The 58,131-nt window shown below is 47.2% G+C and overlaps 6 protein-coding genes across 8 annotated transcripts in view; 2 read left to right on the top strand and 4 right to left on the bottom strand.

The window, feature by feature from the left end:
• Positions 1 to 321: 321 nt before the first annotated feature.
• Positions 322 to 18,536, bottom strand: relb (v-rel avian reticuloendotheliosis viral oncogene homolog B). Of its 2 annotated transcripts, XM_061218316.1 has the most exons (11): positions 15,634 to 18,536; positions 13,759 to 13,773; positions 13,424 to 13,599; positions 10,650 to 10,982; positions 9,215 to 9,375; positions 8,852 to 8,943; positions 6,196 to 6,327; positions 4,776 to 4,880; positions 4,128 to 4,343; positions 2,713 to 2,784; positions 322 to 1,910 (listed from the first exon to the last, which is right to left on the bottom strand). In XM_061218316.1, exons 1-11 carry the CDS (start codon positions 15,674 to 15,676, stop codon positions 1,432 to 1,434), a joined length of 1,824 nt encoding a protein of 607 aa, XP_061074300.1. In that variant the 5' UTR covers positions 15,677 to 18,536; the 3' UTR covers positions 322 to 1,431. The 2 variants fall into 2 exon arrangements, with proteins under 2 accessions (XP_061074300.1, XP_061074301.1); XM_061218317.1 differs by lacking the exons at positions 13,424 to 13,599; positions 13,759 to 13,773; positions 15,634 to 18,536 and adding an exon at positions 12,206 to 12,666.
• Positions 18,537 to 18,566: 30 nt separating this feature from the next.
• On the bottom strand, positions 18,567 to 35,992 carry clptm1 (CLPTM1 regulator of GABA type A receptor forward trafficking). 2 transcript variants are annotated; one of them, XM_061218314.1, is made up of 14 exons: positions 35,896 to 35,992; positions 31,936 to 32,060; positions 28,462 to 28,585; positions 27,892 to 28,050; positions 27,371 to 27,488; positions 26,174 to 26,259; positions 25,552 to 25,672; positions 22,251 to 22,495; positions 21,943 to 22,036; positions 21,504 to 21,694; positions 21,000 to 21,095; positions 20,442 to 20,577; positions 19,240 to 19,407; positions 18,567 to 19,066 (listed from the first exon to the last, which is right to left on the bottom strand). In XM_061218314.1, exons 1-14 carry the CDS (start codon positions 35,947 to 35,949, stop codon positions 18,891 to 18,893), a joined length of 1,893 nt encoding a protein of 630 aa, XP_061074298.1. In that variant the 5' UTR covers positions 35,950 to 35,992; the 3' UTR covers positions 18,567 to 18,890. The 2 variants fall into 2 exon arrangements, with proteins under 2 accessions (XP_061074298.1, XP_061074299.1); XM_061218315.1 differs by lacking the exons at positions 31,936 to 32,060; positions 35,896 to 35,992 and adding an exon at positions 30,791 to 30,824.
• Positions 35,993 to 39,172: 3,180 nt separating this feature from the next.
• Positions 39,173 to 42,487, bottom strand: tbcb (tubulin folding cofactor B). Its single transcript, XM_061217746.1, has 6 exons — positions 41,998 to 42,487; positions 41,187 to 41,330; positions 40,767 to 40,863; positions 40,023 to 40,214; positions 39,780 to 39,852; positions 39,173 to 39,495 (listed from the first exon to the last, which is right to left on the bottom strand). Exons 1-6 carry the CDS (start codon positions 42,115 to 42,117, stop codon positions 39,381 to 39,383), a joined length of 741 nt encoding a protein of 246 aa, XP_061073730.1. The 5' UTR covers positions 42,118 to 42,487; the 3' UTR covers positions 39,173 to 39,380.
• Positions 42,488 to 45,376: 2,889 nt separating this feature from the next.
• Positions 45,377 to 50,076, top strand: six5 (SIX homeobox 5). Its single transcript, XM_061217745.1, has 3 exons — positions 45,377 to 46,108; positions 47,521 to 49,043; positions 49,352 to 50,076. Exons 1-3 carry the CDS (start codon positions 45,414 to 45,416, stop codon positions 50,074 to 50,076), a joined length of 2,943 nt encoding a protein of 980 aa, XP_061073729.1. The 5' UTR covers positions 45,377 to 45,413.
• Positions 50,077 to 55,358: 5,282 nt separating this feature from the next.
• On the top strand, positions 55,359 to 57,267 carry six9 (SIX homeobox 9). Its single transcript, XM_061217109.1, has 3 exons — positions 55,359 to 55,742; positions 56,542 to 56,705; positions 57,184 to 57,267. Exons 1-3 carry the CDS (start codon positions 55,359 to 55,361, stop codon positions 57,242 to 57,244), a joined length of 609 nt encoding a protein of 202 aa, XP_061073093.1. The 3' UTR covers positions 57,245 to 57,267.
• Positions 57,268 to 57,950: 683 nt separating this feature from the next.
• Positions 57,951 to 58,131, bottom strand: part of qpctla (glutaminyl-peptide cyclotransferase-like a) — a 10,584-nt gene continuing 10,403 nt past the window's right edge. The window contains exon 7 of the mRNA XM_061217107.1: positions 57,951 to 58,131. This exon is cut by the window's right edge and continues 1,815 nt beyond it. The gene's annotated coding sequence lies outside the window, so the exon portion shown is untranslated.

Here is a 58,131-nt window from a genome sequence, read left to right as displayed (position 1 = left end):
CACTTAAAGAGGCACATGGTGTGCTTCTAGGGCGGCCTGTAGCGTAGTGGTTAAGGGAAATGACTTGGACAAACAAGGTCGGTGGTTCGATCCCCGGTGTAGTCACAATAAGATCCGCACAGTCGTTGGGCCCTTGAGCAAGGCCCTTAACCCTGCATTGCTCCAGGGGAGGATTGTCTCCTGCTTCGTCTAATGAACTGTACGTCGCTCTGGATAACAGCGTCTGCCAAATGGCATTAATGTAATGTAATGTAATGGAAGCCGTCATTCAAATTGTATGAGAAGGGCTTGTGAAGTGTGACATGACACTGCACACAGAGCTTTGCATTCATTTGCTTTATTAAAGAAATCTAGTTTAGGCACATGAGTGGACTAGAAATGTATCGCAGACAAGGAAAATAAGAAGGAAAGATTTTAAGTGCTCAGCACGCTTCTGCCAGCATGCAAAATGTTGTCAGTGCCGTTTCAAAATGGCCAAATTGCTGTATTAGAATTTTATGAACACATCATATTGTCAGGATGAATGCTACTGTACCTACATCGCTGATGAACACTATCACTATGACGAACTTTATTTACAATTACTAAAAGCATATCTTATCTCTAGTCAACTATTATTGGAATGTATAGACAATTCTGGGAATCTTTCATATTGCATTTTACATAATTTGTTTTTATCTCTGGTGGGTGTTCGCTCAAGCCAAGAGACTCTTCACAGCAGTACAAGATGGTGGGCTACTCTGAAATGGAACAACCGGCCACAGGGAGGTTTCAGGTGCGGGGCGTCTGGATTTCCCCCCTTTCGGTTAACTTCAAAAGCACATCGTCCAATCGGGGGAGGCCTGAACCACATGACCCTGAGACGTGACCGATGGTATTGTGTAGTGGGTGTGTTGGTTGCTAGGCAACTGGATTCCCTTTTTAAGAGCTACAGTATGAGGCTGATTGGTTACACTGGGTATTTCTGGCTACCTTGCATCCATCCACACTGTCCATCAGTGGCAGTTTGCCGTTGCCGTTCTTAAGCAGCAGTCCGGTGGATGGATTTTTCCGGAGAGTCCCACTCTTTGCTTCAACACTGCCCCCTGCGTGAACGAGCCGGCCATTCACAATGAAGCAGATTTGTCACTGAAGATCTGACAGAACACCGCTGTTCACATTTTCTCTGGTACAAGCCAGGGTTTTTAAGCACAGTCAAGTCAACGTCAGCAGCCGCAACACTGCTTAGGCAATGCATTGACCAGTTGTCCGGTCAGTCTCTTGTCGGTTCCTAATACAGCCAGGATGCCGATGGCAGCGTCCTTTTTCTGAGGAAGACCAATAGGCGGTTGATGAACACGGCACTTGTGTCTAATTGGAATAATGACGAAGTGAAGATTCGGACCTGCGTTTCTCTCGGCGCTCGCCTGCCAGTCGCCCCCTTCCCGACCCTCAGAGATCTATGTGGCTCTCCATCTTCATGGGGGGGTCCAGGGCGGAGTCAGCGTTATCGCACGGGCACACGGGCTGGACAGTGGGGCCATCAAGTTCCTCCAGCAGGCTGCGGGGGTTCATGTGCACGTCGTTGTAGAAATTCATATCCCCCTGCATCCTGCCGTCGCCCTGCATCCTCCCGTCGCCCATGTTGCAGTTGAAGTCCATGTCCAGCAGGCTGTAGTTGGAGTTGGGGTCCTGGCCGACGGTGGCGGGTAGGCCAGCGCCGTGGTACCCGTAGCTGAGAGGCAGGAGCTCTAGGATGGCCTGGAAGTCTACTGGGTCCAGGCCGGAGAGGAGGATATCCTCCTGCTTGACGCCCTGGGAGGTGGAGGGGCAGTGCATCTCCTCCATCCCCTGTGCCAGGTCCGAGGAGACGAAGGGGTGCTGGGGGAACGGGAGCGGAGGTGGTGACTCATGGAGAACCTCGCTTGGCGCTGTGGAGGGGGGGGGGGGGGGGGGGGGGGGGGGGGACACAAAGAGGGGGTGAGGAGAAGCTGGGTGCGTCTGCTCCAGTGCCAGGTCCTCAACACTCATCTACAAGGAGGTGGATGAAACTCAACAGGAAGGAGACATCTCAATTTAATGACCGGTCGTCCTGTAGCGTAGCGGTTACGGTACATGACCAGAACACACAAGGTCGGTGGTTCGATCCCCGGTGTAGCCACAATAAGATCCTTGAGCAAGGCCCTTAACCCTGCATTGCTCCAGGGGAGGATTGTCTCCCGCTTAGTCCAATCAACTGTACGTCGCTCTGGATAAGAGCGTCAGCCAAATGCCATGTAATGTAATGCAATCATCCCACCACGCTGTCAGTCTTTTTCTAATGCCCATCTCCTTTTCTGTTGGCTCACACCGCATTTCACCTGTCAGCCTCGACCAGCAGGGGGCGCTGAGGCACGGCTACCCCAGCCCACTGAAGCCCTCCCGTCCCGTATCCGAATGCGCACCACACCGGTTTCTGACTCATCTGGACCTGTGGTCTGTGGGGCCCACCCACACACCAGACCAATGCCTTATCAGGACAAGCCTCCCCACAAAATAGCTGGATATTTACTGAAGCAACTAGAGTTAAGTACCTATGCTCTAGGGTACAACAGTCACAAACCCAGTCTCTGAATTATTATTATAACATACTTCCACCACCAAAAGCTATGTGAAATGCACATATCAGCCACAACTCCACTGTGCTCAACATATTTCGAGATAAATCGAGAAAAAAAACCCACAGACACTTACCTGCAATACTGCACCTGTCAGCAAACTTCATATCGGATTTGATTTTCCTCTTCCGATTTACTTCATATGGGTCTGCAGGCAGACAGAATTTAAAACAAAAATGTCACATCATGTTCATTCATTCATTCATTTATTCATTCATTATCCTCACCCGCTTATCCTGAACAGGGTCGCAGGGGGGCTGGAGCCTATCCGAGCGTCCATTGGGCAAAAGGCAGGAATACACCCTGGACAGGTCGCCAGTCCATCGCAGGGCACACGCACCAGTCACTCACACACTCATGCCTACGGGCAATTTAGACTCTCCAATCAGCCTAACCTGCATGTCTTTGGACTGTGGGAGGAAACCGGAGTACCCGGAGGAAACCCACGCAGACACGGGGAGAACATGCAAACTCCGCACAGAGAGGCCCTGGCCGACGGGGATTCGAACCCAGGACCTCCTTGCTGTGAGGCGGCAGTGCTACCCACTGCACCATCCGTGCCCCCCCCACTGCACCATCCGTGCCGTCTCACATCATGTTGCTTTTCTTTAATACATCAACTGGAAAGATATGTCTGTGCATATTGTTTGGCACATGGTGAAAGGAAAACATGCAACGAATATAACACATTATATAAAGTGTTTGTACGGTGATACAAGAACCTAAGTATTTACAGTACTGTCTACCAGCCTACTGCACTGCTTGTTAAATACAACCTTGCTTTACTGCCTATTTATTGACCACAAAAAGTAAAATACTGGTAACATACACGTGTGTTAACTTAAATGTTATTCAGTTCTTCATTACCAGCAATGGGTGAAATATGTAGTTGCCGTTAGTGGATAATGCAACATCAGCATAAGCTCAGCTACTTCAGAACTTCCCCAGAGACACAACTGAAAGCGAAACGCTTGTTCTAACAGTTAAAACTTTTTGTTTCAGTACCCCTCCCTCCCCAGGTTCTCTCAGTCACACCAAATATATTCATAGACAGACAGCTCATTCCACGAATAGCCAGCATATTTTTTGCGTGATTTTCAGCAGGGGGCTCTTTCAGTCTATGTGTGACATACAGAACGCTGACCGTGCATCCCAACTGAAAGAAGCACCATAGCTAACCATAGCCTTTTCAGCCTCATCGGAAAAAACTCATCAGGGAAAAATCTGAGATCTTCTTACACAAAAGCCTTCTGTTCTGCAGTCACCTTGGCGGAACCATCAGGCTATTGCTGTCGCATTACACAAAGAATTGCACAAAAGTCGCAAAGAGTATTGAGTGTTGAAGGCAATTAACAAAGCAGGTAAACTGTCTTCTTAAACCCAAACAGAAAGATGTCATTTTTAATCCAAACACAGCCACAGCCTTGCAGGAAGAGGGGGTACAGGGGAAGTTCCTGACAGGAAGGGGGTGCGGGGGGGGGAGTTGCTAACCTGGGTTTTGGGGCTCGTAGGTGAAGCTGACGGGCTCACTGTCCATGTGGTCAGACAGACGTCGCAGGAACACTTTGACCTCCACCTCCTCGTCGATGTTCTGCTCCTGGTACGGGGGCGACTTGAAGACGATGGCGATCTGACGGTGGACGTCCGTCTGGGCGAACTCGGCCTTGGCCTCCCACTTCCCCAAGCTGAAGATGATCTCGATGTCGTCTGCACAGACACACAGCGCCCCGTTAGCAAAGGCCAGGAGGAGGACCCTTTGTGTACCACACCTGGATCAGCCAGTACAATTCGTTTTTTAAGCTGCTTTTAAAGAAATGTACATTTTTTACCAATATTTCTAACAATTCATATGGTATCCTATGGTAGTGTAGTTTGGTTACAAAACACGTTGAAATCACTCCAGGGAACTGCAGGGGTGGTTTAAAATGGTACCAGCATTTAAAGAATTAAACAATTTTGAATATGTATCTGACCCAGGTTTGCCTCCTATATTTACATATTAATGAACACACAAGCCCAGACATCTGCCTTGGTGATTTAAAGATATATGCAAAAAAGTGACATTTGCATTAAATTTGTAAATCACACATCTTAATTGAAAAACGTTCTTTTTTTAAAGCTAATTCCACAGATGCTCACCTTTCTGCACTTTGTCACACAGGAGGTATATCTCTGTCTTCCCGGTACAGGGCCCTCTGTCCACATTTAGCCGATTGATCTTCAGCTCTGATGTGGTGGTCGCTTCTGTTTCCATGGAAAAAAACACATTGACCGCCTGTTTCTCAAGTGCATCCATCAATATACTACCACAACCAGGTTACACTTTAGATTATAGCTGGGAGCCCACACGCTTGGATTCTAGATTCCCTGCTTAATATATCATAATCATAATATCATAATTTATCATATAATGTTCTCTTAAAGTCTGGCTGAGCAGTCAAAATGACTAAATTACCCACTAATCCTCACATAATTGAAAGCAAAAGAGTGCTGACAACCTTCATCAGTTCAGCACCCACCAACATTTAATGTCCCTTTTGAACATTAATTGACTTAAATCTCTTAAGAGTTACATTTGAAGCTCAGCCAAACCTAACCTCAACCATTGCTCAAGTCCTTTCCCCTGTATAAGTATAATTTAAGGTACTCTAGCGCACTGGTAAGTGCAGCTGGTCTAGCAATGCACTACACCACAGGTGTCAAACTCCAGTCCTGGACAGCTGTAGTGTCTGCTGGTTTTTGGGGTGTTCTGGATTCATTCAAGTCATTCATTGGTTAAAGTATCAAGGCCTTAATTGGCTTTACTTGAAAGGAAACCACAAACACCTGAAGACACTGCGGCCCTCCAGGACTGGAGTTTGACACTACGCCATTCTAGAGATTAAGGTTCAGGGTAATGGGTGCCAATCCAACATGATGACTGGATGTTGAAGAATGCATTAACTGTACAATACACTGAAACCAAATTATTCCCACAAGGTAAACAAAAAACTGGCCAGATAGGATGTGAATGCTGCAATGAGGTTTCAGTGCTGAACACAGGTTCCTAAAAACACACCACTAAATACTCTCTCAATTCAATACTCTTTTCTATAAATCATCATAGGAATTGTCCAAGCCAAACATGCCGGGAGGTCAAGACATGGATTCTGCCCTGATTTCCCTTATCTTTGGCTGAAAACTACACTATCATTTAGTTTTCTCTAACAGTTTTAGATGTTTAGCAACCAGAAAACAGCAAGAGAAACGTGTCTCCACTGAAATAATGCAGCTGCACTTACATATTGATCATAGTAAAGGAGAAAGGATGACGTGTTGATGACTTGTGCAAGCCCACGTCAGAGTCTTTTTGCAAAGGCACCGTAACTGTCACAATGCTCTTGAAACATTTTTGAGAAATTGCCATGACAACGAATCCAGAAACCTACTCAAGATGACTTTGAAGTCCACAGAAAAACGCCAGAGTGAGAGACAGCTGCCGAGGCACCTGTCGCAGAGACCGCAGCTGCAACCGGTCTGGGGTTACAGAGGTCTGTCCGGGGGGGGGGGGGGTGCTTACTCTTGTCATAGATGGCATTGGACACCACAGGATTCATCAGAATCCTCTCCCTGTTCTCCATCTCCACCTCACACTGGAAACAGAGCCGCACCACGTTCATGTCGATGTCCTCGATGCTCCTTGAATGGCCGGCTGAGAGGAGGGAGATAAGCAGAGAGAGAAGGGAGAGCCGGTTTAGATCTGCGCCGAGATAAGGCTATTTTTATACAACGTGCAGCAGTTACAGCACTTATTGCAGTACACTGCATACCGCTGTTGCATTGCGTGGTCATTTAAATTATTGTCACCTTCCTGTCAGCTTCCTGTCTGGCCCTTCTCTCTCATCAACAATGCACTTTTGCCCCCAGAACAGCTGCTCACTGGATGTTTTTTGTTTTTCGCACAATTCTCAGCAAACTCTAGAGACTGTGCGTGTGAAAATCACAGGGGAACAACAGATTCTGAGATATTAAAACCATCGTGTCTGGCACCAACAATCATTCACGGTCAGAGTCACTTTGAACACATTTCTTCCCTATTCTGACATTTGCTCTGAACAATAGGTAAACTGCTTGACCATGCCTGCATGCTTTTATGCATTTAGTTGCTGCCACATGATTGGCTGGTTAAATATTTGCATTAACAAGCTGGCGCACAGGTCTACCTAATAAATTGCTCACTGAGTATAGATTCACTCTATACAATACTTCACTCCATCTAAGGTAAGTGGTTCTCTTAATTTGTCAAATTACTATAAGACATCTTTTCATTTTTTTTGCATCAATCAACTGCTTCAATTTTTAGAATGGAATCTCTGAGTCACTCCACGTCTTCACTTTAAAAATGGAAATGGAATGAACAGGGAGATTACCTTCCCCTAGGGGTGGGAGGGAGCCAGGGGCCAGGGGCCAGACCCCCCCCCCCCCAGTGCACTAAGCCTGGCCCTTACACCAGAGTGATCCCAGACAGGGCCTCGCAGCTGCTTACGAAAGTGAAAGACAAGTCTCACAAGAGAGTCACCAGTTCCACCTTCATAGCACTTGCTTACATGACTCCTCTTTCGCCACACATACAGAAAAGGCTCCACTCTAAAATGAAGTCGATAACTCTTATCCTTTTAACGAACATTTTCATCCTTTTAAAAAATCTTTTTTTTTTATCCAATCCCCAAGTTGAAAAGCCCAGCTGGCCTAAATGTCAGTCATAGTTGTTTTGAAATGGTCTTGCCAAAGGACAGCGTTTTATTTAAGAGGCTGGCAGAGTCAGTCTGCAGGCACTGATCTGGCCAGAGGAGGCGCTGTTGGGCATTACATTACATTACGTTACATTTTATATAACAGATGTCAGATACGGTACAATTCGTATATGATTGGTTGTAAGGCCATGGACATATGTCCAGGACACAAGATAGGAAGGCCAAGTCTGTAGCGACCGTACCAAGACAACTACAACTTTGAGGCACACACAGTGAGGCTGGGGACTCCTGCCAGCCGAACTCCACCCTCCCCGAGTGGTGCTACGAGCCAGTTACATTTCACCCCCTGGAACTCCCGCCCCTTCAGGGTCCAATCACTGCACAGAGAATCCCGTGCCCTATCAGGATTCTCGGGGGACACATTTTTTGCCCGTGTTGCCATTTCACAGCAGGATCTCTGCGATAACGCTGTTCTCCCCAGTAAAGTCTGTGGCGAAATTCAGCCCATTGTTCTGCCCTGAACAGCGCCTGAGAGGTGCTTCCGCTTAGATGCCGAGAGCACGGGCTGGAGGCACCCACGCGTCACGTGATCAAGCACGGAACTCCAACCAGAGGAGCACTTCCTGTTTCTCGCTTCCCAGGCCTTCAGATGCGCGCATGCAACCATTTTTATTTTTTATTTTTTTATTATTCTTTTATTTTTTTAATTTTTTTTTTGCAGACTACACTTAGATTTAGCCCACTGTGCCAAATCCTGTTCCAGTTTTGGTTGGCACGCCTGCTACCTATGATTTCAGAAATTCAAAAGTACCACATCGATGGGGCAAACCTGGGACAAGGCGAATGCACAAGGGATGGATAGGGAAAGATAGGCAATTAGCGATGCAGAAGGGAAACTGCTGACTCAATACAAATGCCAGCCACAGTCTAGTCTCCTGCCCTCATCGGGACTACAGTTTTCCCAGGTGAATGTTATCCCTGGGGGGCTTTTGTTTTGAATCAAATGTGTCAAAGCCTCAAAACATGTCTCGGTCTCATTTCAAACCTGCCTTCGAGGTTTGAAACTCACTTTGAGCTACCAAAATACAGAAACCACACCTCCCCCACCATTCAAAAGTAGGGGGTTTTTATAACTTTCTCAAGGGTGTTGGGGCCAAAAAACGGTGGTGAAACGGCAATGCAGCGATTACCCTTTTTTTCCATGGGATGTGACGAGCAACTGCGTAGGAAGATGCACCGACTGTGACTGTTTCTCTTTTGTTTGTTGGCGCTGACAGGTTTTACATAATACAGTATATGGCAATTAGCAGTCTTTACAATATCCTGCTGTCACGTCTGTAATGTGGCCGCAGTGCCCATGAGGCACAGCGAAGAGCTATCTTCAATTACAGGTAACCCCATTTAACTGCGTGTGCGTGTGTGTGTGTGTGTGTGCGTGTGTGTGTAGACATACATGCACATACATATGCGTGTCTAACTTACTGTTAAATGGATCAATGTGCTGGTTCCTTCTCTTTTCCAGAGCCATCTCTAGCTCCTTGCGTCTCACACATTGGATTCCCAGGTTAGAGAAACTGGGAAGGAGACAGACAGACACACACACACACACACACACACACACACACACATAGAGTCAGCGAATATACATAGCTCTGCTATCTGATATGAATTCCCTTCCCCAGTTGGCCTCAGACAAGCAATGACATCAAGTGTCTGCTAGTGAAATAGATTTAAGCAAAATCACTTCTAGGAGGCCAGGTCCCCATGAGGCTTCCTCCCTGTGTGAGTGTGCGCTGGGTGGGACAGGAAGCAATCTGACAATCTTGGGGGGGGGGGGGGGGTTACCTGTGCCGACAGGTCCTGCAGGGGTTCAGGCGGATGACACAGATTCCGTCAGCACAGTCCTTACCCACAAGGCTGTGGGGGTGAGGGCGATGTGGGATGTCTTTGGTTACCAAGGATACAGTGACCTTTATTTCCTTTGCTTTTGGTTTGCACCCTTTAATCTAAGAGAAGAGGGAGCGAGAGAGAGAGAGAGACATCATTCCATGTGTCTCACTCACCCTTTAACCTGAAAGAGGGAGTGTGTGAGAGAGAGAGAGAGAGACATCATTCCAAGTGTCTCTAACTCTTTAAGGGGCCCTATAGAAAACACAGAGAAAGGCCTAGGACATACAAAGCATTTCAACGGTCATGTGTCTTGAAAAACAGTCATATGATGAAATACAACGCTGGTGCTGTAAGCGGAGGTGAAATGTACAGGTTGCATCGGCCCATAAGGGGTTAATCACCTCCCCTTCAGTGCAGTTCTCATCATAAATACGACCAAAACAGTTGTTGAAAACAAAATGTTCAGAAAATCTTGAAAAGATTTCAATCAGAACAACTGAATAACCTGAACTTTTTGCACTTTTTTTTTTTTTTTAGCAAATCATTCACTTTGCCGTGTTTTACAAACCATTTGTGCAATAATGACTGTTCATCGTCGCTTCAGCATTTAGTAAAGAGCGAAAGTTCTAGGCACGCTTGTTCACTATCATGCAGAATCAAAACAAGGCCACACCTGATGCACTGACAGATGGCTCAGGTCCACTTGAGGGTGTGAGCACAGTGGACTCAATGTTCTCCAGAGGAGAAGGCCACAAATGTGCCTTTTAAACCATGCACTTGCTTGCACAAAAACAGAGGCGCATAATCCCTCCTATATGATCACACTGAGGGGTGGACCCCCTTTTTTGGGGGGACTTCCTATTTCAGTTAGATGCATCCTTGCACACTTTTGCAGCCGATGCAAGGTGCTACTCTTCGAGAGAAGCCACATTGAGGTTGGGGGAACTCCCCTTCTCCCGGGAAAACTGGTACCTTCCATCAAAATTCCCCTGATGCCGATTTCTAAACCAGGTTCTGGAATGCGATGTGACCAGACAGAAGGAAAACTCAATCGTTCCGCATTTCCATGGTAAGTGAGTTTAGAAATGTAGAAATTAAATTACGTTGTGTATTTATGAACTTGTGGTTTTAGTCTTTTACGGTTTTCAGAGCATTGTGTTGGAATATGTGTTGTGCTGTAGTGTCTGGCTGCAGTTATCCCCTTGTAGGACAATGAAGACCTGATTTAAATAATTTTGGTTTGAAATTAACTGAGATTCACGAATGCAAACGTGTCCACGAAGCCTCGCGAGGATTTCCTCCGTTCGCTTGTGAATTGAAACGGGAGGTGACCCTCGCGCCCTGACCCCTTGTGTGAGTGACAGCGCTCAGCAGGGACCCGCGGGCTGACCTCAATGCCGGGGAGGGTCTTGTGGGAGTCGGTGCTGGAGGCCCCCAGGATGCTCCCGGCCGAGCGGCCCTCGCACTCGTAGCGGAACCTCATGCCCCTCTCTTTGGGCTGCTCCACGATCTCCAGCACCGGGGCCTCCAGGAACCGCTCCAGGAACCGCGTCTCTGACAGGTGCTGCTGCTGGGTCGACCCGCCTGCTGGCACCGCCGCGGTGGGGCCCACTGCCCGGGACCCCCTGGTCTGCCGGGACGACCCCGGGTAGCGGGGGTGGGAGACGGGTGATGTCATGCTGCTGCTGCTGAGGACGCCGAGCTGCGGTTGAGACAACGGCACCTATGGGAGAGAGAGGGCCACACGGGTGTACCAGCACTGCCTGTTCCTGTTCGTACATTTACCATACGGTTCAGTTATTTTACGGCTAAAGTGAAAGTTTCTCGTCACGTTACATGACGTTACATTAATGGCATTTGGCAGACGCTCTTATCCAGAGCGACGTACAGCTGATTAGAATAAGCAGGAGACGATCCTCCCCTGGAGCAATGCAGGGTTAAGGGCCTCGCTCAAGGGCCCGACGGCAGTGCAGATGTTATTGTGGCTACACCGAACCACCGACCTTGCGGGTCGCAGTCATGTACCTTAACCACTACGCTACATTACATTACATCACATTACATTACAGCCATTTGGCAAGCTCTCTTATCCAGATAAACATATAAAAATCATTACTGTCAATGTTACCATCAGGAATACAAACGTGCCGTACATCCACAGACAAAACATGGTAGTATCATGTTGTACCCCCCCCCCCCCTTCCGATATCCCTCTTGTCTAACCCCAAAAAGGAGAAAAAAAACTTGCATTTACGATGACTGTATTTTTTGTTTAGAACAGCACTTCATGTGTATTTTACTAGTTATGGATGTGATGCTTTAACTTCTGGAAGAACCTAGGCACTTGTAAGTCGCTTTGGACTAAAAGCGTCTGCCAAATGACTAAAATGTAAATGTAAATGATAGACACATGTGCAACTGAAGACAGATCAAACCACTCAAAACATGAACACAATGAATTACACTACCAAAGACCTTACGTCCCCCGAAGATTAACCGGAAATATTTGCCAGGTTTTTACCATATCCCCGACTGCTAGTGAAGTCCTCAGCTCACTACCGGGTTAAATACAGGAAGCTGCGTGGGGTTTTCAAAATTCAGATGTCAACAGCTTCAAACAACTTGGGTTACTATCATTCCTTTCTCTCAGAGCTTAAAACATGAAACACAATCATGAAGTCAGGTGTGCAAACTGATCTTTACGATAAAACCCACGCAACAGACAGCTTGACCGTGCGCCCTTCTTGAAGGGCGGTGGACCATTTTTACGCAAACCCGCATAATTATGTTTCTTGTCTGACCTGGCGTGAGCTGCTTTGTTTTGCCCTGGAAACATTTAACTTGAGGCAAACGCGCCGGCTCTGCCTCGTCCCAGACACTCCAGCCCATCACCCACCGGAACACAAACGCATGCATAAACGCACTCTCCGTGATCCACTGCCATACCTTATGGTTCCCAGCCCCCGAGTGACCAGAAGAAAGAAAAAATAAAAGTAAAAAAAAAATTATTTAAAAAATTAAAACGTGCTGCTATGTTCTTCCCCGGTTCTCAGCCTGATTTTGAGCCAGAAACATTAACAACCGCAATCACAAAAAACAACAAAACAAAAAAAACTCCAGACTGCATAAATTTTTCAGAGTAGAGCAGCCACTTTAAAGAAAAACAACATTCGATGGCGAGCGTGCGTGCACTGGAGCCTGGGCCCAGTCCGAGCAGTCCAAGGAAGTCCAAGTCCAAGGAATGTGTTGTGTGTGTGTAGGTGTGCGTGCGTGTGTGTGTGTGTGTGTGTGTGTCTGAGCACACCAGGAAATCAACATAAATTGTTAACAAAGACAGCCTGGGGAGACCAGGCTGGTCGTCGCTGCAGAGCAGGAAACCGTGTAGTTCCGAGAAACCCAACCAATTACAGTTGGCCAGGGTGGGAGGGTGTGCCTTCAACTCGCAGGGAGGGGGGGGGGGGGGGGGGGAGCAACGACAACGAGCGAGGCTGCACCGTTTGAGGAACAAACCGAAAGTAAGAATCAAATTACAGATCTTTTCCCTTTTGCGCTTTCATTTCTCCGCCCCCCTAAGCTGCAGCCAGCAGATGCACATGCTTCCTCCCGGGGCTCCGCCGCGAAACCAGAATAGCCGAGCAACGTGCTGCGGGGTCAGAGGCAACCGTTAGCCTCTTTCCACATTCAGAGGTGATAACGGCACCATCAGCCCGCCGAGAGTTCGCTCCTTCCCCTTTCGCCGCTCTCCCAAGAGTTCTCACGCTTCGGACTCGCCGAAGCGTAGAACGGGCCTACGCCGCGGGTTCCTCAGAGTCTGATCAACCCCCTCAGAAGCAGACGCCAGGTGCTATGATACGCGCGCCTTCTCAGAAAAGGCTACCGTTTCTGCTACGTGCAAACATTCTCTGCCTCAGTGTCACCATGGCAACATAAAGAGAGCATGATTCATAACCATGAATCTGTACACGTATTTCAAACTATGAGCAAGGACTTCTTCAGAAATGATGTGCAACACAAGACTAATCAGACGAGGAATAACAGCCCGGTCCAAACGCGACAACGTGGGAGAACAGACCGAAAAACAGACGTTGGGGTGGGGCTTCCTGGGGTAAACAGAATTTGAGGTTGCCATGACAACCCCCCCCCCCCGCGACAAACGGGACTCACTTGGGGCGCTGTTCCTCGGGACACCAGCACCTCGGGACGGGGAGTTCTGCGCCGGGGGGTCACACTCAGCTCCAGCAGATTCGAGTCCTGGGGAGGAGGGGGCGGGCCCGGCAACCTGAGGGGCTGGCTGGCCTGATCCCTCGCTGTGTTCTCTGCCACATACTCATCGATCAAATCTGTCGACGAGGAGGAGGACCGTCAACTACTGAGGCCAACAGACGGGGTGGAGTTTCGGAATCTCCACATGCCAATGAAAATAGGCAATAACCCAAAAGGCACTCATGCACAAAACAAAACAAAACAAAACAAAACAAAACAAATTTAAGAATACTCACCTAATTCCGAGAGATCTAAAGAAAAGGGAGCAAGAGAAGGCAACATCATTATTAATACTTGTAAAAGCAAGAAAATATCAAATTACATTATACAACCATCTGTGAATGGTGAATGGGGGGAGGGGGAGCAGGCATTGACTCAAACGATATCCATTGTTATTTTAAATATATTTATTTACATTTTTTTATGACAGATTATATCCCCACGCTTGGCAGCCATAGTAGTAGCGTTGTAACGTGAGTGAGAACAGCAACCGATTTGTAGAGATACCGAGTAGGTGTATCACACAGAAACCAAAGCGTGCGGGCCTCAAGACTAATATACAGCGATATACAGTTGGACAAACACCAGTCCCATTTCAAACAGTATAAAACAAAACAAAAACTAGCACTTGCTGTAATATAATGGTTACAACTGTATGTTAATCAATCTCTCTCTCTCTCTCTCTCTCTCTCTCTCTCTCTCTCTCTCTCTCTATCTATCTATCTCTCTGCATCTCTCTCCCTCTCTCTGTGGGTTGTTGTCTAATGAAAGGCGGTAGTGAAACAGCCAGCATCAATATTTAAATTATGTAAGAATCACCAACATATCTAGTAGCTAATGTGGCTAAGCTTACTAAACACGTGTTGACAATAAACCACCGGTGGCTCATGCAACGCAACTGCACCGGTCATAAAGTAGGCAATAGTTTATAACACTGTAAACATAGAGCATTATCATTAGTTTATCATAACGCCTTCACAACGTAAACCTGGAACCTACATCGCACCACGTCAGCACGTTCTACCTAACCCAACCTGTGGCTGCATGTTCTTGACCATAACAATAGTTTTCTTTGCAATTTCCAGAAACATCATGCTGCACGCATTTTTTCTTCAATCCAGTCATTAATTTTTAATTATGAAATTTCTGCACGGTAGCCTAGGCTATGGCGAACCAACCCGGCAAAACTAACTCGCTTCCACCGAGTTTTCATTTTCCAGCACTATAGCTATTGACAAGGGACACCTGGCCAATACAGTAGGGTACCTTCGTGTAAAATCCAACTGTGACCAGCTTGAAATACCAGCTACCAGCTGTTTCAAAACATAGCTTGAGCTGGTAAAACTATGGTGAGTAGGCTCCAGAGCTGATCTAACTAGTAAAGGCGCTGGAAATGGACTAAATGGGCGCTTCATCTCGCTGGACCTACAGCAATTATGTGACTGGGCCTCACCAGAATCGCATGACTTGAGATCAGGCCTCAAAAATGCGATCCTCCCTTTTCTACGGTCCATGGATCCTCCAGACAGATCACATGTGATATTAATATTAGGCTACATACAAAAGATCTTGCTATGTAAACCTATGCTATTTGAACATTGCTTGTAGAACTAACAAAATAGCAATATATAATTTACAGTATGATTCAGTGTGAATGCCAAAGACGAATAAAAAGACAACGACTTGAATGTTACTTGCGACTAAGTCTTTAAGTGACATAAGTCACATTCATTCGTATTATCAAACATAAGATCCCCTTAACTTTTCATTAAAATTCTATACAAATGTTGTTTAAATGCCTTTAAGACTCTCTCACGTTATGCCACATTGCTTGGGTGTTGTCTTACTACTTTGCCGACTACAATCATGGACAGAGCCGAGGTGTTGGGCCATGATCAACCCATGAACTATTCACAACCCTAACACTAACATCATTCATTGTCGTATTCATAACTGTGCATGAAACTTTCACGTGAAATTGTAAGAAGGCCCAGTTAGCCTAGCCTACTGTAGGTTATAGCCCATCTAATTAGCTAGCCGATATGGGATCACTGTTGCTTCATTCTCTAGACACAGCTATTCTTAAAATGCTGTAGAAACCGTTCTCCTACCTGCAGTGCCATGCGTAGGATCCCTGGTGCTCATTTTTATCATTGTTTCTTTGTACTTCTTCAACACCAATGCAACTTCGTATTAGTCCTTCTCGGCGAATCAGCAAGTCGCGTTGTTATTGAGCGCCACAATGGACGACGAAGAAAAATTGAAATTCAACTCGATTGATACAAGACTGTATCGGTCATGGTCTCGTATGGTTTAAAACGATAGAGTATTTTCCTTTGTCTGGTGTCGGCCAGTTTCTCTAATCTACTCTTTAAGGATCGGTCTAGTGTAGACTATAAACAAGGATTTGTAGGCGGTGTTCGTTTATTTCTTCCAGACGTCAGCCATGCCAACCAACTAACCAGAGACTGTGACTATCGTCGAAGGGCAGTAAACCTATACCTATAAGTACGTTCGCACTTAATATGTTTTGCTAATTCCTTCTCGATTCGTTCTACGTTTGGTTTTCAAGTGGGTTGATCTGCAATAGTGGAAATCCCCTTACGTCAGTTTGGGAAAACCCCCAAAGCACGTTACCATGTCGACGCAAACGAACTTCAGGTAATGGTAACTTGTATCGTTGCTATAGGCTACTTACTTACTTTGAAAAAAAAAAAAAAGTAATTTTCGATTAACTTTCGAAATGGCGGACACAGACTATAACGCATAGCCTACAACTGTATAGTGGTAGATAACATTTCCCCATACTCCTGTAATCTATTATGCCGAATCCTTCCAGAGTGGAAGCCGCGCGAGGCTAGTTACACCTTCCCCTCTTCTTGTGCCTGTGGGGTGACATCATATACGACCAGGCGCGTCGCTCACTCAATTTTACTGCGTGTGGCAGTTTTAGCAATGCTTTACGGTAATTAAAATGGACGCGATACTTCGCTATACTTTTTATTACCCGTTCCGCGTAGTTCTGTATGCTATATTTTGCAGATAGGGCCTAAAGATTATGGCAACGTAGGCTATAACGGGTTACGAATTTACGTCAATCTGCAATCGTCGGTGGTGAGACAACACAGCCTATTTTTTCCGTCTGAATTTCGCTCGGTTGCGTCACCCTACTTAAAATGCTAGGCTTAAACCGAAGAGGGCGCAATCTACAAAGCGTTTGACTAGAATGCGAGAGCCCTCGTCTCTCGGAACGTACCAAGTGATTGATATTTAGAAGGAAATAAATAACAATCGTTCAACGTGTAAAACTAGGCTAGCTGCCAGATTTATTCCAGATAATTAAGGTTCTCGCCTGGTCATCAACAACGTGTCATTAATCGCGCGTTCGAAGAGAGACGCAGATTGAACGAACAGAAACGAGAAAGTAGAGGGGAGAAACGTATGCGTTGCCTAGTCAACCAGGTAAATTCGCCCGAATTGTCGCAATAAATTTCCCGATGGAAGTGTACGCCTGGAGTCGCCCTCAAGGTATTTGACTGACAAATGAATCGCCACCTATCAGTTTAACCAGTATTGGTAGAATCTGCGGTATTGCGCTCATTTCACACCCACAGAAGTGCGCTGAATGTTAGAGGCAAACTGAAGAATTGGGAAATGCTGCCACCTATAGACGACTCGCACGCTTTTCAATTTGCCTTGTTCAAGGGTACAAGGCCCTTGTAAGGCCAGTGCACCTCACAAACCGACCTTCAGTACCGTCTCTGTAGCCTACATTTCCCAATTCACAAATAATTCAGTTTCACTTTCCTGTAACAGGACCTGGATGAAGTCCAATAAAAAAAAGAAATCTGAAAGCCAAATAGGAAAATAAATCTCCCGATTACTATGATGAATTGTAGTTATAAACCCCACAACAGCGCAATGAGCAACCATAGCAGAGTTGAGTCACTGCACGGGGGCAAGTTTCTGGAGCTGTTGTATGTACTTCACGAGAAACTAACTGTAAAGACCAATGCTAAAAAGGCAACAGGGCGACATGGTACCAGCTGGTTCCGATCCAAGGATGTGGTCATCTCTTCACAGAAACCCAACAAACGCAATGCGTTTACTATCCTCTGGGTAAGATATTCAACGCTATTATTAAATACGTCCGAACGTAAAGGGTCACGTTAAAAGGGCCAACCGAAAACTGGCTGGTTTTAGGTTCTTTTATAACCAGGAAATTAACCACCCAAGGGCCCAGTCGTTTTATCATCCTTTTTCTTTTCAAGCTTTCTTCATAAATTCATTTGTAGACATTTGTTAAGAAAAAAACAAAAAAACATCTTGAAATCGCTCTCCTGCAGCACTATAAATATGAACATTGAGTGGTCAGAATTCAATAAGTATTAAAACAATACCCTTTCTTAATTGAGATGTACAGCACCCAAAATTATAAACAAAAAATGCATTAATTTCATACACAACCAGATGTTGGGACTGTACTGTATTAGACAACGAGGCCTTGCAGCTACGGCTAGAAGTGCAAACGCAGCAGAAATTCAATTGGGCAATCCGGGGCAAAATTACACGTCGTACATCAGCTACAATATAGTTTGACATCAGTATTATCAAGAATACAAGCTGAGATTCTGTACAGTTTCAGTACATACAAAAGAAAAAAAAACGGACTGAAAAACAAAATCGAGTCAACATCATTGTTAATATTATCAGTTATTAATACCTACAAGGCTGCTTAAGTTTGGAACATCAATTATCGTGTATAAAATCTAGGGTAGCCTCAACGTGTGGAGTGTTTGGGTAGGGTCAGCCAACTTACAGACAAGACCACCCCCTTTGCCCAGCCTAGATAATGTTGCCAGTTTTACCAGTTGCCCCAAAAGCAAGGCATACACATGGAATGAAAATTCACAAGGAATCCACAGACAGCAGAATCATGCTTGGTTCCTTTTTTTTTTTTTTCCTCCCTCCCCCAACCCAGTCATAAAATATGGAGATATGCACTGCCCCCGCCCCCCCCCCCCCCCCAACCCCCTAACCCCCTGTCCTAGACTCAACAGTTGAAAAAAAATAAAATAAAATACAATACAGTACAATCACATTTTACTTCACTGGAACTGCAAAAAGGGGAATAAAAAAAAATAAAATAAAAAAAAACATGAAGTCTATATTAAACATGACCGGTCATGGATCCCAACAAACAGAAAGGAAAAGTTGAAGTGAATTGGTTGAGGTGCCCGTTACAGAACGCGGTGGCTCCGTCCTCTTCCCCCGCCAATGAAACAGGCTGCCTGGCCCGGGCGGATGCTCTCCTCTGGGAGAGGTTGGGCAAAAAGGGGGAGGGGGGGGGTTTGGGCGTTTCCGGCTCTCAGTCATTCTTCTTCTCCCCCTCTGGTTTATCTGTGATGGCGGCCGGCTCGCTGCTCGCCCCCGGCTCCGAGCTGTCGCTGGCGGGGTCCGCCCCGCTGGTGCCGAACTCGTTGAGGCGGTTGGGATCCACCCTGTAGATCCAGCGCTGGTACAGGTAGATGAAGAACACTACATCTGTGTAGGGGGAAAGAAAAAAAATAAATAAAGAAAAAAAATGGCGTGACCCTTCTAAACTTGTGTAACAATTTTCAAAATGTAGACATTTCCAAAAAAAAGTTTAATTAAATCGAAATAAACATCACACAGCAGAGCTGAAAACTGGGTTGGGCGGGCGGGGTACGACGTACCATCCCTGAGGCAGCCTATTCTGTACATCATGGGCATCTTGATGACGAAGGCGAACAGGTCGTCGATAAAGGTGTTGAGCGCCTTGTAGGTCAGCATCCTCCACGGGAGGTGGGCCACCGACTTCATCTTGTAGTTGATGAAGAGCTGGGGCGTCATGGTGATGAAGCCTGGGGGGGCGGGGCCAAGGAGCCGATCAGAACACGGAACACACCATTCCTACTCATGCCTGACAGCATTCTAGATGGTCTCCAGGCAGCAGGTGAAATGGGAATACAATTTCTTGGAAAATATAAATGTGCCTCAGACGCGACAAGGTGAGGAGAAAGAAGAGAAGCCATCAAATTGCAATAATACAGACTAGTGCATAAAAGCAGCTAACGTTAGCCTTGTCATTTAACTTCACTGGTTGAGCCCGTTACTTGTACAGCAACCCTAGCTAAGACCAACATTAAGCATTATCCAAGCGGGCAAACGATCAGATGCAGATTCTGAAAAGACGGCATTGTTGTTTCATACCGTAGCTTGCAGTGACTGGGACGTAAAATACTATTTGATAGTAAAATACTATTAGATAGAGAGGCAATTAGCTGGCTAACATCCCTACATAAACTGCTAGCTACAGAGATGACAGCCATTGCATCGTACATCAAAGCACTAGAACAGTAACAATTAGAACTGTGCTTAGGCCATATCCAGGGAAGTATATCACCGATTACACTCATGCATGTCGTTCTTAACTGTACAAGTGGATTTATTACGGTTTCGCAAAGACACATTTCCAATGTTGCAACAGTCCAATAATTATTCATGAAGTACTTCACTTCCCAAAATACTGTCAAAATACTTGTATAACGGTGGCAAAATGTAATGCCACCGATTAACTGCACATCCATCATTTTATTAAAATGTTTCTCTTCCCCCACCCCCCTCCCCCCATTAATTTGAGCAGCTGTCCATCTGCATTTCCTTGCGAGGGGAATTCCATGATGGCCGTTTGTGCTCTTGCATAAGCTAGAGTTACTGAGTGTGAGAGAGAGAGAGAGCGTGTGTGTGTGTGTGTGTGTGTGTCTGTGTCTGTGTGTGTGTCTGTGTCTGTGTCTGTGTGTGTGCGTGTGCGTGTGCGTGTGCGAGAGAGAGTGTGTGAAAGGGAAAGGGAAAGGGAAAGATGACAGGCTGACAGGCAGGGCAGCCGGTGACTCACCAAAGGTTAACAAGAAGCCGTACAGCATGCTCAGAACCCAGGAGTACCAGCCTTTGTGCTCCACGTACAGCAGGCTGTAGATCGCATAGCAGCCAAACAGGGGGTACAGCAACCAGGACAGGTACCTGAAGGCCATCTACACCACGAGAGCAAGGGAGAGGGGGGGTTACTATAACACTCACTAACCTCCATATTACACACGACATGATCCTTCACAAAATACCACAACCATGACAATCCCCTTATGATCCTTTAAAGTACACTACTGCCTTCAATCAGTGCACTGGTGTGTTGAGCCAGGGGTAAGATCACATGAAAGCAATGGGTAGTCCCCTCAATGCCCCCCAAAAAAATGAAACCATAAAAAAAAAAAAAAATTAATAATAACCGCTTATGAGGACTGTTTGTTCCTTCAATTATTACTAGACCCTTCTTTCAAGCATTACATTCGTGGCTTCATACTTTTAGGATCCCGTTTGTAACCCCAGACTGGTAGACCGATAAATGTGGTATGGACCAGTTGAACTGCAGGTTTGCGTTTGAGAGAAGCGCTCTTACGTCATCGTAGATTTTGGTGGAGGACTGGACATAAGTGGACTTGTCTTTGAAGACCAAGCGCGGGATGATTCCAGCCAATTTGTTCTCTCTGTCCAGCTGGAGAAGAGACAACTCATGTCACAGTTCAAATAATAAACTACCAATTTAAATAAAGCCATTCTTGGACAGCACACATTTACAAACAGAGACACAAATGACTAAATACATTGTATTTAAAAAAAAGTAAATGGAGTAGAATGAATTCCTTGGCGAAAAAAAATAAAAATAAAAAAGTGGCCCTACTCCAAGCTTGCAAAGAGCTCTTCTCTTCGTAAATGTTAAATCTTATTACAAGGCTATGGCCAAACAGCAGGGAGCTTAATCTTTCTACAAGAAATTAACTGAGTAGAAGTTTAACCAAGCAAAAGCAAATCAAAATGAGAAAAACAGAAAAAGGGAACAGCCAATTATTAGGAAATGGTGTCGCAACCTGACGCCTGCCGTGTCCCCCCACCCAGCACTAACCTTGACGTCCATGACTTTGGTGATCTTCCAGAAGTCGATGAGCAGTCCGATGAAGACGCTGACCTGCACCACAAAGTTGGTCTCATTGTCCAGGATGTAGAGCAGGACCACAAGGGACTGGAAGACACCGAAGAAGATGGAGCGAACAGAGAGGCCCTCCAGGGACTGCCGGCTGTTCCAGAACTGGATGTCTGAGACGCAGAGGGACAGGAAGGGGCTGTTACACACGTGGCTGTGGCTGTCGCCAACGGGGTTACGTGCCGCACGTGCTAAACGCCAACGGCGCAGCTACCGTCAGGCTAAGCACAGACACTCTGAGAAGATGGACTATAGGAGGTCAAGTACACAGTCAGCTACATTACAGAAACACTCACGCACGGACAAATGCAACAACCACAACAAGCCAATCACACCAAGACTTTCCAGCCCAAAAACACACCGTTCTTGAAGGCCAGGAACTCAAAGATACTGTGGACGATGGACACCACGATGGTCAGGCCCAGCAGGTAGGGATTGGTCTCCAGCAGAGCCACCTGTGGAGGACAACAATTCCTTAGCAACAGTCGCTATGGGTGCCGCGCGCACGCACACGCACACGCACACGCACACAGCCATATGACCATTCACAGGGATGTGCACTATGCAAGTCACATTTCTGAAAAAGCATTTCTGGCTTCTTAACAAAAACATTTAAAATATTATGGACTTAGGGCAGGGCTTTCTGTAGACCCCTGCCACCTCCCTGACCTTGACGGAGTCCTGGTCCTCGTCAGACTGCTCGTAGGTCTCGTCGGCCAGGAAGTTCCAGGGCGACTTGGCGTTCTGGGCGGCGTAGAGCTGCCAGCGCCACAGGGAGAGGGGGCAGAAGGTCAGGCGAAGCGGGAGCTTCTCCAGGGTCTCGTTGATGGGGTAGTAGTCTTTCTGCAGGTTCCAGTAGTCGTTAAAGTAGACGATGGGGTAGTAGTCTCCGCTCACCGCGTCAAACTTCACATCTGGAGGGGGGTGGGGGGGGGGGGGGGGGGGTAAGAGAATGCACCGCATAAAAAATTTTTTTCCCCCCCCTCCATACATGGGTTATCTTCCCAATAAATTCTGCCTTTAAATGGCCTGAACTGCTGTACACCTGGGAGCGCACCTTTTCCCCCAGTGGTGCTTGTGCAGACTGCCGCTGTAGGTCACATTAGCGCTACAGTTTAAGTGGGATAATTAAACCTTTAACAGCAGACATTGGCATGACACCCTGAAGCGGATCAGTGCTCGTGCTGCACTGCTACAGTGCCAGCAGTCACTGCCTCCACATAGCCACCATTTTACCCTCCCCCACGACTGCCTCCACATAACCACCATTTTACCCTCTCCCGCGACTGCCTCCACATAACCACCATTTTACCCTCCCCCACGACTGCCTCCACATAACCACCATTTTACCCTCCCCCACAACTGCCTCCACATAGCCACCATTTTACCCTCCCCCACGACTGCCTTCACATAGCCACCATTTTACCCTCCCCCACGACTGCCCTCCACATAACCACCATTTTACCCTCCCCCACAACTGCCTCCACATAGCCACCATTTTACCCTCCCCACGACTGCCTCCACATAGCCACCATTTTAACCTCCCCACGACTGCCTCCACATAGCCACCATTTTACCCTCTCCCACGACTGCCTCCACATAACCACCATTTTACCCTCCCCCACGACTGCCTCCACATAACCACCATTTTAACCTCCCCACGACTGCCTCCACATAACCACCATTTTACCCTCTCCCACGACTGCCTCCACATAACCACCATTTTACCCTCTCCCACGACTGCCTCCACATAACCACCATTTTACCCTCCCCCACGACTGCCCTCACATAGCCACCATTTTACCCTCCCCCACGACTGCCCTCCACATAGCCACCATTTTACCCTCCCCCACAACTGCCTCCACATAACCACCATTTTACCCTCCCCCACGACTGCCCTCATAGCCACCATTTTACCCTCCCCCACGACTGCCCTCATAGCCACCATTTTACCCTCCCCCCCGACTTCCTCCACATAACCACCATTTTACCCTCCCCCACGACTGCCCTCACATAGCCACCATTGTATCCTCTCCCCCATGTGCTTGAGTTTAAGCAACTCGATGAAATGCTTGCACAACTTCAAAGCATAATTTTGTGACATGCAATGATAGATTTTTCTATTCTATAAAGTTATTTTTCTTGGCATGCACTTCCTTGGCAGAGACCAAAACAAATGCCATCTGTGATGAAGACGATATGTATGCGTGCGGGTGAGTATGTGCATACTTGAGAATGAGCAGACACGCACGTGTATGTGGGCCTACGTAGAGTGGGCTCCAGCATTATTACCACCCTTGATAAATATGCACAAAAACCTTTTTCCTACAATTGATTTGTTTTTATTTTTATTTGCTCTAATTATTTCCTACTATTTATTTGATGATAACTTACATAGCCTAGTAGTGCAATCACTATCGAACGTTTTGTTAAAATGTTGTGTTTTATATACATCTAATGTTGGCCAGAGCTAGCTTACCTACATTTTCCAGGACCGTGTAGTTTAACCATTTCAAAAATCAAGTAGAAAAATCCTTAGACCAGTAGACTATCATATCCATCGGATATGCGAAAGTGAAAATGAAAATGAAAGACCACATTAATCGTGCCGTATGAAAACAAATGCATAGGCAAAGTTCACGGTTACATAAAAATATAATCAAATTTGTATAGAAACCATTGGCATAACCTAGTCGACTATGGTATCTGTACAAAAACCCATTTTTATATTTACACCATTTTCCATCGGATTCCCTGCCTAAAATAGATTAGATTTATTGTGTCACCACCATGACACGGTGTGTTATGTTGCTGTACATCAGGCAAATATTAGACAATGGATATTAATGTGAGCAGAACCCTGTCTAACAAAGTTCTCAATAGCAGCACTGGGCATATTTCATGCCAATCAATTCCGTCAGGCAGAAGTTGTAGGAATAATTTAAAAAAAATGTTTTATGTAAAAATGTTAAAATAAATAAATAAAAACATGCGATGGACAACCTACACAGCTTTAACTACAGACTTCTGGCCATCTGGGAACATGAAGTCAATGTAAATTTTTAATTTGGCAATTAGGCTATTATGTGACGTTCAATGTTGACATTAAAAAAGAACTATTTTAAGATGGCCAAACAAAAAGTTTAAAAGTGCAATTACATTTTGGCAGTAGGCTTACATTTATTTTTTTCCCCTTTTTCATTTTCATAGATAAGATACGACCCCTAGTGGCCATAAGCGGCATCATTACACGGTTGACCGTTTAGAAAATGGGATGGTAAACATGTACAAAAACGGATAGGTATGAGGTGCTCCATAATTATAATGAGGTTTGACAAACTCAAGACGTTTGGTTTAGTTTATTGCGCTTAATAAGGGCTGTCTTAGTGCCACCCCTCCAAAGATGGAGGTACGGAGGTGCCATTTTATGTTTTTCTTTTAGACTTGGCGACCAAGACCCAACCAAACTTGCAGCAGCTATTCCATGCATTTTATGGGTATTCATTATTGCCCGTACAATGCGAAGTGGTGTTTAACCGTTCATTTTTTTGTGCCCATTACCAGACTTATCGCGGTCAATAACCATCTGTGTCTTCTGAATTGACAGTGCTTTGGCTTTTCCCGTGCTAATGGCTGACAAAGGGATTATGCATGCTCGTTCCCCATTTTTTATACTCTAGTGAAACAGGAAGTGATGGGATGACAGTATTTAGTTACTTTAGACCAGGGGTGCAGAACTTTATTTTTCTGACTACTCTATAAATGATGTTGGTTCACTCCTGCACTTGAGCTCAGTACAATCTTTAGGACACACTTGCAGACTGGAGCTGTTACTGGTGCTAATTAAATAATTACGATGAGAAGTGCCATTGCCGTGCACCCACGCTCAAGACTGAGATTACCTAAATTAAAGTAAAGTTGTGTCGCCAATATGACTTTGTTTGACGTTATATCTCTGGGGCTGACTTACGTTGATCCAGAGGTGGTGGCACAGAGCCCTTAACCCAGGCTGTGTGGTCATCCACCATGTTGATGGTCAGGTTGGGGTGCCAATGGGAAATCACCTCTACTGGACCGTGGCTCTCCGCCCGCTGTGAACAGAAACACACAGACGCTTAAAACTCCACATTATCCCATTACCTCACCCCATAAAACACACCTCCTTTCATACCTCATCTTTAAAAAATCATTTTAGTCAAGATTCTAACATGATAGGGCAGGCTCCAGTCAGACTCCAGTCCTGGAGGGCCGCAGTGTCTGCTGGTATTTGTGGTTTCCGTTCAGTCAGCAGCCAATTAAGGCCTTGAGAACAAGGTGTGTGGACTCTTCAGCCAATGAAAGACTTGTATCTCTTGTGCTGAAACACACCAAAAACCAGCAGACACTGGCCCTCCAGGACTGGAGTTTGACACCCCTGTTATAGGGAGTCCTAGAGCAGCTCCTATGGCACAAAGTCTGTTGGGTTAAAATGCAGTTTAAATGCACTGCCTTGTTCGGTTCTAAACATTCTCTTGCACTTTTGATGTGACCATCCCTTGGGCTACGGACAGCACAGGGCTACAGACAGCACAGGGCTAAAACGGAGTCCCCACCTTGATCACTTCGGGGTCTGCCTCGGTCTCCCCAGTCAGCAGGTTCTTGGTCTTCTGGAACTTTCTGCGCTTGTACTTGTTCAGCACTGAGAGGGAAGGAGAAGGTGTTACACCACGTGCAACACAATGTCGGTAGAGGCCTGCAGCATCGTGGTTAATTAAGGTACATGACTGTACCTTAACCACAATAAGATCCTTGAGCGCTTGAGCAAGGCCCTTAACCCTGCATTGCTCCAGGGGAGGACTGTCTCCTGCTTAGTCTGTAACTGTGTTACTTATTAGCTCAGTAATAACCTTATTACACATTGAATGATCTGCAGGTTTAACAGTACGGGGTAACTGTAAGCCTAAGTTGTGTTGCTTTCATGCAGTCAGACAGTCTAAAGTTATTACAGGAAATCATGGTTTCAAACTTCCTTCTGCCCACCTTGTTTAAACTGTACATATGTAGACAATGTAACAATGCAGATCCAGCCCAAGGATGTAGCCTTCATGTCTGTAAGCAGGTTTATTATTATTTCAGCTCAGCTACAGGGCATAGGCGAGGCAAACGGTGTAGTAAACATCTTGCCGAGGCACTTGAAATAGATGCAGTTGGCAAGAGAGGGAACCACCCACAGAAACATCACACACTCTCCAAGCCCAGGCCCCGAGAGAGAACATTTGAAGCGGTTAGAAGTCTAAAATTAGGACAAAATATAGTAATATAAAAAACTTAAATTTAAAAAATGCCAAAAAGCTGCTCTGCGGCTTACTGCACGGCAAACGGATTAAAAAACCTGGACCTGCACTTTTATTTGTTGCCAAGAAACCCAAGGCACAAGCCCACAAAATGACGTCAACACGTCATTCTGCAACGGAATGTTCAAAGAGAAACCGTTCAAATATGGTCAGCTAGGGTTGGTGTACTGGTGTACTTTCCATGGTCATGGACACAGACCAGACTGCAGTCATGGATCATTACATAGTTAATGTGCTTCCTAACCAGGGGATTCAATAAGAAAGATGTTGGGGGAAGACACTTCTTCAAGCTGCACCTCTCCCCAAACCCTCCCTACAAACCTAAACTGTCGTCTTTACTGGTGTTATTAGGATGACACCTTTGCTAGTTTTATTTGGCTAGGTAAACCGTTTATTCATAGATTTGCGTGGTGTGGTATCGTTAAAATAAAAATAAATATTTGTTAAAAATCTTACTTCGGGAGGCGTGCACTGTGGCCAGCCGCCGGTACTCGCCCTTGCGTTTGGGGTCCGGGTGGAACCCACTCTTAGTGAAGTACACGTGGATGTAGAGGGAGCCATTCTGCAGCACCGTCTATGAGAGGGAGAGGGAGAGGGAGGGAGAGGGGGAGGGAGAGGGAGGGAGAGACGTATGCGTTTAAAATAAAATAGACCCCACTACGTCAGGTCCTTGTTGTCTTGAGGGATGGATGGTCACCAGGGGAGGGGTCTATTGGTTCATTACAGTAACCAGTCAGTAAATTCGTAATGTACGCCACTGACTGGTTACAGCACCACAAGACTTTCCCCCCCCCCTCTACCCCCAAGGGCAGAACTGGCTCCTGACAGTGAGAAAATGGCACACCTGCAGACTGGAGTTTGAGACACGTTATAAACGTTTCCTTATTGCTGACAATCATTAATTTCAGACAGACGGAACGGTCACAGTTCATGGTTCACACAAAAAAAAGAAAAACCTTACACAACTCCCCACCCACCTCAGGGATGTCCATCTCCTGGTACAGCTCATAGCAGCCATCTTGGTTTTCTCCGGTGACCCAGTCTCCGTACACCAGATCCCTCTGGTACCAGTACAGGGCATCTGTGTCATTGAACTCAGAGAACTGCTCATTCTGGGTGACGTAGACGTACAAATCCTAGAGACGGGGAGAGAGGGGGCGGGAGGGAAGGAGACACAGGGACATGAGTGAGAAAGAGAGAGTGAGAGAGAGGGGAAGGGGGGGTGGGAGTGTGTTAACACTCCTCATCTGGCAACCACGCACAGGAGGCTGTGTAAATAGCCATGCACATGTGCAGTGCTGACCTTAATTGTGGAATGGTCAACCCCAACAGTACCTTTAAGGGTGTGCTGAAGTGAATTTTGAATAAATTCTGTTTTCAAAGAGTAGAATGGGCTAGACATTCAGAGGAAGTAGGGGGGGGGGGGAAACAAAAACACACACAAAGCCATCACAAGAGCAATGAGCAAACAGCTGAGCAAACAAGGCCCCCGGGTTAGCAGAACTGCTCTGGCGGGGGAGCGGGGGTATCGACCGGGGGGCAGTTACCATGAGGGTGTCCTTGGGGAAGAGGTTACGGCTGGGCACGCGGGGGGCGCCGGCCGGCCCACTCTGCTCGGGCGTGGCCGGGCTCCGCCGGAACAAGCTGCTGATCGCCCAGATGATGAAGATCCTACGCAGGGGAGGAGGAAGAGGAGAGAATGTAAAAAAATTTTTTTTTTTTTTAAAGAGGAACAGGGAGCTCCCACTGCCCTCAGTGACCGCTGTGTGCCATGAGGTCCCCCCCCCCCCAAACTCCCAAACTAATGAGCACAATGAGATTATCCCAGTACAGCACACTTTTTCATGGTTTCATAATTTAAAAATATCATAATAATTTAATTGAGCAATTTCTCCGTATTCCTGTGTGGGGGGGTGGGCCCCCGTGCCAGGGAAGGGAGGGATTCTCAACGCCGAGGTCAACACGTCACTTTGGGGGGCAAAAGTCGGTTCCACGTGCCTAAATTCAGATCGGATGCTGCACCCAATTTCAACAAAAAGGGATGGCATGCGCTTCGCCTGCGTTCGCACGCACAGCGGTATGTAAACGTGGCCCTGAACACCCCACTCAAGCCTGCAACCACCTGACCAAACACCCAAGCAAGCCTTCCAGCGCCGCGTTCGACACGCCCCTCTCAGCCCGGGGAGAATCCCTCCCGGCTCTCTGCGGCCCTGGGCGCAGGGCTTCAGCCGGCTGTTTGCGCATCATCCAGGAAATGTTGCAACAACACGGCAACTGCCACACGGAACGTCCCACGGCTAATCTACAGGGACCCCCTCACCCCCACAAACAACCTCACCCTCCTGACACCAATTAGATCCACCCAAAAATGGCAGTCCGCACCCTAGCCAACCCCCCCCGCCCCCCTGTCCCTAAACGACGGCTGCAGAAAGCACTAGAAGCCAGCGGAGGGCCCATTCAGAGCAGGGCAGAGTGCCAGGCCTCACAGCTGAGGATGCAGGCGCAGCTCCCAGGCGAGGGTGCTGCCATCACACCCTAGAGGAAAGCGCTTAACCTCAACCGCTCAAGCAAACGTACAGCCCGAGAAATTTACCGTACAACTCATAATAAAATGTCCCTCCGGATAAGAGCATGTGCTAAACGACAGGAGTTTTTAATGCAAATGTGATAGAGCCAGCAACCCATTCTGATCACCAGACTCTGTCTCTGTTTTAGAGCCATTTCCCCCTGAAATGTAGTGAAGTGGAACTATAAAGCAGCAGAAAATGCCACAGAAATACTAGAGTAAAGCAGAAGCACCACTAAATTGTACTGAAGTACAGTACTTGAGTAAATGTACTTAGTTACATTCCACCACTGCTCTGTGCTAAACCAGGTAATTCTCTACTCTTATCACGCTAGCTATCAGATTCAAGCGATAGCTTTGTTCCCATTCTCAACCATTATTTCAATCAATTGAACTCCAGTCAGAAATGCTTTTTTCTGGCTTATCAAAACGTATCATCATACGCAATCCATTTCAGCATACAGTGACATGGTAACAGTAGTTCCGTGGTTCTCTGAATGTTGGTCCAATTCACAAAGTTTTTGTCTGGGATAGTCAATAAGCAACCATGATCATAAACCACATTCCCCAGGAGATAAAATTACCACTAAGCGGACGTTAACGTCTGGCGGAAGCAGCCGCTTCCCTGTGTTCTGTTCGGAACTGACTTGACCGACAAACCATAGCTGGCTAACATAGCAAACCGATGTGATGACTATGAATGACAAGGCAGTTGTCAGGGCCAGGGTTAACGTTACATTACAGTTCTATTGAAAATGGGAAATGATGGGGTCATTATGAAATGCATACTGGAAAGTTAAACAAACTAGTTAGCAACTTACCGTGAAGACAGTGCTTGACCCTGAGCTGTACACTCTGATGTGCTACAGAAAGTTTGTTTACAATACTCTCAGCACTAATGACACCAATTCTAAATTAACCCAAGCATCCTTTGCTGCATTATATGGTCTGTGAAAAAAAAAAGTTCTCATATCGGAATACACTACCGACATATCTGTGAAAGGCCCCTACCGGCCGATAAAATCAGCTGGGCTCCACTTGGTTTTACCCCAAAGGCAGCGTGGAGGGAGGAGGTGCCGCAGGGAGTTTGTGATTAAAGCTGAAGCCTGACCTCTGACCTTGCTGGGGTACCTTAGGCCTGGCCATCAGCGTTTAGGCACCAATGCCTTCTGAATGACAGCGCATGTGTGAGGCAGTAGCTGGGACCCACCTGAACAGATTGCCCTTAATGACCTGCCATGCATTGGCTGCTGGGACCTACCTGAACGGAATGCCCTTAATGACCTGCCACGCGTTGGGCGGGGGCCAACCTGAACAGAACGCCCTTGATGACCTGCCATGCGTTGGGAGGGGGGTGCGGGGGCCTACCGGAACAGAACGCCCTTGATGACCTGCCATGCGTTGGGCGGGGGCCTACCTGAACAGAACACCCTTAATGACCTGCCATGCGTCGGGAGGGGGGTGCGGGGGCCTACCTGAACAGAACGCCCTTGGTGACCTACCATGCGTTGGGCGGGGGCCTACCTGAACAGAACGCCCTCGATGACCCGCCACACATTGGCTGGGGGCCTACCTGAATAGAACACCCTTAATGACCTGCCATGCGTCTGGAGGGGGGTGCGGGGGCCTACCTGAACAGAACGCCCTTGGTGACCTGCCATGTGTTGGGCGGGGGCCTACCAGAACAGAACGCCCTCGATGACCCGCCACACATTGGCTGGGGGCCTACCTGAATAGAACACCCTTAATGACCTGCCATTCGTTGGGCGGGGGGCGTGGGGGCCTACCTGAACAGAATGCCCTTGATGACCTGCCATGCGTTGGGCGGGGGCCTACCTGAACAGAACGCCCTTGATGACCTGCCATTCGTTGGGCGGGGGGCGTGGGGGCCTACCTGAACAGAATGCCCTTGATGACCTGCCATGTGTTGGGCGGGGGCCTACCTGAACAGAACGCCCTTGATGACCTGCCATGCGTTGGGCGGGGGCCTACCTGAACAGAACGCCCTTGATGACCTGCCACACATTGGATGGGGGCCTACCTGAATAGAACACCCTTAATGACCTGCCATGAGTTGGGCGGGGGCCTACCTGAACAGAACACCCTTAATGACCTGCCATGCGTTGGGAGGGGGGTGCGGGGGCCTACCTGAACAGAACGCCCTTGATGACCTGCCATGCGTTGGGCGGGGGCCTACCTGAACAGAACGCCCTTAATGACCTGCCATTCGTTGGGCGGGGGGCGTGGGGGCCTACCTGAACAGAATGCCCTTGATGACCTGCCACGCGTTGGGCGGGGGCCTACCTGAACAGAACGCCCTTAATGACCAGCCATGCGTTGGGAGGGGGGGCCTACCTGAACAGAACGCTCTTGATGACCTGCCACGCGTTGGGTGGGGGCCTACCTGAACAGAACGCCCTTAATGACCAGCCATGCGTTGGGAGGGGGGGCCTACCTGAACAGAACGCCCTTGATGACCTGCCACGCGTTGGGCGGGGGCTGTGGCGGTTGCTGGGGGTCCTGTACTGCCTGCTCGGTCTGGACGGCCTGTTCTCCTCCCGCAGCTCCATTGCTGCTCACCTGCACAGAAAAGCACAGAAAAGGACAGACCCGCGTCAGGCAAGTGTCCCACGCCACCACCACCTCCCGCCGGTTCCTGATCGGCGACCGGCGTTGGCTTCAGAGAGGGTTTAACATAGATGGGCTGCTGGGGGTCCCGGGTTGGCTGGAGTTTAATTCATCCAGCCCAGAGCTGAGAATCACACATCATCAAATAATGCTGTAGCACTCATTAACATTCATACACAAAGAAAAACATCAGGGACAGGTGCAATTTACTGCTCCAATTGAAGGGGCTGCAATAAACAGGCTGCACTTAATAAAGTGGGGGGTGGTGTTTATTTTTTTTTCATACTGTGATCGACTTCTTGCCCAATACCAGTGGAGCATTTGATCCTTTTATTAAACCAGAAATGGTTTACACCCCGAGTGAATAACTGTGCTCTTGCCGGATACATTCAACAGTACCCGATTAGTGCCATTTCGGCTGAAAGCCGTCCAAAACAGCACTTCCTTTGAGATTTAGCAACAAGGGCCAAGACTATATTTCATTCAGGGTAAAGTCACATGTCAGCCAGAAGGTCATGCAAATTTCATGATTTTTCACGGAGGTACGCAACTCAAACCGCATCGAGGCTAGAGTAAAAAAGCACAGGACATGGCACTGAATGAGATTATACAAAATAACTGCTACATGAATTTGCACAGGTTTCCTAGAGGAAATTGTCTTCACTGATAACCGGTTCATATGGGAAGTGTGTGCATTGTGTAACAGTACAGAGTCAAAGCATTCAATGTCAAACATACCCCCTTGAGCGCAGCCTGTTTTAGGTCGTACGAGTTGCACTTGGTGACGATAACGGTTTCCAGACTTTCTGAGCCACGACCCAATTAATATGTCTGTACACGTTGTCACCCACCCTTCATTAGGATGTAGCCTGAATCATGGTCATTTCAATTATTATAGAAAGCCACAAACAACTGTGCGAGCACAGTCTAACTCGGTATATAATTTTACGCTTATATATGGCATCAATAGAAATGAATAATATAAGCCTACATATTTTTCAACCCCTCTCAAGGTCCAGTGCGAATGCACCATTTGAGGACCACTGAACCAAGACAAACCAGGATGCCTGGAGGTTATTTCAAAGGGTAAAAACAAGAAATTGCCCAATTGTGGTAAGGCTGAACTGAGCACAGTAGACATGTTTACATTCTAGCACCTTTTTGGGCCTTTTTGGGGAAAACCAACTGCAGTTAAGAGAAACCTGACAGGAGCAGTCTGCCATCTACAGGACATCCTTTTCATTCTGTAAAGTCCTTCCACCGGTAGGACAACATTTTTATAGGGTGACAAGAATCACACTCGACAATAGAGGAAACCAGTTCAGAAATAACTTTGCCAAAGCAAATTCCCTTTTTTTCCAGTAAGCAACATGTGGTTAATGGGTGTGGGTGATATCTGCTGCCACCATCAACAATCAATAGGGCTTTTGTAGACCTTTCCCCATCCACCTCTCACTGGGGGAACAGGTCTGTCTGCACTGCCTATGGTAATGACGATGTGGTCCTGGGTTAATTTTCAACTGGTGCGTTCACACATTCTTGTGCAAGCAAAATTAATTCACCAAAGTGCACCCATTCATTGCTGATGCTTTAGCACCATGCTTTTCACACTTTAGTGAGGGTTAGGGTGCCTACAGTGGGAAAGCCAGATTACACAAATTACAGCTCCCTGGAGCTGATTTATCATGTGTCGCATCCTGAAACCTCTCCCTGATGTTCCTTTACCATCTGCATAATTACCCAGAAAACTTGAATCCTAAACTAAATCATACATACCATTGTACCAGGTTTCTCCATTTTAAAGCCAAAGTGTGCTGCAAAGTCACAATTAATAATAGCTCTGGGTGTTTTGATCCACTTTCTGCTTTACTAACGTTAGTGACAGTATTAACGAAGCAATTCCAGGTTATGACCAGGGGTGTAGTTAGGAATTCTGGTCCCCCTGAAAGAATTTTTCAAATTTAAGTGTGGGCCCTCTCCAGCTGTTGGCCCCTAGAATCGTCCACCACCTTTCACCCCACTAGCGACGGCTCCAGTTATGACGGTCACTTCAACTGCACAAGCAAACACACTTTATTTAAAAGTAGCATAAGATGTGAAGCACTGTAAATGATGCAACGATTGTGTTTTATGGGGTTTGGTATTCTCCACGTAAACCACGAATTCCTCGCCACCACAAACGGGATCTTGTTTTTACGATAATACACCGGGGCCCTATAATTCGTGGCCAAAGCAGACTTATCGTCAAACCGATTATGAAGTGACAGACTCACGGTTGACACTTTTGTATATACCGGCTTAGCCTGTGTCTGGTGATGACATTAGTTAGAAGCTTCATTCGATTACTAATGTTAACTTGCATGAAAGGAACTGGGTAGTAGCGTTAGCCCTTTTAACTTAAGTTCATGTGGCAATAGCGTACCTCGTGTATTGTGCCACGTGAATTTATAGCCAACCTAAAACAGTATTTAAATCTTAACGTTATATATAGCAGCTAGTCAACGTCAGAGTATAATTTAACAAACAGCCAACTGTAATGAAGGGCCTACGTAAGTAAGGTAACTTAACGTTAGCCAAAATCCAAACTAACCAAGGTAACGTTAGCCGAGTTAGCTCCGGTCAGTTTTGTTGAAAATGTATCAACGAGTAACTGAATACAAAATGTTAGATAAGAAATGACCTAGCTAATGTTACTGTTAACAACACCTATAGAAAAGCTATACTAGCTAATTAAATTATAATCGGTGTCAATTGGTAAAACAGGATAGCCCACCGACGTTTGCCAACGGAATGTAGCAAATTAACACGGACGTTATACTGCGGTGCAAATATGTAACTCATCAAACAGCAAGCTAAACTAAGTCAGCACTAACGTATACGTTTATCTAACGTATACGTCTATCTAACGTTACAGTTCGCATTGATATAGTAGCCAACGCAAACGTCGGCCAATTAAGAAATGATTACGACCGCATTACTGATCAGATATTTCCACCAATTAGCTAAATATGACTGCAACCAGTGTAGCGTTGAAAGTGTGACTAGCTAGCTAGCTAGCTAACGTTACACACATTAGGTGAAACGAATGGGTAACGCCATGAACCATATACACGTAAAAACAGATCAATCTAACGTTACACCTCCAACCAGTTGGCTAATCAGAGAAGGTAACTCGCTTTCCCGAACATCCTGACCTCCTCAACGAACGTTTGAGGAGGCCGTTCGTTTGGTGCAAACGAGTTGCGTTTCCTAGCTAGCCAACCGTCTGATAATTCTGGTACGAACAGAACCCAGTTCCCGTTTAATGCCTAGCGACGCACAGTCAGCAGTCAATCAGTGCGATAAGCGAACTACAAATGTTGCCTCATACTATCTTCTTAGCACACACAGCTGGCTACCGTTAATCTAATCAATGTAAGCCAATGTCAAAATGGCTAAACAAAGACCGAGATCACAGCGAGGAAACCTCTAGACTGTATAATGGTTTCATAAGCGCAATTAGCTAGGCTAGCTAACTTGCATTCCCATTGCCGTTCCGAAACGTCATATGCTCGCTAGCCAGCCATTTCTATCCATCGGCAACGCATCGTGAAATACAGGCAGGGGTCGTTTCAAGTCGGACCGGCACTATGACGATGACGGTTAGCGTTAGCTACCTAATCACTTGTGAAGCGACAGTGGACATTTGTTGCAGTATTGTAATTTCAACGGTCTTATTTGACAGGCCAACCGACGGCCGATTCTCCGGTTACCTTTAATGACCATACATGACATTTTATTAATTTACCTCGCCGTTGCTTAGGGCTGGTTGTCTTGTTGCTTCGGTCTCCTGCGCCGCCATCTTCCCTGCCTCTCTGGTGTGATCGCACTCTCGCGTGAACTGAAATTACTGATACGTACGTCGTGACGTCTTTAAGCTTATCACGCAGGTCACGAACACCGGACCTGCTGGGTTGGCGCCATCTTGGTAAGGGACATGTGAAGCCCCAATATTTAGCCATTTGACGTAAATATGGACCTTTAGTGAATATTTCATAAAAACTCAATACCGTTTTATAACTGTACAACACAATCAACATCCTATACCAAGGAAGTGTCATATTTCGAAGAATGAATTCTAAGTGCTTGACCATTACATTTTCAAGTGTAATTTTGCTGTAAGATGGTTTTCTGATTGCCATATTAGATTTAGTGCTTCACAGATATCTATGGGAATATTTTTAGATAGGTCTAACACTGTTGCTTCAACCCAAGTGAATCATCTGTCCACAAGACCTTATTCCAGAACTCTGTAGGCTCCAAGGTACTACTTAGCAAATTGTAGCCAACATCCTGTTTTTACAGCGATCTAGTGGTTTACATCTTGCAGTGTAGCCTCTGTAGATATATTTGTGAAGCCTTCAGTGAAGAGCAGTCACTGACACATCCACACCTGCTTCCTAAAATAAATATTCAGATCTGTTATACAGGTGTTTTGGGGGTTTTCTTTCATAATAGTGAGAATTCTTCAGTTGTCAACAGTCAAGGTCTTCCTTGGCCTACCAGCTCTTTGCAATTACTGAGCTCACCAGTGCTCATCCCATCCTTCTTAATGATTTTGATATTGGTAAGCCTATTATTTGGCCTATGTCTCAGACCGTTTTTTTCTTATTTCTCAGCCTCAAAATGGCAAAATGGCTTGAGCCAAAAGAACAGAAGTTGCACCAATGTCCAAATACTTACAGACTGCACTGTATCCATTTAATGCACTATGTCAGACGCCATTAGAAAGAAGCTTGAATGTTTTACACACAAATCACAATCTGACAATGGCTTGTCAAGTGTCTTATGCATTTCCTGTATCTTCGGGGGGCATATTGGACCAGCTGTCACATGGAAAAAGGACTTCAGACAAGACAGTTTTCATTAGTGCGTTTTTTAATGACAAGTTCCTTCTGCATTTTTGTAGGACAACCTCCTAATGGTTTTGTAACACATGTCCACTTTTTCTAAGTTGGGACAACCATACACAAACACAAAAAATCTTTTACAGAGGGTTGGGCATTAGACAAATGTCAACATCAGCATGCTGCTGCTTATGGGGCCGATGCGCAGGATAGAGTAACTCTAGCACTTTCCAGCTGATATGGCTGGCAGTTTGTTATGCATCAGCAGCAGTGTGTTGCTTCAACATTAAAGCCAGATCATGTGCCAGCCAAGTTCACAATTGTCAGTTCCTCATTCGTGAAAATCTAGACGGTCATTGTGCATTTCCTTTCAGAAATACACCAGTCAGTATTCCCTACACTGGATAAGAGGGTTCATGCTTAAACAGATAGCATTGAAACAGCCATGCTGCACATGTGCATTACAACTAATTATTGGAAATGCACCATTTTAAAATGATTCTTTAGGGGTTAATAACGGACTTAACGGAATTAACATAGGAAGGATAATGTTTACAGAACGAACAGTCAACAAACAAAGGGAATGATCAATCGATACAGGGAGGTGACAGCCCTTCTTAAGTCAAAAAAGAGCATGCGATGTTAACTTTATAGCTCATCCCTCAATCCAGTCAGCGATTACATATTACTTGCAAACTCCCACCAAATGCATTTCAGTTTCAAAGAATCAGGGCTTCTTTCAACTTCCTTTATCCCTACTAATTTTGGTCATGTCAATTTTAATAAAATGCACACATTTAAAATAAATGCACATCTTCCAAATAGATAGTCCAAGATTGAAAAATAAATATGCGTTGCAGTAAGTAAAGTCCAGCACAGTCCGGCCAATGCAGACCATGCGGTTATCACAGTGTGTTCAGATGACACCTTTTAAAAATAGCAATGCAATCCAAATATAGCTAGTAGCGTATTAAAGCATAAGGAATGAAATTGACCTATGACAAAAAAAAAAAAAATCTGGATACGTTTTACTAAAAACATCAAAAGTGCATCATAGCTGGCACAACGTGTCATGTTAAACGAACACCACCGTTTGCCATTTCTGTGTGTTCAAATTCAATTGGCTCTCAACAACTATGTACAGAAGCAAAAACGTAGCACATATTCTGTACATTTAGGGGTTTTATATGAAGCTTTTCAGCAAACGTTAAACTGAGCACAGATTCTATACATTTTTTTTTCACCACTGGAGGACTCCCTCACAATCTAACTAAAGACTCGATACTCTGAAGAGTCCGGTGTGCTTGCTGCATTCTGCCACACATCTGAGGAACCCTCCGCACTCTACTGCCAAATAGCTCCTGGGAGAAGCAACAGCACTGAGGGAATGCTTGTCTAACAAATTGGCTGCAGGCGAAGCATTTAAATCGGCTCACCCTTCAAGAACACCATGCAAAGTCCTGGGCGCCAGTACTATACAGGACCGGTTCCACTACTTTAGTCTTGCCCAAGTGTTATTCACAAACTAGCTATCTCGCAAAAGGTTTTAATGCGGCCAGGTCAGATTTTTGAGGCACATTCAGCAATGTTCTCCTCCACGCACACAGTGTGCCAAACGGGGATTAATATTAGCCAGGCTCATACAGAGTGCTGGAGCGGCAGCATGGCGCTCTGAACCAAATCCAGTGACGTCTGCCCCATCAGCAAACTTCGCTAAACGAATCAATCAAAACAGTATAAATGTGCTCTCTCAAGCACCCCGACACTGCTCTTCACCGCAGTGTGCCTCGTCTGCGAAACCAAGTTGCTGCTGCATGGTGCACAGCGTTATCCATCACAACATGTAAAAACGATGACGCCACAGTTAATTATATAAGCAGACAGAAAAACCTGAAATTATGTTTCAGACGCAAAAAAAAAAAAAAAAAAAAAAAAATGACAAGTCATGGATAAGGCATAATGCGCGACTGACTAATACACATTGAGGAATTTCAGAAAGGTGTTAGTGTTCAGGTCAGTGGCATACATAAAATTCTTTGTTCTTCCCTACATTCAGTACTGAAGCCTGCTACCAGGAGAGTTTTGATTCAGGCCTTCAAAATGTTGATTCAGCCTATATATACACTCATGAAGCTAAGATGTAACCCCCCCACCCCCCAAACCCTACCCCCCCCCCAGAACTGTTGCTATCTAGCTGCTGATGCATTGTATGTAAATATCGGTTGGTGTATTTTGATTTTTGATGGAGGTGAGTTTTGAGGGCAGAACCAATACTCCTGCGACCCATCTTGAGACTGAACGAAAAACAAAAGTGGCAACAATAAAAAGCGATCTGCCAGATGGGTGAGTGTTTCAGCTCTCTTTGCCCCTCTTGGCTACAACAGTCCTACATCTCGTCCAAACCATAGTCTTCCTCCGGGAAGTCTCCGACCTTCACCGTCTGCGGCTTCACAAAAGCGCCGTACTTGGGCTGGCATTCAAAGTACTGCTTCCCGTTGACACTGGAGCAGACAGCGAGACAGAGACAGACAGACAGAGTTTAACCACCTCTGGGCTTCTCCCCTGGACAGGTAGTGGTGAAAATTCCCAGCCCAGTCCAGGTGAAAACCACAAAAGCCAGTGAGTAATGACTACAAAAAGCCCACATCGCAGGAGAACAGTTCAATTACAATGTTTCCATAAGTTGGTTGAACAGACAGTCTCACATTCTAACGCCGTTCTAAAACACACCGAACAAAATATCTTCTGAAACTTTTCAGTTGGCCTTCACAAGCTTATTCCTCACCTGCCGTCGTTCTTCCCCAGAGGCTCGTCATACTTCACCCCCACCCAGAACCCGGGTTTGAAATCGGTTGTGCCTGAAACGCACACACACGCACACACCAGCATGTTAGACAAGAACCCTAAATTGACCGCACGTGCCAAATAAAGGCTGGCAGTACATAGTTATGTAGCTGCATTAAATAGCTGCCTCAAAGCCTCCCGGGTGAGCAGGATGGGGGGGGAGGATAAGTGTCATCGCACTCACCGACAAACATCACCGTGCCGACCTTGGTGGGCTGGCCGGCCACCAACACTTGGCAACGGTTGCCCACGGCGATGGTCTCGGCCGCGGCCTTTTCCTCCAGGTCACGCTCGGCCTTGTCCAGCTCCCGCTGCGCCATCTTCCCCTCGTCGAAGTGACCCACCTTCTTCTTCTTCAGGAAGGAGCGCACCGAGTCTGCACAGCGTGACGCAGCACAAAAAAACGCGGCCGCGGCAAAACGTCAAAGTGAAATTAAGGTTATACGCGCACGTGGGCCGCTGTGTGTGCGCGTGCAACCGCTTCATCTGGCCCTATCAAGAGTTCCATGCAAATACGCCAATATAAAGGGTTAAACGACGGGGGGAATTAATCATTTCCTTTCCATCGACCGCCAGTCTCTCATTTAAAAAACGGTTGTGGAATATTAGTCGGATCTACATGGAAAACAAGATGCATAAAAATAGTGTTGGTATTCTCTTTGAAGGAGTCCCCTAACAATAGGCAACCAAATGTTTATTCCGCTGTCCAGTATATAACATTTCAGGCAGGAAAGCCTCTCACAACGCAGATCTCCTTGTTTCTGAGCTCATCAGTGCCATGTATAACATTATCAACGAGCAAAAGTCTATTGGCACAAATCTCAATAGTGCTGCAGTGCTCTGAACCACGGACATCTGCATACCCATGCATATGTACATAAAACAAGCCTCTAGCTCTCTTGTGGCTGGGAGTTGAAAACCAGCTGACCTGTTCTTTTGTCGTAGTCGTCCTCGGCGATCTCGTACTTCTCCACCTTCGACAGGTCGTTGAACTCGCCGATCTGAGCTCCACTTCGGTCAGTCACCTGCCAATACATCATCGCCGTCACGGAAAGCCATAAAACAACTAATGGTCTCATTACAATCAACCAAGGCGAATCAGATGTACCAAAACATTGGTAGAAAGGGGACTAATGCTCACTCTAAGCAACCATCATAAGCAGTGAGGATTCTTCAAAGCAGAGAGAGCTTGGGTCCATTCAAACTAAAACATTTTTTACGAGTGCCGATGAGCACGGTGTGGGTGCAAATCCAGTGAAATCAGTCCAAAGATCTAGAAGGTGCACCGAGTACACACAGGAAGGCTGAACAGAGGGGAGGGGACCAGCCACAGGCAGGGGGTACATACGTGTATCCTGCAGTCATCGTCCACGGGGTAGGACCCCAGCAGGGCCTCGTTGTCCTCCATCTTTTGCAGGAATTTGTCTGAAGCACTGAAGAGCTGCAGGTCCATGCAGGCGGCTGGGGACCCCACCACCATCTCCAGCTTGCTCTGAAGAGTCAATGCACACCACGACCCCCAAGTCAAGCAACTGCCAGAACAGCGAGTTTCACAAAAAATGTAAAATATATTGTGCATGTTCAAAGTTATTATTGTGCACTGCTTGTTGGAATTATTTTTTCCATCCAATGTAAAAAAATAAAAAATAAAAAAAAATAATAAAAAAAAACCACTGACATTAACATTTCATAATTTCACAGTATATTAATACATTTCGGAATTTAACTTAACTCAATAGCACAGGGATGGTAACCTCATGTTGCAATTGATTGAACCAACTTACATCAGCTTTATAGGAATACGTACCGACTTGCTTTAATAGACTATGAGGACGGTAATTACCCATTTTACATTAGTTTTAAATTCCAGTTGGCAAAGGATAAGAGTATTGAGAGTCCAAATGTGACAAAAGTGAGCAACTTTAATATTTTTCACATTTAGTGGCTCCTTTTGATGTCAGCAAAGGCGCACGTGCAACATGTTACATGAGACAATGGATGGGCGGGTACTTTCGATTTGGTATTGATTTCAACAAATAACGCGGTCACGTAGCCAAACGTTGAAGACTGGATTTAAGGAAACGGAATATTTTTCCGCATGTGTGGCCTAGTCGGTTTCAGTAAAGAATCCCATGAAATGTTAACACATACTCACTTACCTTAAACTCAGCGAGAGTTATGCCTCGGTTGAACCGACGATTCGTTTCGAACGAACTGAGTGTGGTGGTTAAACGCACCGACACTGTAGGGTTCGTGATTACTGACACACCTCCGTCCATTTTCTGGCAGCGATCTAACACCTTACGAAACGGCTATTTCGGAAAAAACACAAAAAAATCGAACTAGCCTACAAGCCAATTCACTAGCAACTGTTGGTAGCGTAGCGAGCTAACAAACGTAACGTTAATAGAGGAGGATTTAAACAGTTCGGTTTAAAAAATGCGACACGATAAAACATACATGTCTGTACGTTATTTTATATTTTTGTTATTTATTAAATAACCTAGTTCTACTTAGCTTGATATCTGAGGAGGCTAGCTTGTTCCAAAGTCCATGTGCGAGGATATTAGTATCTTATGGGAGCGATTGGGCCGTGGTTCTGTATTGCAGAAACCAACAACGACACAACTACAGCTTGAGCCGCCCGTTTCTGGAACTTTCCACCCACCCACTACGGTCTGAAAACCAATCACATCGTAGGAAACCGGTCGGATATGAATTCTTAACCAATGAGTACAACGATTTAGCAGATTGGCCAAAACAAGACACGGAAGAATAATCTTGCCCTTTTTGCATTACGTAGTAAACGAAGAGACGTTCCCTGACGTTTGTGTGGCGTTCAGTTAGTTGAACATGATCTTGTCATAGCGAAAATAATCATACTAACCATACGATGGCGCTATTTGCTAATATGTTAACATGGGTTTATGAGTTTTTCAACAAAACGTGCTGTCTCTATTAGTCAAAGGATCGGACTGAAACGCAAACTTGGTAATTATCTGGCTGTCTCAATCAGTGACAAATTCATTATCCAAACGTAAGTCAAGAATATTAAGGGAGAGTACTCTTTGGGCTCAGTTCAGGCATTGGTGTGAGGGTTTGTAAGCATGTCTGGGCACAGATGTAGAGATCAAAGCAATGAGATGCTGTGAAAGGGGCTGTTTCAGAGCAGGATTTGGCTTGCTTTATCCCAGCATGCATAGGGGCTGCCCAAAGCAATGCCTCCACACCATGAAGAATGTCACATTCCAGCATGCTACTGAGAATGGCTCTGCCCCATTGCAGCTTGTCTGTCTACCTGTCCAGGAGTTTGTGCTTCAGGCCACATAGGCACACACACAAGTACACACACACACACACACACACACACACACACACACACACACACTTCTTCATCCTTATACAGGCCACATAGGCACAGAGAGGTACATGCATATATTCACATACACACACACATCTTGCTCTTGTCAACATTCTCTTACAACCACAGAGACAGTCTACTACACATACATACCTACCAAACATTTTTTCACATGCTCATTTCATTTTCATCATGGATACAGCAAAACTGGACAACAGCCTAATGCACATAAATTGGAGGAAGAAAAAAAAGTCTTTACAAACAAGTGATTTTCACTCACTGACATTCATAACAGCAGACAGATACATTTCCATATAATATAATGGACATGTAAATGCGTTGCTACAATATGCACAAACAGGCATGCTTCGCATGAATATTTTGAATTCTGTGGTGTGCTTGTGTGTGTATGCATGGGTGCTTGTGTGTGTGTGTGTGTGTGTGTGTGTGTGTGTATGTGTGTATGTGGACATGTTGAAGGTGCCGCAGCATGAGTGTGTGCTGCAGTGTGTGTAATCAGCTGCAGTCTGCTTGGCTCTGCTGCGCACTGCTCACATTTACATGAAGGACCCAGTTCAGACTGGTCATTTGCACTCTGGCCACAGGCACAGAGACAACACGCCTGGGGATGCAGTCAAAACAGACCACAACCACTGCTCCAGGGTCATGCTTGCACAAGCTTTCTGCTCCAGGGTCACGCCTGCACACACACTTTCAAGACCACAAGCATGGGGAATTGGGGATTGGAGATACCGGACACTTAAAAAAACCTAGAGAAAAAGAATAAGCACAGTCAGCTCCTTCCAAAATTGATGTGACAAGCACACACATAAAAACAGCAAACACCTACTGTAGCTTTGGCACTGGTACTGGCACTGCCAGGCATACTGGTGTTTCTCAAATGTCACTGTGAAAAAAAAAATTCACAGTGGGGATTTAGTACCCAAGGCTACTATATATCAAGAAATATACTGTATGCAGAGACCACTGAAACCATATTTACGACTCTACAGTGCTGAGCAGACATGAGAAACTGCTTGAGAAGGTGAACACCAACCCATGGCTCCACACATAATTCTGGCATTCTTCATGTGACTTAATAACTTCACTTTGTGCTGATTTCGGCAGAACTCATATCTATCACAAAAATAAAATTACAAAAATAAAATTACAAATCCTATGTGTTTTCCAATAAATTGCCTATCTAAAGAACATGATTAGATCCACCTGCCAGGAAGTTCAAACTTGGCTGAAAAAGCATCTTCCAGAACGACAATGGCTCTGTTCAAAACTGCATACTTGGCATACTACTAGTACTACATTTCAATGAAAGTCCTGCCTGAAATTTAGTACTAGTAGTAGACTAGTATGCGGTTTTGAACACAACCAGTGATCCCAAGCTCAACTCAAAATCAGCCACTGTCCATAACATTACTTTGCAATCTCCATCAGAGTCTCCAGACTTAATCTTGGTTACAAATGTCTGGGTTTTAATAGAAGAGGGCAGCTCACAAGCATGGGCCAAACATATCTGCAGGATTTTGAAAGATTCTGTAATGAGGAATGTTCAAGGAATCACTCATAAAAGTTCACCAATAGACGAAGACTCGACTAGTGTTTTCCTTGTGGAGAGACAGTGCTCAATACTAGTGACCAGACCCATATTAGCCTACTACACATTTGCATTATAATGAACATTTTCAGTGAAAAGCTTTACCCTTAACATGTAATAAATATATAGGCCTATGAATAAATTGCCTATATAAACAGAAGTTGAGGACTGCGACGGGACAACGCAAGTAAAACATTTAATTTGTATTCAGGGGAAAGGTGAAAACAGCAAAATGTCGATTGTGCTGCGCCTTTCACATCAAAGTAATTTAGGAGGGAGGTTCGGCGTCCGACCCTTGGCTGCGTCGTATAATGTTTTTGTTTGGAAATGCGAAGTATATTAAAATGAGTTAATATGCTTAACAAGGAACGTTTGACGTCTGTTAAAAATCATTGACACTCCGGAGAGCAGAACGAGAACGTTTCCACGAGCTATTTAGACTTGTCTAATCACACACTACGTAGCTACTACGGGAGGATTGGGGAAATTTAGGGGCGTGCCGTTTCGATTGGCTGCAGGCGCTCGTAGACGGAGAGAAGGGGAAAGAGTGAGAAGAGAAGGGGAGGGAGGAGGAGGAACTGCAGAAAAAAGTTAGTCTAAAAATGGCTTCCTTTTCTTTGGAGGCAGGAGTAGAAACTGAAAACTCCTCGCCAGAGTCGGCTCCCGAATCAGGCAAGTTGAAAGAAGAGAATGCGGACCCCGACGACGATTCAGAGCAGTTGTTTGAAACTTTTGAGAACTCTGCGCTTAGCTTCTCGACCGACCAGTTAGCATGTCTGTGCGAGGCGCTTCTACAGGCGGGCAATGTGGATCGCCTGTGCAAATTCCTCGCCTCCATCCCTCCGACGGCCGACCTGCTACGTGGCAACGAGACCCTATTGAAGGCCCAAGCATTGGTAGCTTTTCACCGGCAGGAATTCAAGGAGATGTACGCAATTTTGGAGAGTCACTACTTCCATCCAAGCAATCACGGGTACCTCCAGGACCTTTACTTGCAGGCGCGCTACAAAGAGGCAGAGAGGTCCCGGGGTCGTACTCTCGGCGCAGTTGACAAGTATCGACTGAGGAAGAAGTTTCCCCTGCCAAAAACAATCTGGGACGGAGAGGAGACCGTGTATTGCTTCAAGGAGAAGTCTCGCAACGCGCTGAAGGAATGCTACAAAAGCAATAGGTACCCGACTCCAGACGAGAAGAGAAACTTGGCGAAAGTCACCGGGCTCTCCCTCACTCAAGTCAGTAACTGGTTCAAGAACCGTCGCCAGAGAGATCGAACCCCGTCTGGTGCCAACAGTAAAAGGTAACGTTATAGCAAGTCTCCTCGTCTCCAACCCTCTTCCACTGTTCTGGTTCACATTTCTCGCTTTTGCTGCTTGATTATTGGTCTCCGATCTTTATCCAGCTTCCGAATACATGTGTCTACAGTGTAAACAAATGCCTTTTGTTTTCGTGTCTCTATAAACTCTAGAAAAAAAAAAAAAAAAAAAAAAACAGTTGACAGTGAGACTCAAAACATTGAGCTTTTCCGGTGTGCTTTCAGCCATCAACAGGAGGCCTTCGCTGTATAGCAGTATACACAACAAATCTAAAACACAAGTTGGCTACTTCATTATGCATTTAGTACAAAAGGATTTCTGCTCTGGAGGAAACCGTAACACTTGGGATAGCGAGTCAACAGGCTTAGACGGCCATTACTTTTGTTAACGTTAATAGTAAAAGTAGCCAAATGTAACGAGCTGATTAAGACATTCAGATGCGATCATGGCAAAATTATTATAGTACCCTGTTCTGACATGAAACTCAAAGGAAAAGTTTCAAGCATGACCCAAGTTATTATATCCATCATACGACTGCACAAAGAAAGCCACATGCTAGCTATAACTGACAAAATCTCGCCTGCGTCTGTGTGATTGGCAGATTGAATGAAGTTCCGATTGTTGGGGCGAGAGGAACGTCGAAAACGTAAGGGCCAGATAAAGACCAGGGCAAACCAGAGAGCGTGTTCCTTTGTTGTGAAATGTGAGCTCTGGGAGCCGAGGGTGTTTCGTGTTTCCTGAAACCCTGCACCGCAAAATCTCCCCGCGGTTGACGTCTTTCTCCAGAGCGTCTGGGCCGCGGGGAGCGAGAAAGACATGTCTCGTAAAACAGGTAGCCCTGACGGCAAGTGTTTGCCGGTTGATTTTAAAATCAAAGCGATGACCACAGAGGGGGAACCAACCTACACCCTACACTGCGTTTTTATCTGTGCAGCTGTTTTTCTTAATTCCATTGTGAAGCTATCGTTTCTTTAACGAATACGTAAGAGCTAGTGTAGTGTAATTGTCATGGGAAGCAAGACTCGACTGTGTTCAAAACATGCAAAATACGGAGAGGGAGGGCTGGAGCTTCCAAGTTTTATCTTATCGGGGAGTTCATGGCGAGGCTTTTGACGGCGAGTTTCTCTCGGTTTTCCTAGCTGATAACGAGTCTATCCTGTGGCTTCCGTATTAGGAGCTAGTGGATTTCCTGGTGGTTTCGATGAAAATGCACATTGTTATTTTAATGAACGTCACTGGGTCTAGAATTATGACGAAGTGAATTGTTGGCATTAATTATTTCAATTATTTTCTTTCTTTCCATCATTTTGTTTCCTTTCTCTCATAAAAAAAAAAAAAAAAAAAAAAAAAATATGCTTGCTCATACCTTCATTCCTTTACCCTCTCTCTCTCACAGTGAGTCTGATGGCAATCACAGTACAGAGGACGAGGCCAGCAGGGGCGGCCTGGAAGACGTCATATTGACACCTGTCGCCCACGACAACCCTGGCTGCACCACCGCTTCCCTCATCTCCCTCTCTGGCGCCCCCTGCAGCTCTGGAGGTCAGCTGCTCCTCAACGGTACCAGTGGTTTCCTCACCACCTCTCACTCCCTGCTTCTGAACGGAGGCTCCCTGCTTTCGGGGCCCGGAGGGGGGGTCATCATCAATGGCCTTACCCTGAGCGATGGGCACACCATCCCCCTGAGCCCCGTAATGGGCAGCTCCCCTCTGCTCCTCAACGGGGCCCAGATCATACCCAAATTAGCCGGCGGCATGGACCTCGCTCCAGAGGACCAGGCCGGAGCCAACCAAGCTGCCCTGCCCACCATTGTCCTGAACCCTGGCGTCAATCCCAACGCTGCCATGTCTCTCCCGCTGCCGGGAGACACCAAGCCGACCCCGAGCAGTGCCGGACCCACGGTCATCGCCACCGTTGAGTTCATCAGCTCCCTGGCTGTGCAGGACGGTCTAGCGATGAAGCCTGACAACGACCCCCAGACCCTGTCCCCCACCTCTGCCGCCTCCTCCTGCTGCACCTCCCTGTCCACCCTCCCGTCTTCGGTCCTTTCCCACGCCAGCAGGCTGTCTGAAACTCACGCCCTGGTGGCCCGGTCCCAGCCCGGCCAGGTGGTGCCCATGCCCGCCCAGAACCCGGAGGTGGTGGTGTTCGCCACTGCTGGGTCTCAGCTGACCCCCAGTAGTCAGATCTGCCAGGTGGTCTCGTCCTCCTCTGGCCCCATGCCCCAAATCCTGTCTCTGCCCCAGGTGGTCCCCTCCATCCAGGGTGTTCCTGTGTCCCAGCTGGTCCAGCACCCGGCTGGCTCACAGGCCTCCCCGTGCCCTCAGCTGGTGCCCGTGTCCCCCATCACCGCACAGCTCCCCCACGGCTCCCCCGTCCCGCAGTTCCAGCCTCAGACCCTCCACATCGCCTCCCGCCTGGCCCCCGTGCAGCAGCTGCTGGGGTCCTCCACGCCAGGCGAGGGCGCTGCAGGCATTCCCCAGCAGCCGCAGCCAGGGCTGGCCCTCCAGCTGGGTGACCAGCTGGCCCCGGCTGGCACCCCCCTGTCCACCCACATGCCCGGGACCCAGATCATCCCCATCTCCTCCCCAACGCAGGTGGTCCCCGCAGCGTCCCAGACAGGCCAGGCCACCACAGCCCACCTCGTCCCCCTGTCACTGCCCCAGCTGGTGCCCGTGTCCTCCGTGGCCTCTGCCTCCTTCCCCCAGGTGGTGCCGGCCTCTCCCTCCCTCTCTTTCTCTTCGGCCGGCGGTGCCTTTCAGATCCTGACCTCGACCGCCGGCCCCAGCATGGCCATGGCCCAGGGGCCATTCAGGGTCAACCAGCTGCAGACCGTGGGGGCCCCTGCTGGCAATGCCCCGGGGGTCCAGTTCCTGAACTCTGCGCCCCAGCTCATTCAGTTTCCTGCAGGCTCCCCGGGTAAGTCACACGGGAGACATTTCTCTTCCAGCTGTTCAAGCAGTAGTTCCACATGGACTCCCCCCCCCTCTTTATTTAACCGTTTGAGGAGGAGGTTTTTGGAATGTTTATTTTCAAAATGAGTCGGTGTTCTAGAACTCTTATTGCTTTTCAGTCACTAGTAGCGTGTTGTTACATCAGCCTTACTATTCACATATTTGATCTTGCTTCTTAAAGGGTTAAAAACCTGTAATTGTATTTGGTCGCTGTTAAATTCCATTCTTAGCCTGTGATTTCTGTCTCCCTCCACCCCCGCCTGCCCCGTCCAGCGGGTAACCTGGTCCTCACGGGAGGGCCCCATTCTCAGCTTGCTGGATGCAGCCCCATTCTCAGCATCCAGCAAGGCAAGCTGGTCCTGACCATTCCGGCGGGGGTGCAGTTCGCCAACCTGCCCCTCAAGCCTGGTCTGGAGGAGCCCTCCGCCGCCACCAGCATCGCCCCCAGCAACGGGGCCATGCCCCTCACGCCGGTCATCTCCCTGGCGCCCGCCCCTGCCCCGGCCCTCATCTCCTCCGCCTCCCCCGCGCTCTCCTCCGCCTCCTTCCAGACTCCGGAGGTCTCCCTCGGGTTCATCGGCTCGCCCGCGCTCTACTCCAGCCCGCAGCCGGGGGCCCCGGCCACGCCCGCCTCGGGCGGGGCCTCCCCGCCGACGCCGCAGCCGGCCCTCAGCCCCGAGAGCCTCCTGTCCCGCAGCCCCGCCTGCTCGGGCCCCCTGGCCCCGGCGCACCTCCCCTCCTCGGCCTGGAGCCCCGTGTCCCTGCCCGGGGGCCCCGGCCTGGCCCTCTTCGACGTCCGTGGGAAGGGGGACCTGGCGGACGAGCAGGGCCTGCTGGGGCTGCCCGGCAGCGAGGGCCTCCTCCTCGGGACCTCCCCTCTGGACGGGGACGTCGGCGGCACGCCGAGGGGGATGGAGGACCCCGACGACGTGGACGGAGACCCCAAGATCCTCACCCAGCTGCAGTCTGTACCGGTGGACGAGGACTTGGTTCTGTGACGCGTGATGGTTTTTTTACAGAGGGTCATCCCTTTCCTTAACCTTCCGTCCTCACCTTCTCCCCCCCCCCCCCGCCCCCTCTCCCCACCCTAATCCACCCCTCACCCCCCCCCAAATCCAAACCAGCTGCAGCTTGGCCTATCATCTAGAACTGGGCAGTTTGGTGCACGCTCACAAAGACCTGAGGTCCAGGGTCCCCTGGGACAAGACATGAGTGCAATAGAGGAGTAAGAAGAGTGAGGGCCACACTCAGCTAAGCCTAACAGAGGGCCACGTAGGAATTTGTGGTTTCTTGGGGCAAGAACAGTGGCTCACCCAATACTGTTTGGATTTCATGTGACTCAATGTTGGAGGTAGAGACTCCAGTTTTGGGGGGGGGCTGAGAGTGGGCATCCTTGCTCCTTCACTTGCTCAGCAGTGGGGAAAACTGCCATTCAGGCAGCGGCCAAGACACTCCAATAGGGGGAGTTTGAGGTGCTCCTTCTTTCAGCCATTTTTAAGTGTACTACCAAGTTTTTTTTGCCTTTTCGGGTATCCCCAAATCAATCGTTGAGAACACTCATGGGGTAGGGGGGGCACGATTCTGTTTAAAAACAGGCAACAAAGCCTCATTGGTGCCACACGGACAATCTCTGTTACTGAAACCGTGTAGACATTCGTAAGCCGCGGAGGGCCGTTCACGGCTTCCTGATTCCCGTCCATCGCCCGTCAGGCCTCCTGCAAACCGGAGAAGAAGAAGAAGAAGCCGTGAGCTCCGATCTCGTGGACGGTGCTCGCGCGCCACAGGCCTCGGCTGGCTGTTCTTGAGGAGGTGTGGAGACGCAGGTGTTGAGCGGACGGGCGCTTTGCGTTTGTGTGGCCGCGTAGCGTCTCTCCTCTGCACCTGGCACCTGAACGGAGGGGGGCCCCCTGTTCTGTAATCGTGGGGGCTGCCTCTGCCATTTCAAAGTTTCATACCCCGCCTGGCTGAGTGGCCCACGTTCTCGGTTCTGCTCCTGCTCGGTTATGACCTCCTCGAGATTGAGATCGAGATTACCGAGAAGTTCCACATGAGCACGCGGCTGAGTTCATCTGGGATTTTATTTGTGTTTTTTTTTCCCTCTTCAGATACTTTTGTATTTTTTTAAATGTTGATATTGACATGCACAAAACTAAAACACTACATTTTTCTAACACTATGCAATCAAATACATGAATTAGTTTTTCTATACAGGCCTATATATAACTAGCAATATGTCTGAATGTCTTTGCTTTTTTTTTTTTTTTTTTCCTCTCCACAAGTATAAGGATGTTCCTTAGAAATAGCAAGTGCCTTTTCTCCCAAGGTCCTTGGGTTGCTATGTAAATGCAGTCGTTATATTTAATTTTCTAGTGTGTACATTAATGGGGTCTCATATCATGGCTAATTTCTTCTACTGTTTTAATCAAACAAACTCCACAATTGTAAACCATATGAGCAACACTAACACTAATTAGCCCCCCTGTGATCCAAATTCACATGGATAAATTCACATGCGTGGGTTAAGATGGGTCAGATGTCTCGATGTGGACTGTTCTAAGGAAGAAAAGCTGTAGAAAGGGTGCTATTTTACATAACAAAATGCTGGGAGTTTAATGGGTTTGCTCTATGTTTTCATGTGTAAACTCTTAGAAGGGTCAACAATAAGATTCATTCCCAGCCCAAAACATAGCAGTGTAATGTTGAATGTTGAAATTGTTGTTTATGGTCATGTTTGATTTAATTGTACTGTAAGGGGCCTGGCTGTAATATTTACATCTATAGACATACAGATGCATGTCCTGCTTTAACACTTAGTTATGATGTCAATTTAGTTTTTTTTTTAATGCCATAGGATAACTCTACTCTAAGGTTAAATTCTACTCCGCACAGTAGGATAACATGATGTCTTCTGATCATTGGACATGATGTGGTATAGTTGGGAACAGCATGACTTTGCCTGGGGCTATTTCTGGGTACATTCTGATCCTGGTGACTGGTTGTGACAGGCTAACTCTTGCCCTAATCATAACCCCAGCATTTATGTATTGAGAGTGGATAAACGTATACACAGTACCCACCCTTGATTCAACAATGCTATGATTGCTGGCAGGACTGGTGATTATGGGCAGAATTTATCTGGCTTCACACATTGGCAGCAAACCCAGGACACGGTGTGATTTATGAATATCTTTATTAGTCATTAGTCTCTGCTGCTAACATTCTGTACCACAACTCCACCCACCAAGGGAACATATTTGGCACACGTGTTAACACTCCAGTCAATGGGAAATCTTTTTTTCCTGACATTTTGCACAAGTGTGCAGTTTGTTTCCATCTTTTTACTTCAGGAAGTCAGCCTCATGTCGCAACCCTTACTTTCCTAGACATGTAGACAACAGGTTATGTTCTGTTACAGTGTTTTGGTAACATTTGGAGAATGTTTTTTTTGGTTCTGCCAGAAGGATGCTTTTCATGCCAATTTTGGGAATTAATCATATTTGGCAGCCCCTTCAGCATGTGCTGCCATACAGAATGTAAATGCCGTCTGTCTTACAGTTGTACATAACATGCATACTATCCCTCAGGTGTAGTTACACGTTACCACATTCTGTGTGTGTATTTTAAACATCAATCTTTACTCTGATGTCGCATGTGTGCATAAATCAGTTTTTATTGGTTAAGAAGCCCTCAACCTAATTTAGCATGACCGTTTCAGTTTGAATATTACAGTTATGGATTTTAATATCTGCCTATCATGGCCTGTCAAATTTGAAGGTATCAATGTGAATTCACAGTAGCATCTACTTTCTACTTTTTACAATACAGGTTTTGAAGGAGAACTTCAAACAGTGTGTGTGTGTGTGTGTGTGTGTGAGCGTGTGTGTGTGAGCGTGTGAGAGTGTATGTGTGTGCACGTGCACCTAGTCCAGCAGAGATGACTGAACCAGTGTAATTTGGGGAAGTGGACATTAAGTCTGGCTTACACTCACACGGAAACTGTGTAATATATGAGCACTAATTATGTGAAGCATAAGCTACGTTCAGACTGAAGATTAGTGTCCCAATTTTTCCCTTATGCGACAGTCCAGATGCATATAGAATGTATAGAACAGGTTTGACATCTCTAAAAATAAATTGGATATGTAGCCTTGTGACTCAAAGTTCAAATTTGACTAATTGGAGTGATTCTTGCTCGTCATGTGTCGTGATTGTGACTGTCATTCTACGTTGACCGTACGGTTAGGTTGCTTTCAAAAATGAACATGAAGAGTCCTAAGCAACCAGGTCTGATGGGCGTTGAGCATTAAAGCCTGCAGTCTGAACGTAGCCATTGCGTTTGGTTTAAAACGGTTCGTCTGTGCAAGGTCCAGGCCTTCTGGACCACGACTGCACAATACAGCTGTTAAGCTTTACCTCCAACCAAAAAAAACAAAACAAGAAAACAAACTAAAATCATCAGTTTTTGTTTTATTTTCTATGTCTTCTGTGTCTTCATAACTTGCATTAAAAGCGGGCGTAAATCTCTTTCTGACTGGAATTCAGAATATGGTGAGGAAAGTGTCGTTCACAGGGAAGTGTTTTGGCCTGTGGCCTTGACGTCACAGCCATTCACTGCTTCCTCCACGTTCACGAGTTCACTTTCTAAAGTACTTTAATCCCAACGGGATGACCACACCGACCCTTAGTATTGAAACCAAGTCCATTTTATGTTGTAAGGTCAACTAACTTTTTATGGAAATATATATATATACATTTTATATGCATATACTCTAAAATAGGACTTTTTTTTTTATTTTTTAGGCTGTATCTTTGTGAAATGCATATTGTATTTTTTGAATTGCTAAGTGTATGAATGGGTCTCCCAAGCCCCAAGTCTCTTCCACTTGATTGGGAGACCACAGACACGAGTGTGTGTGCCTTGTGGTGTCCCATCTTTGCTGGTTTATTTACTACAAATAGACGAGAGAAACTGTTACGACTGTGTGTCTGTACACGTGCGCTCATTTCTGTCTGGGTTCGGACTTTTCTTTTCTTTGTTTGTTTGAATGGCATTTGTGAATTCACCTTTTGTTTGGATTTGCCATCATTACCCCTCCCTTTATGTGCACTCTTGCTCCCTTTCTCTCTTTCTCTCGCGCACAGACACACATGTGAAACCTCCAGCTGTTTAACCAAAGTTGTCTATTGCTTTTAATAAAGGGATTCATTTTGAGGAAAGGTGTTCTATGGTGAAAACACCTCTCAATAATTTTTTTTACTCTAAAGGTATTTTATTTTTATAAACCATTTTATGACATTGTAATAAACATTTTAAATGAACCGCTCTGTGTTTTTATTTAAAAAATGTCAAATTAAACTGGCTTCGCCGTCTCAAACGGATGGACACCAATCAGCGAGTGAATCAGTTTCAGTTCTCAAACCTTAGTGCCCTAACCTTTCATTTGAATGGGAAATTAGACCACTTTCACATTCAAATGTATAAATTTCTTGGGTATGCATTCGTTATGGACGACTGACAATGAAACGGAAAAGCACTGGTCCGCCAGCGACTGTGTTTGTGTGTCTCGCTGTGTACACAGCGGTGTGCAGGTGTCGGTGCTTTAGCACGCTGCGGGTGTTGTTCCAGCCCTGATGCTCTCGGGTTACCTGCGAGCTGCGCTGTGTCTGGGCGTGTCTGGCGGCTACGACTGCCGACACGCACGCTCCCGTTAACACACGAGCGAGAACCTGCTGATGCACACACGGCCAGGGCAGTGGGGCGGATGCAGGAGGGACCCAAAGCGACCGCACCACACTTGGGCTAAACAGCCAGAGCACTGAGAAACCCGTTTCTAAACAGTCTTTGGGTTACACATTCTTGTTTTTAGATTTAGATTTTTAGGTTAGAATCTTTTTATTTGATAGCTTCACTTTGACATTTGTTTCGGTTATCCTTGCTTGGCCGTCCCATTTGGGTGTGAAGGCAGGAGAGCGGAATGCGGCAGAGGGCTCCTGCTGAACGTTTCGTGGCAGGCGAGTTTTGAGGCCCTTGGAACCACAGAGCGCGCGCTACTGCGCACCGCGGGAGTGCCTCGTTCCTGCACCGAGTGCCGGGACTCTGGGCTGGGGAGAGAGGAGTGCGGAGAGCCGTCCTTCAGGGGACGGAGGGGCGGCGCACCTCACCCAGACCTGGCGGGATACAGCCTACCCCCCCGAAGAGTCTGAAGAGTCTGAACTCGGCGCCCGGACCGTCCCGAGGACCCAGTGGGCCTCTCCCGAAACCCCCCCCCGCCGTTGGGCCATGACGTGGCGCTTCTCCCCGGAGCAGGTGGCGTGCGTGTGCGAGGTCCTCCTGCAGGGCGGCGCCGTGGAGCGCCTGGCCTCCTTCCTGCACTCCCTGCCCGCCCGGCCGGAGCTGCAGGGCCAGGAGAGCGTGCTGAGGGCCCGCGCGGCGGTGGCCTTCCACCAGGGCCGCTTCCCCGAACTCTACGCCCTCCTGCGGGGGTTCCCCTTCTCCCCGCGGAGCCACCCCCTCCTGCAGCAGCTCTGGCTCCACGCGCACTACCTGGAGGCGGAGCGGCAGCGGGGGCGCCCCCTGCGGGCCGTGGGGAAGTACCGCATCCGCCGCAAGTTCCCGCTGCCCCGCACCATTTGGGACGGAGAGGAGACCAGCTACTGCTTTAAGGTAGGGCGACAGCCGTGGGGCAAGGTCGCTCCTGTGGCCTTGCATTGCACCGCACCGATGTTGCTATGGGCGATGAATCAGACTTGTACTGTGTCTTTAAAAAGTAGACAATGTTCAACTAACAATGCGCATATATTCATCATTTGAAAGATGAGTACTGGGAAAATTGTGTTTCTTTTTAAATGGTCAATAAATGAAGACGTTACTGGTGTCTACACCAGTAAAAAGAGTCTTTGGCCTGAAAGTGAAGCATTCTGGGATTCAGCTGTATATTATATCAAACCACAGTGAGCAGGGTCCCTCAGACCTGGCCCAGCAGGCCAGGAGCACTGCAGGTTCATACCCATCCCTCTAATCAGGACCCTTTCAAATCTGCCACTCCAGGGGACCAATGAGGGCAGCCTGGGTTTTGGAGGGTAATAAATACTGATAAGTACATTTGAGGTAGAGCAGATTAGTACAATTAGTAGTTATTTAACAGAACTAAGGGGAATTGTTGGCAATGTTTTTAATGTCCATTTAGTAGAATTGTAGCTTCTGCGTTTATGTTGTTTCTGTCTGCATCAGTCTGCAAGTTTATTTTGATCTGCCCAGTAATGTGCATTAAAGAAAGCGACAAATAAGTTCACCCACTGCATTGTGTGTGTGCGTGTCTGTGTGTGTCTGTGTGTGCGCGTGCGTGTGTGTGCGCGTGCGTGTGTGCGTGTGTGTGTGTGCGCGTGCGTGCGCGCATGCATGTGTGTGTGTGTGCGTGTGTGTGCGCATGCGTGTGTGTGTGTGTGTGTGTGTGCACGCACAGGAGAAGTCGCGCAGCGTCCTGAGAGAGTGGTACTGCCACAAGCCGTACCCGTCGCCGCGGGAGAAGAGGGACCTGGCTGACGCCACTGGCCTCACTGCCACGCAGGTCAGCAACTGGTTCAAGAACCGGCGCCAGAGGGACCGGGCCAGCCAGTGTCGGGACAGGTGAGGGACCGCTGGGTCAGCGGGCTGGGTGACCGGGCTGGGTCAGCGGGCTGGGTCACTGGGCTGGGTCACCGGGCTGGGTCACCGGGCTGGGTCAGCGGGCTGGGTCAGCGGGCTGGGTCAGCAGCTGGTTTGGGTCACTTTGCAACTCAGCCTTTTTTTCCCCTCTGCGTCTTTCTTCCTCAGTCTGCCCGGGGTTCAGCGGCTGGATACCTTTCCAACAGATCTATCAGTCGTTGGCTCTTTTTTTCCCCCACAGTCTAATCATCTTTTGTCTGTTCGTCTCTCATTCTTTTTGCCACAGCAGTTGCATGGTTTCCCTTCCCCCCCCCTCCCCACTTCCGTCTTTTTCTCTGGTCCTGGCCAGGTGCCAGCCTCCTTCACAGCTCCTGGCTAACACTGCCCTCTGCTGGGGAAACCATGAAACAGTCCATCTCCTCTCAAATGTGCCTCTCCCCTCTAAAACGCTCTCTGTCAGGGAGGGGGAAGAGCCCAGCGGATCCCCGTTTCTGAGCTCAGACGTTCCCCAGCTCGGATGATGACCTTTGAACCCCCGGGGGGGGGTCCCCCAACAGTTCCCAATGCGGGATACCAGATCTGAGGCCCTGCTGGACACCCACAGAGACCAGCTGAGCTAGAACCCGATTGGTTGTGAGGGTTTTGTTGGCTTTTGATTGGATAAAGTCCTTGGCAAGACAGGCCAATGTCTACTGGTTTATTTCCACGCTGTAACTCTCACCGTCAGCATTAATACATGCATACTCTTTTAGAAGGCTCGGAGAACAGGACACAGGGTCCTGGAATCCCTCAGGGCACCTTGTGTTCCAGTGTCACTGATTTAATGTGCTGGCTGCAGGTGGGAAGATTGCACCTGGAGATTTAACCCTTAATGTGGCTGTTACCGTTAAGCATCTTTCTCTATTCAGTGCCATAAAAAGCTTTATGAAATGTTTCCATTTCTGTCTGATCACCTATTAAAAAAACCTTTAACTGCAGTTTTGAGTGAGGGCTTCTTTACCGTAACGTTCGTTCAGAATTCTTCTGCACGGGATGAACTTCATTGTTGCACTTTTAAAGGTGACGTCAGCAGGTCCACGTGCCAGTCCAGGAGAGCAGGCCCAGTGTTCAGCGCTCATGCGTTTGAATAAGTGTACACACACACACACACACACACACTCGCTCAGGTACAGTCAGTGGTTATAGGAAGGGGAACCGCGTGAATGAAAAAACCAGGTCAAACAGACGTCACGTTCCACCCAGTTTATTGAAGCTGAGGTACGGGGCTCTTTTGGAGGTGTGCCCACCTTCAGCGCAGAGCATGCCAGACCCAGCGAAGAAGCCAAGGGCAAGCGCTTGAGCGGAGAGCGAGAGGCGTTCTGTAGAGCTCGCTCCAGGGGGGTCTGCCCTCGGGCAGGGTCACCGCAGC

The sequence above is a fragment of the Conger conger genome, chromosome 13, assembly GCF_963514075.1.
Source record: "Conger conger chromosome 13, fConCon1.1, whole genome shotgun sequence".
NCBI lineage: Eukaryota > Metazoa > Chordata > Actinopteri > Anguilliformes > Congridae > Conger > Conger conger.
This window is presented reverse-complemented; position numbering and strand designations above follow the sequence as displayed.

Excerpts from the sequence above, each read along its gene's own strand:
- relb (XM_061218316.1), bottom strand. The coding sequence starts at position 15,676 with ATGATAAAAATGAGCACCAGGGATCCTACGCATGGCACTGCAG. Across the intron at positions 4,881-6,195 it reads CAATGCCATCTATGACAAGA|AAGCGACCACCACATCAGAG; the intron begins GTAAGCACCCCC and ends CCATGGAAACAG. Across the intron at positions 2,785-4,127 it reads CTACGAGCCCCAAAACCCAG|ACCCATATGAAGTAAATCGG; the intron begins GTTAGCAACTCC and ends GTCTGCCTGCAG.
- clptm1 (XM_061218314.1), bottom strand. The coding sequence starts at position 35,949 with ATGGCGGCGCAGGAGACCGAAGCAACAAGACAACCAGCCCTAAGCAAC. Across the intron at positions 28,051-28,461 it reads TCCCCAAGGACACCCTCATG|GATTTGTACGTCTACGTCAC; the intron begins GTAACTGCCCCC and ends CCCCGTCTCTAG. Across the intron at positions 25,673-26,173 it reads CAGACCCCGAAGTGATCAAG|CGGGCGGAGAGCCACGGTCC; the intron begins GTGGGGACTCCG and ends TTCTGTTCACAG.
- tbcb (XM_061217746.1), bottom strand. The coding sequence starts at position 42,117 with ATGGACGGAGGTGTGTCAGTAATCACGAACCCTACAGTGTCGGTGCGT. Across the intron at positions 41,331-41,997 it reads TAACTCTCGCTGAGTTTAAG|AGCAAGCTGGAGATGGTGGT; the intron begins GTAAGTGAGTAT and ends TTGACTCTTCAG. Across the intron at positions 39,853-40,022 it reads CGGCACGGTGATGTTTGTCG|GCACAACCGATTTCAAACCC; the intron begins GTGAGTGCGATG and ends TGTGCGTTTCAG.
- six5 (XM_061217745.1), top strand. The coding sequence starts at position 45,414 with ATGGCTTCCTTTTCTTTGGAGGCAGGAGTAGAAACTGAAAACTCCTCG. Across the intron at positions 46,109-47,520 it reads TCTGGTGCCAACAGTAAAAG|TGAGTCTGATGGCAATCACA; the intron begins GTAACGTTATAG and ends TCTCTCTCACAG. Across the intron at positions 49,044-49,351 it reads GTTTCCTGCAGGCTCCCCGG|CGGGTAACCTGGTCCTCACG; the intron begins GTAAGTCACACG and ends TGCCCCGTCCAG.
- six9 (XM_061217109.1), top strand. The coding sequence starts at position 55,359 with ATGACGTGGCGCTTCTCCCCGGAGCAGGTGGCGTGCGTGTGCGAGGTC. Across the intron at positions 55,743-56,541 it reads AGACCAGCTACTGCTTTAAG|GAGAAGTCGCGCAGCGTCCT; the intron begins GTAGGGCGACAG and ends GTGCACGCACAG. Across the intron at positions 56,706-57,183 it reads GCCAGCCAGTGTCGGGACAG|GGAGGGGGAAGAGCCCAGCG; the intron begins GTGAGGGACCGC and ends GCTCTCTGTCAG.